General features: G+C 45.4%; 1 protein-coding gene across 4 annotated transcripts; it reads right to left on the reverse strand.

Annotated features, from left to right (window-relative positions):
• Positions 1–6,091: 6,091 nt before the first annotated feature.
• Positions 6,092–59,795, reverse strand: smarce1 (SWI/SNF related, matrix associated, actin dependent regulator of chromatin, subfamily e, member 1). 4 transcript variants are annotated; one of them, XM_038778879.1, is made up of 12 exons: positions 59,781–59,795; positions 56,506–56,538; positions 51,508–51,551; positions 40,192–40,296; positions 32,872–32,943; positions 28,175–28,255; positions 27,229–27,360; positions 22,742–22,913; positions 16,201–16,373; positions 13,706–13,807; positions 11,232–11,433; positions 6,092–6,659 (listed from the first exon to the last, which is right to left on the reverse strand). In XM_038778879.1, exons 2-12 carry the CDS (start codon positions 56,510–56,512, stop codon positions 6,448–6,450), a joined length of 1,302 nt encoding a protein of 433 aa, XP_038634807.1. In that variant the 5' UTR covers positions 56,513–56,538; positions 59,781–59,795; the 3' UTR covers positions 6,092–6,447. The 4 variants fall into 4 exon arrangements, with proteins under 4 accessions (XP_038634807.1, XP_038634809.1, XP_038634808.1 ...); XM_038778881.1 differs by lacking the exons at positions 27,229–27,360; positions 59,781–59,795 and having other exon boundaries at positions 56,506–56,690; XM_038778880.1 differs by lacking the exons at positions 40,192–40,296; positions 59,781–59,795 and having other exon boundaries at positions 56,506–56,674.
• Between the last annotated feature and the right edge of the window lie 1,153 nt (positions 59,796–60,948).

Here is a 60,948-nt window from a genome sequence, read left to right on the forward strand (position 1 = left end):
TTGGTGTGGGACCAGAATCGCAGATAGGGCGGAATGGCAGACAGGGCCGGAATCGCAGACAGGGCGGAATGGCAGACAGGGCCGGAATCGCAGACAGGGCGGGAATCGCAGACAGGGCCACAGGGCGGGAATGGCTGACAGGGCGGGAATCGCAGACAGGGCCACAGGGCGGGAATGGCAGACAGGGCGGGAATGGCAAACAGGGCGGGAATGGCTGACAGGGCGGGAATCGCAGACAGGGCGGAATGGCAGACAGGGCCGGAATCGCAGACAGGGCGGGAATGGCAGACGGGGCGGGAATGGCAGACAGGGCCGGAATCGCAGACAGGGCCGGAATCGCAGACAGGGCCACAGGGCGGGAATGGCTGACAGGGCGGGAATCGCAGACAGGGCGGAATGGCAGACAGGGCCGGAATCGCAGACAGGGCGGGAATGGCAGACAGGACGGGAATCGCAGACAGGGCCGGAATCGCAGACAGGGCGGGAATGGCAGACGGGGCGGGAATGGCAGACAGGGCCGGAATCGCAGACAGGGCGGGAATGGCAGACAGGGCCGGAATGGCAGACAGGGCGGGAATCGCAGACAGGGCGGGAATGGCAGACGGGGCGGGAATGGCAGACGGGGCGGGAATGGCAGACAGGGCCGGAATCGCAGACAGGGCGGGAATGGCAGACGGGGCGGGAATGGCAGACGGGGCGGGAATGACAGACGGGGTCGGAATCGCAGACGGGGCGGGAATCGCAGACAGGGCCGGAATGGCAGACAGGGCGGGAATCGCAGACAGGGCGGGAATGGCAGACAGGGCGGGAATGGCAGACAGGGCGGGAATCGCAGACAGGGCGGGAATGGCAGACGGGGCGGGAATCGCAGACGGGGCCGGAATCGCAGACAGGGCGGGAATCGCAGACAGGGCGGAAATGGCAGACAGAGCGGGAATCGCAGACAGGGCGGGAATCGCAGACAGGGCCACAGGGCGGGAATGGCAGACAGGGCGGGAATCGCAGACAGGGCGGGAATCGCAGACAGGGCGGGAATCGCAGACAGGACGGGAATCGTAGACAGGGCGGGAATCGCAGACAGGGCGGGAATCGCAGACAGGGTCGGAATCGCAGACAGGGCCGGAATCGCAGACAGGGCGGGAATCGCAGACAGGGCGGGAATCGCAGACAGGACGGGAATCGCAGACAGGGCCGGAATCGCAGACAGGGCGGGAATCGCAGACAGGGCGGGAATGGCAGACGGGGCGGGAATGGCAGACAGGGCGGGAATCGCAGACAGGGCGGGAATCGCAGACAGAGCGGGAATCGCAGACAGGGCCGGAATCGCAGACAGGGCGGGAATGGCAGACAGGGCGGGAATGGCAGACAGGGCCGGAATCGCAGACAGGGCCGGAATCGCAGACAGGGCGGGAATCGCAGACAGGGCGGGAATCGCAGACAGGGCGGGAATCGCAGACAGGGCGGGAATCGCAGACAGGGCGGGAATCGCAGACAGGGCGGGAATGGCAGACAGGGCGGGAATCGCAGACCGGGCGGGAATCGCAGACCGGGCGGGAATCGCAGACCGGGCGGGAATCGCAGACAGGGCAGGAATCGCAGACAGGGCGGGAATCGCAGACAGGGCCAGTCCTGGGTAAGGGCAGCATGTTTCCTTCCCTAAAGGACATTAATTGGAATTTTTGCATCAATCTGATAGTTTAATGTCTAATTTTAATCAGAATCTTTACAGTGCAACAGGTCATTCGGTCCATCGAGTCTGTACTGGCTTTCTCAAAGAGCATTCCACTTCATCCCACTCCCCTTCCTTGTCCCTGTAACCTTTCTCATTTTTTCTTTTCAGATCATAATCCAATTCCCCTTTGATCGAACCAGCCTCCAACACTTCCTCAGGAAGTCTGTTCCAGACTCCAACAGCTCTCTGTGGGAAAATTATTTTCCCTCACATCACTTTCACTCCTTTGCTAATTATTTTGAATCTGTGCTCTCGGGTTCTTATTGATCTCTTGAGTGGGAGCAGTTTCTCACTATTTACCCTGTCCATACCCCTCAGGATCTTGAATACCTTTTATCAAGTCTCCTCTCTGCCTTCTTTTCTCCGAGGGAAACAGACCCAATCTCTCCAATCTATCCTCATAGATAGTTCTTCATCCCTGGAATCATTCGTGTGAATCCCCTCTGTAATCTCTCTAATGCCTTCCCATCCTTCCTTAAGGCACCCAGAACAGGACAAAGTCTCCAGATGCAGCCTAACTAGTGTCTTATACAAGTTCAACATGACCTCTTTACTCTTCTACTCAATGCCTCCCGTTAAAGACACTATGTGCTTTATTAACTGTTCTCTCAACCTATCCTGCCACCTTCAAAGACTTATGTCCATATACACCAAGGTCCCTCTGTTCCCATACCTCCTTTAGAGTTTTTCCCTTTATTGTTTATTGTCTCTCCACATTCTTCCTGCCTCATACTTCTACTTCTCTGCATTGAACTTCATCTGCCACTTGCCTGCCCAATCCACCAACATGTTTATGTCTGTTTGAAATTCTCATCACAGCTTGATGCTTCGAATCTTTGTATCATCTGCAAATTTTGAAATCATGCCCTGAACACCAGAGTCTGGGTCATTAATACTTGTCAGGGGCGGCACGGAAGCGCAGTATTTAGCACTGCTGCCTCACGGCGCTGAGGACCCAGGTTCGATCCCGGCTCTGGGTCACAGTCTGTGTGGAATTTGCACATTCTCCCCGTGTCTGCGTAGGTCTCACCCCGCCAACCCAAAGTTGTGCAGGGGAGATAGATTGGCCACGATAAATTGTCCCTTAATTGGGAAAATGGGTACTCTAAATTTAAAAAATAATCCACGTCAGGACGAGCAAGGGTGCTAAAACTGACCCATGGGGAACTCCACGACAAACTACACTATTCAGACCAGTCTTTTTAGTCCAGATTTTTAAAAAACTGAATCAACATTGTGATACCATTGTGGTGGGATTTGAACACGTTTTCTGGATTAATAGTCTAAACCTCTGTATTGGTTTTGCTGCTGTATATTTCTGGTCCCTGTATTAAAGAATAGTGGGATGATTGCAGAATTGAGAAATTATCCCTATCAATGAGTGACCAGGTTGGCCTTCTGACCCGGCAGAGATCTTCCAGATTATGAAAAGTGTATTGGGTAAGATAGTTTTTCACCTGCTGCCATGGCCAGAGCTATGGAGCATAAATACAAGACAGACAATACTAAATTCAATAAGGAAATTAGGAACAGAGAGTGGCTAGAATTTGGAATTTGCTATCGAAATAAATGATTGAGGCAAAAAGCCTCAGGGGGAAGTAAGATAAACAAATGAGAGAATAAACATGTGGGTATATTGATGGGGTTAGATGAGAGTGGAGGAGGCTTGTGTCGAGCATGGAGCAGTTGCGATAAATGGCCTGTTCCAGTGCAGTACTTTTAAATTACTATATCAGTAAAATGACCCCAATCTTGGATACCATCTTGGAGCGAGGGGAACCAACATTTACGTTAAGGTCCATAACTTCACTGAAATGTATCCAACTGCTACACAGGAAAAGGATGCTGGAAGGAATTGTTATTGTTAAGGGGATTGATTTTGTATTTGTTACCGTTTACTGTCTGTAGGTGGGGTGTAAGTTTTGAAGAAAAATATGAAAATGGAGAATAAAAACATTTATTAAAAAAAAGATGTGCAGATTAGGTGGATTGGCCATGCTAAATTGCACTTTAGTGTCCAAAAAGGGTTAGGCGGCTGGGGTGAAGTTGTGGACTTAGGTGGGGTGCTCTTTCCGAGGGCTGGTGCAGACTTGATGGGCCGAATGGCCTCCATCTGCACTGTAGATTCTGTGATTCTATGATCAGCAACTAATTGTCAGTTGGCGGGTAGTACCAGTGGGAGAGGAGCGGGCTTGTGCAGTATGTTACGATTGAAGTATTGAATGTACGTGGATGTTTGCACATTTTTGCCTTTTTTGCTTTCTTTCTGTTGATGTCTGTAACTTTTACAATGCCAAAAACTACCTCAATAAAATTGTTTATTAAAAAAAAGTACGTTCAACCTCCACAAACTGCAGATAATCTAACCAACTCGAGCTCCTCACTATAATTCAAATCTCAATGGGAAAGTTCAGACACCTTTCTCAAGTCACCCTTTCCTCCAACAATCTACAAACTCTTACAGACTTAATGGGCGGCACGGTAGCACAATGGGTAGCATTGCTGCATCATGGCACCGAGGTCCCAGGTTTGCAGATGTACAGGGTAGGTGGATTGGCCACGTTAAATTGCCCCATAATTGGAAAAAAATGAATTGGGTACTCTAATTTAAAAAAACAACACAGGCCTGAGTGAGGGTTTCAGCAGTAGATGAGCCGAGACAGGGGCAGAGTCGGACGACGTAACAGAGACAGAAATAGACTCACTGAACAATGGCACAAATATGAAACAAAATAAAAGCAAATTACTGTGGATGCTGGAATCTGAAAAGGTCGGAAGCCCATCAAAATAAAACGTGACACCAAGGCTGCGAACAGACTGGCTTAATGTCAAACTGTTGCCTGGTGAGGGATAGAATTGGTCCCTGGGAAGAGTTTTGAACAGAAACTGGAACCATTGGCTTCAGTCTTCCCAATATTTAAGCGTAGGAAATTTCTACCCATCCAGTTCTGGATGTCAGATAAGCAGTCTGATAATTCAACAGCAGTGCAGGAGTTGAGAGAGATGGTGGTGAAGTGGAACAGGATGTCATCCATGTATATGTGAAAACTAAGGTATTAGGTCACTTTATGCCTTCAAGATAGTTCATTAACTGTGGGAGGGAGATTGGCTTGATGGATAACAGACTCAGCGGGGCATGGGCTCGTGTTCCACATAATCTGGGTCGAAACAGGAGTACATTGCTGAGGGAGTGCTGGACTGTAGGGGCTGCCATTTTCCAGATGCAACGTTAAGCCAGGCCCCACACCCTGCCTGCTTCCTCAGACAAATGCAAAATCCCTAAGGCACTATTTCCTACTGTCCCGACCAACATGGAGAGCTTAGCCAACAGCATCAAATCAGATTTACTGATCAATTCTCTCATACCTTGCATGGGGTCTTGCATACAGAAACAAAAGCTGTTGCATTTGCCTACAAAGCTGTGATAACTCTTTCCGATGTGCTGAGGATGTGAAAGGTGCTATATAAATGTAAGTTTGTTGTTCCTTTCCCCAGGAGGCGCAGATTCAAATCGCATACTTTGCACACTGCACAATTACACAGCCACGGGTCAGAAAGTGCGCAAAACTGCCTTTACATTTCGCTTCTCTTTTAATAATAATAGATGCTTATTGTCACAAGTGGGCTTCAGTGAAGTTACTGTGAAAAGCCCCCAGTCGCCACATTCCAGCGCCTGTTCGAGAGGCCGGTACGCGCTGCTGGTCTTCTTCTGCATTACAAGCCAGCTGTTTAGCCCACTGTGCTAAACCAGTCCCTTTTATTGTGGTAGGCAAGCTTTTTTTTAAATAGGTAACTCTGCAGCAGAAGACAAATGGTCTTTGAAAGGAAATGTTCCTTTCACAAATAATTTCACCTCGTGTCGAATTACAGTATTCAATCGCTTGATGGATATGACTAACTCTTTGTGGCCTTGTTAAATCTTTCTGTCCATCAGCAGCTGGGGAGGCAGGAGTTTGAAGCTGTATCAGTAAAATATCAACTCTGTGGTCACAGTGGTTCATTATAGGGTATTGTATGATGACATTTTTACAACAACTGTCAGGTAAAATGGGCATTAATCGGACACATGCAACTTGTAGGCACCCCTGGGACAAATCGCTGCCTTATCAGCGTCCCAACTGGGACAGGATCAATTCTAGGAATGGACACATTAACTGTATTCAGGTGAAGGAGTAGTAGACTCTTCTACGGTTCAGAAAATACCTGTAAAGAGTGGGTAGAGGGGCCAGCATCACCAGATGCATTCTGCTTTTCTGTTTTCACAGTTCTTCAACGCATCAGTTAAATGGATAGAAATTAAGTACATAGGAGATCAGAGAGGAAAATAAATCTCATAACTGGCAACTGCAACCGCTGCACTTTGACCTTATGATTCAGGCATTGAGCCGTGTTTATTTTAATTGAGGAAAATAAATATCCCGTAACAAGGATCAGAGATAAACAAGCTGGTTTACGTACAGCATACGGTACCTTTAAAATTCCGTATATTTTCTTCCACCCCTGAAATTCATTCATCTTCACTTTGTTTGTCGCACTGAATCTCAAACTGGTCACGGGGCTGTTGGTTGTGTTTAAGGAATCCATTATGCTGGCATCTCTACAAATGTGTAAAAACAAAATTCTTCTAACTTATAAACAGGTAGAATAAAAAAAGAGTACAATACTAATCAAGTCGTACAGCTAACTGGAATGAAAAGTTTGTGTGTTTGTTGAAATCATTCTTTCTTATCTTCGCTCTCTGGTGTTGGCTCTGCAATGGGCTCCTCAGCCAGGGCGCTGTTACTTTCTGTGCCAGAGGTGCTCTCACTTGCTCCTTGCTCCACGCTGCTGTCTGTCGTGTCCTGACACCCCTCTTTGTCTTCTGGAGTTGCTGTGCTCTCTTCACTACTCTGTTGGGTTTCTGGTGTCTCATCATTGCGTGGCTCATCTGTAAATAAGGATGCAGGTTTTAGCCACACTGTCGCCAGTTCCATACAGGGAAGCTGAAGCATGGTCTTCAGCCCCGCCATAAAATCTGATCAAGTGGATGCAAAAAAAACTTCAAAACAAAGCAAGGGAATTTTCATGGCATTTTGGTCAACTGGCTATCTTGAGGCTCTGGGTGAGACCTTGCTCAGTGTAAACTGGCTGCTGCATTGCTCCACCAGTCACTGCACCTCACGCTGGAAAGTCCTCTGACTTTTCCTGAGGACCTGAAAGAATTGCAAATCTTAAAAAAGAAAACAGGACTGGGTCTGATTGGCTGTGATTGTCCTCGCTGTTTAATAGGTTATTAATGCTATCAAGTGGATAGGACCTCAGTACTGCATCAAAGTGGCACGTGTAACCATTTGTTCAACACACAACCTCCAGATTCAAAGACAATAAAGCTGTCATCCACAATTCTAAACTTTCCAGCGAATCAGGGCTTAAGGGTCTTTGTGGGCCCTTCCTAATTGTCCATTACTTCAGCAGAGAGCAGGTAGAACAGTGTAAGTTGCCGTCACCCCTGGGTTTATGCCATTCTTTGACCAAAGTTGACAAGAAAATTCTCTCAAGTTTATTGTTCCTGCATTTCATAAACTTCGAAGCACTGAGGAATGGGTAAGCACCGTTACTGTTTGCAGCACCATAACTCCAGCTTGACAGGAGACATGTTGAGTACCATGGGAATTGAGCAGGTCTATAAATCCTTTACAAGAATCAAATACAGCAACAATCCCCCAGTACAGCTGGCTATGAGGAGGCCAAACAAGAAGAGGACAAGGTAATTTTTAACTGCTTTCCTACTCAATTCTGAATCGCTCTCTTGGGGCACCAGAATCTGTTGTATACAACATCCTTCGAAAACCAACAAGTGACTTGCTGACACGGTGGCATTTTGTCCCCATTCCACAAGGGAATTTCTAGAAACCATTATAAGTGCCCAGGAGTAGGTAAATAATCAAGTTTCTTCACAAAGGCTGTTCGTCAGGATGACACAACTCCCCACAAGATGCGCTCAAACCAACTCACTCAGCCAGACAGCTCCATCCCACCTGTACTCTGCACAGTCACCAGACTGAAAAGGTATGGTTGATTTAAGAGCCTGAAGCACAACACGTATATAGTAAAACGTGAACAAATTCCAGTGGCAAGACAGCAAGTTAAACGCTGGAACAACGGTAACCCCAGTACAGGCAGTACATAAGAATGGGCTCACCCAATGTCTATGGCAACATGACGCATGACAATCTTAAACTGCAGATTCAGAGGAACAGCAAGAATTAAGAAAACATGACTTCAGTCAGTGGAATGGAAAATCTAGCTCGGGCTCAGAAATGGGTGTTTATGGTTTAACACTAGATTTAAGCATTCAGAGTGCTTAACTAGGATTCACCCAGAAACACAAATGAAACGCTGAGGTTTAGTAAAAGCAACATACTGCAGATGCTGGAAATCGGAAATAAAAACAGAAAATGCTGGGTAAACTCAGGTCAGTTTCTCTGTGGAGAGAGAAACAGAATTAGCGTTTCAAGTCTGTATGACCCTACAACATAACCTGTTCTGTAGAAACTGTTGGGGGTCACTGTTTAAAAATATGGGGTGGGGGCAGCACGGTGGCGCAGTGGGTTAGCCCTCTGCCTCACGGCGCCGAGGTCCCAGGTTCGATCCCGGCTCTGGGTCACTGCCCGTGTGGAGTTTGCACATTCGCCCCGTGTTTGTGTGGGTTTCACCCCCACAACCCAAAGATGTACAGGGTAGGTGGATTGGCCATGCTAAATTGCCCTTAATTGGAAAAAATGAATTGGGTAATCTGAATTTATTTTAAAAATCATTTAGGGCAGCATGATAGCATAGTGGTTAGCACAATTGCTTCACAGCTCCAGGGTCCCAGGTTCGATTCCGGCTTGGGTCACTGTCTGTGCGGAGTCAGCACATTCTCCCCGTGTCTGCGTGGGTTTCCTCCGGGTGCTCCGGTTTCCTCCCACAGTCCAAAGATGTGCAGGTTAGGTGGATTGGCCGTGCTAAATTGCCCTTAGTGTCCAAAATTGCCCTTAGTGCTGGGTGGGGTTACTGGGTAATGGGGATAGGGTGCTCTTTCCAAGAGCCGGTGCAGACTCGATGGGCCGAATGGCCTCCTTCTGCACTGTAAATTCGATGATAATCTATGAAAAACAGACAAGGCAAAATTTTTCTCTCAAGAGGGTCAATAGCCTTTGGAACCTCTTCCTGAGAAGATGATCGGTGGGAGCAAAGTCTTATTAAACGGCAAAGCCGACTGAAGAGGGCCAAATGGATACTCCCGTTCCTTGTGTCCTGGATTTGACTTGTGAAAATCAGGTCACCCTAACCACTGAATAGCTGACTCATATTTGAAATCTAGGTCATCTTTAAAATGGAATTTTCTTTCTGTCTTAAGAGATTCGTGATAACATTGGTGAAAAACAACATTCAAGGTAATCACAAAGGTATTCAGATACATTTACGAGGTATTCCAGACAGTCAAGCGAGAAAAACACCTTTTCTTTTTGAAAAGAACAAGATTGCCAGAAGCACATTGCTGCACCTGAAAATGGGTCTAAGTTTACCTGCAGAATGTAGTCAAGCAACTTCAACCTGAACAACGCCCAATAATTGGAGTCAGCCGACCTAATAGCAGATACTGGGAGCGAGGTGATGAGCACCCCAACCCAACCCAACCCAACCCAACCCCCTCTCCAAAAAAAGAACTGGCATCAAATGATCTGTATGTAGCACATCTGAAAACATTTTTGGCCCCTTTACCTGTAGTACACAGAAATAAAAATGTGTAACATGTTGAAATAAAAGGCCATACGTTTGGGAGAAAATGCAGAATACATACACAATAATAGAATGCAATGAAGCAATTTACAAAGCATAGAGAAGCTGAAACAATACGTGTAGTAATTGAAATGTGTAGTTTTTGACCCTGATATTAGATTTTTGACCCTAAAATGAGCAGGTATGTATAGCCAGGTTATGGAGACAGTACCATACTGATCTATAGGTAGTTTGAATCAAAATATAAGAAATTTATGTAAGCCTACTTGTAACAATAAAGATTACTTAACAAAAAAATGGTAGCTCCACAGTCCAGTGTGAGTCCACTATGTAGCACGATTAATGCAACATAAATTTAACAACCTCTAGTGTATAGTTGGAGATAGATCCTTTATTCCATATTCCAAGCTCCATCTCCCTGCAGCGGGCAATGTAGCCAACTTATTCCTAAGCAAGCAACCTGACACAAGATTTGCTTCCAATGGAAAGGTGCCCAATTTCTCCTACACCCTGACCCAAAATCAGTGTCTTGATTTACATACCATCAGGCACATAGAACAAAGAACAATACAGCACAGGAACAGGCCCTTCGGCCCTCCAAGCCTGTACCGGTCATGATACCACCCTTGGCCAAAACCCTCAGCACTTCCTTGTGCCGTATCCCTCTATACCCATCCTATCCATGTGTTTGTCAAGATGCCTTTTGAACGCCGTTAATGTATCTGCTTCCACAGCCTCCCCTGGCAGCGCGTTCCAGGCACTCACCACCCTCTGTGTAAAACAACCTGCCTCGCATATCTCCTCTAAACTTTTCCCCACGGACTTTAAACCTATGCCCCCTGGTGACTGACCCCCTCCACCCTGGGAAAGAGTGCCTGCCCATCCACTCTATCCATGCCCCTCATAATCTTGTAGACCTCTATCAGTCACCCCTCAACCTCCGTCTTTCTAATGAAAACAGTCCGAGTCTATTCAGCCTCTCCACATAGCTAACACCCTCCAGACCAGGCAACATCCTGGTAAACCTCCTCTGCACCCTCTCCAAAGCCTCCACATCCTCCTGGCAGTGTGGTGACCAGAATAGAATGCCTTCCAAATACCCCAAGTGGCAGTGTGGTGGCCAGAATAGAATGCCTTCCAAATACCCCAAGTGGCAGTGTGGTGACCAGAATAGAGTGCCTTCCAAATACCCCAAGTGGCAGTGTGGTGGCCAGAATAGAGTGCCTTCCAAATACCCCAAGTGACCACAGAAGGTGGCGGCTAAAGATCACAGCTGTTCCACTGACATTACTCTTATAATGCAGCAGCTTTGAAAGTTGGTATCAGTGATAGACCACCTTTAACATTCACACCCTTCACCAACAATGCAGCGTGGTTGCAATGTGTATTACAAACATATACAGGATGCACTGCAGCAACCTGTCCAGACATCTTTGACGACACCACCCAAATCAGCAACCTCCAGCAGCCAGAAGGACATGGGTAGCAGGTTCACTGAGAATACCACCATTTCCGAGTCCCACACACGCCAACCAAACTTGGACATGCATGCCTGATCCTTCAACCTCGCCTGTTCAAATTAAAAGCATGATGGGAGAATCTTCACCAGTCTGCAGTGGTTCAAATGGTTTCGCGAAGACAACTAGGGAGGCGCAAGAAACATCAGCCTCGTCAGTCACACTACACCTTAATGAATTTTTAAAGAGATATTAATGCAGTCCATTCATTTTGTTACCTGTGTCCATTGGGGCCTCCTCCACTTTGGACTCGTCTGCCTCACTGCTGCTTGGGGGCTCCTCAGGGATATTACTCTGGGGCTGCTCCACTTGGTCAGCCTCCTTTTCCCGCTCTTCCTGACGCTTACGGGCCTGCTCTTCAGCCTGAGCAATTTCAGCTGCAATTTTCTCCATGTCAACCTCCACTTTCAAATTACACAACTAAATAAAACAAGGGGAGGTTAAAACTAAATGCCGCAAGAACCCAAAGATATCAATATCATCCAGCATTTACGCAAACACCAAATAAGCAAATATTGTCAACAATAACTTGCATTTAAATGTAGTAAAACATCAGGAGGAACTTCTTGGAAGCATTATCAGATGAAGTTCAACATAGAGTCATAGATATTACAACAGATGACCAGTAGATCGGTTTTAAGGATCAATTTAAAAAGAGAGCTAAAGTGGGTTAGAGAGGAAATTCCAGAGTTCAAGGCCCAGATGGCACACAGCACAGGCACCAAGAGAAGGGCAAAGGCAATCAGGGATGCACAAGAGACCAGAACTGGAAGACTCTGCACAGTGGCACAATGGTTAGCATTGCTGCCTCAGTGACAGGGTTTCGATTCCGGCCTTGGGTGACTGTGTGTGGAGTTCGCACTTTTGCTCCGTGTCTGTGTGGGTTTCCTCCCACAGTCCAAAGATCTGCAGGTTAAGAGGATTGGCCATGATAAATTGCCCCTTAGTATCCAAAGATGTGCAGATTAGGTGAGGTTATGGGGATAGAGCAGGGGAGTGGGCCTAGGTAGGGTGCTCTTTCAGAGGGTCGATGCAGACTTGATGGGCCGAATGGCCTCCTCCTGCACTGTATGGATTCTATGGATCCCAACTTCTATGGACTCCATGTAACTGCACAAGTGTTTTTGTGTGGAGTAGATGCTTGATTTTCCAGATTGAGGGTTTTTAGTTTCCCAAGAACCTGACTGACACAACCTGCCTCAAAAAGAAGTCAGGGTCTACGGCATGAACACCTCAGTACTCAGGAAGGATAAGAAAGTATCACCAGGCTCAAGAGCCCAAGTGGTCTACTCCTGCTCCTAATTCACATGCTCTGAAAGAAGCAGAAACATTACCAGCCAAGAACAAAAGGGACCAGATCATAGAAAGAAAGCCCACACCTCCACCTTATCCCGTAACCCCACCTAACCTTTTTTGGACACTTAAGGGCAATTTATCATGGCCAATCCACCTAACCTGCACATCTTTGGACTGTGGAAGGAAACAGAAGCACCCGGAAGAAACCCACCCAGGGAGAACGTGCAGACTCCACCCAGATAGTGACCCAAGCCGGAATCGAACCTAGGACCCTGGAACTGTGAAGCAACTGTGCTAACCACTGTGCTATCGTGCCCCCTGATGGATCTAAACAGAAGTTTCTTACATTGAAGAATGATAGAAATCCATTAGCTTGTGGATTGCCAAGACAGCAGGCACACTATCAGTGTTAGTGTCATTTTCCTCCCAGGATGTTTAACCCACCATTTTCTCTTCTCTCCTGAAAAAAACAATCTCTGTGGGTGGACGTGCCATCTGATATCTTTCCCTATTGGTTACTGGTCATGTGTCAATGCTAGCCAATGAAAGGGCATCATGGTAGCACAGTTGCCTCACAGCTCCAGGGTCCCAGGCTTGATTCCCGGCTTGGGTCACTGTGTGTGCGGAGTCTGCACGTTCTCCCCGTGTCTGCGTGGGTTTCCTCCGGGTGCTCCGGTTTCCTCCCACAGTCCAAAGATCCATGGGTTAGGTGGATTGGCCATGCTAAATTGTCCTTAGTGTCCAAAAAAGTTAAGTGGGGGTTACTGGGTTACGGGGATAGGGTAGATATGTGGGCTTTAGTAGGGTGCTCTTTTTAAGGGCTGGCGTAAACTCGATGGGCCGAATGGCCTCCTTGTGCACTGTAAATTCTATGATCTATGTGCTATGGAAGCTGATCGGTTAACAGTCCACTACACTAGACATCACAGCATAGCCTGACTATATCTGTCACGTGCATTTTGAACAAGGTGACTGAATACCAATCAATTTTCCCTTTCCTCGCCTGAAGGAAATTCAGTGTCCCAACTCGAGACCCAGCCAAGGACACCAAGCTGTGACCAGGTGCTCTGTCGATATGTAGAAGACAGTCTGCCCATACAACAACTTGCTCAGGTACAAAGTCTGCTTCTGTCAATGCAACAGTGCAGAACATGCAACCTCAGGATATATGAATTTTGTGTAAGGTAAACAAACGTACACAATATACGAAAGGGTTTCCTTGAATATGTATAACTTGTTTTTTTTTTTCAATTGCCATTATTTACACCAGTCAAAACTGACAGTTGAGCAGTAAAGTTAACACCATCAGAAAATCTGAAGTTTGTGCAGAGAATACTTTAGCCACTGGATAGTTGCAACTCATCATCTCCCAACCAACAAACTAATTTATTCTTACCCGCTTTAGTTCAGTATTAAACAACTCTGTAGTTTCAAGAAATTTCCTTTTCTTGTCTTGATGGCGTTCCTCGATCTGAAGGAGCTCTGCTTCCAATTTCCGCTAAGAAAAACAGATTTCAAAATTATATCTGGAGATCAGCGAAATGTGACTGCAAGTTAAGATAGTATTCAGGGATATGAAGAGTCACCACCAAACTTCTTCAAAGGGGTGTATTTTTTCCAGATTTGCTTTGCATGGTTAAAAACACTCTTTAAAAAAAAATAGCAAATACTTTAGTTAACTAATGTAAAAACAGAAAATACTGGATAAACTCAGCAAGTCTGGCAGCAGCTGAACTTTCTGTAGTTGGGTTATAGTCTCTAACTGTTAACTCTGTTTCGCTCTCTAGGTGCTGCCAGACCTGCTGAGTTTATCCAGCATTTCAGGTCTTTATTTCAGATTTCCAGCATCTGCAGTGTTTTGCTTTTACTTCAGTCAACTAATGCCGTTTGTCATTAATGATTTATCAACTGTGGCTCAGAAGGGAGCACTCACCCCGCTTGAGTTACAAAGTTGTGGGTGCAGGTTCCCACTCCAGGGACTTGGACACACAAAAACAGAGCCTGACACTACAACGCAGTACTGAGGGAGAGTCGCACAAGATGTTAAATCGAGCCCCCATCTTGGAGATGGATGTAGAAGATCCAAAGAACAGCAGTGCTCTGGTCAACATATATCTCTCATAGTCAACATAATTTAAAACCAGAAAAATCAACTCTGCTGTTTGAGAGAGTTTGCAATGTACCAATTAGCTGTTGCATTTCCTACTTTATAACAGTGGCTCCACATCCAAAAGTACTTGGCTGTAAAGCACTTTGGGATGCCCTTAGACCATGAAAGCTCCGACTGAAATGCACGTCTTTCATTAGAGGTTACGACTTTAAAGAAATTGTTATGCGCTGTAGAGACTCCCTGTTTATTCAACAGGGAAGGGTTAAGAATGAACTGACCTAGAATGTTGGCTATTACCCACAAGTACACATATACAATGTCACCAAATTCAGTTATGCAGCTGTAATAGAGAAAAATACATGAAAAAGAGATCACATACTTCAGTGGCTATAAAAGCAGCATTAGGTTTCTGCAGATTCTGCGTTTGACTTCTCTGGAAACAAGTTCAGTTCCCATTCCAAGTCACACACCATCCTGACTTGGCTTAAAGATTTTTTTTAAAGACTGAAATAATTCATGTTGTTGGTCTGGGTCAAAGTTTCTTTCCGGTGGATAGAAAAAAATCTGTACTGAACTGAATTTCAACTTACCTGGCCCACTAGGATTGGATTGAATTGAATTTGTTTATTATCCCGGGATGGATTGGATTTGTTTATCATCCCAGGGTGGATTGGATTGGATTGGATTTGTTTATTGTCACGTGTACCGAGGTGCAGTGAAAAGTATTTTTCTGCGAGCAGCTCGACAGATCATTAAGTACATGGGAAGAAAAGGGAATGAAAGAAAATACATAATAGGGCAACACAAGGTACACAATGTAACTACATAAGCACTGGCATCGGATGAAGCATACAGGGTGTAGTGTTAATGAGGTCAGTCCTTTAGAGGGCCGTTTAGGAATCTGGTGACAGTGGGGAAGAAGCTGTTTTTGAGTCTGTTCGTGCGTGTTCTCAGACTTCTGTATCTCCTGCCCGATGGAAGAAGTTGGAAGAGTGAGTAAGCCGGGTGGGAGGGGTCTTTGATTATGCTGCCCGCTTTCCCCAGGCAGCGAGCGAGGTGTAAATGGAGTCAATGGATGGGAGGTGGGTCTGTGTAATGGACTGGGCGGTATTCACGACTCTCTGAAGTTTGTTGCAGAATAAGAGGGTCGGTAAGGCACAGAGAAGCTGCAAGTTGGGGTTCCCCACACATAGTGAAATTTCAACCCAGGGAAAGGGAGGAGAGAAGTCTGAAGGCTTGTGGGGAAGAGTGAAGGGATCAGAAATATGTTGGTGCTGGTGGTAAGGCGAGTTCGGAGGGTGGGATGGGGGTATCCATCACTGGAGTCTGCGGCTTATCATGTCGGGGGGGGAGACGATCACTGGAGACTGTCGGCTATCACTGGGGGGTTGCCCCAGCAGGAATGCTGGATAGTGCAGGTAAGTGAGAAAGCACTCAACCTCCTGGGTCATGTAGTCCTCACCTTTAAACTGGAGACTAACAATGATGCCTGAAGCATCACTTTCATATTTAAAGTGTCAACTGCTGCCTCCTTGAAGCAGACTGGCTGCCCACCTACTGTCCCATCCCCACTAAATCCAGGAATGGATGGGTCAGAGTGGGGTTTGAATCAGGGTTTTATCACTTTAACTTCCCCAAGGCCAAATCTCCATTAGTTGCAGTCAAGATCAAGGGGCCTACGTGCAAGATGAAAAGAAAGAGATTTATTGTGGAGAGCAAGAACAAAAACTCCAAGTGCAAAGGCCAAAACCAACCCCATGATGCAGCATTCACAACATTACCTGGTGAACCATCAGTGACTGCACCTGCCGCTTTAAAACCTGCATTCGTGCCGTTGTCACCACAGATCGGACATCTGGGACTACACTCTCGCTCAGAATCTCACTAATCAAACGGTGGTTTCTCTGGAAACGTGCCGCAGATATATGCTTCATTGAAAAGCCGTCATCATAATCTGGAGGATTGGGAAAGAAGGAAGTCAGCACAATGTAGGTGTAATAAAAACTAGACTAATTGTGGGAAGCTTCTCATTTCCTGACACAACGGAAATTCAGATTAACATAGTTCAGTTTAACAGTTAACAACAATCGTGCATTTGGAATCAGCCGTGTAAATTGAAAAATTCCAAAACTTTCTACTGCAGTTATCAAGTCGGCAAATTGCCCCAAACCATCCCAGTTTCATACATCAGATCAAAATATAATATTGAACATGATTTAATTTTTCTCCAGTTACAGCAAATGGTTAGGTGCAATGAAGGAATTCCCCAACAAAGCACAACACTGAGTATTTTCAGCTTTTTCTCAAGTGATTCCCCTCGTTTTTTTTTTCAGGGTGGCAGCTGCTGACTAGTGGTGTTCTGCAGGGGCCAGTGTTGGGGCCACAACTTTTCACAATATACATTAACAGTCTGGAAGAAGACATTGAGGGCACTGTTGCTAAGTTTGCAGATGATAGACAGACAGGTAGTATTGAGGAAGCGAAGGACCTGGACAGGCTAGGAGAGTGGCAAAGATGTGGCAGAGAGAATACAACGTGGAAAAATATGAGATTACGTACTTGGTAGGAAAATTAGAAGGACAGACGATTTTCTAAATGGGGAAAGGCTTCAGAAATCTGAAACACAAAGAGACTTGGGAGTCCTTTTGGGTACCTACACTCTGGGGCGGAGGCTGTACAGGCCCTGCCGGCCAGAGCACAACAGCCAAGGCCATCCACGCCAACAGGACACCACAGTCAGCAACCTACGGGGAACAGAGGGAAGTAGATCCTTGGAAAATAGGCGACAGGTTTAGATAAAGGATCTGGATTGGCGCAGGCTGGGAGGGCCGAAGGGCCTGTCCCTGTGCTGTAATTTTCTTTGTTCTTTAATGCTGCTGCCAGCAGGGGTGGGGCACCAATATGTAGCAGCTGCAAATGCAGCTTAAAACAACGATCACAACAATGGGTTTGCACTGGAGGCTTTTTTTTGTAAATATCACACGTTTAAATCAGCCTTTTTTAGAAGTTCTCTGTTATTTTCACATCAATGTCATAAAGAAAAATGAGTTGGTTGCTTACCAGCCCCGAGTGTCCTGCGTATTCATAACATTAAAACTAGGAGCAGGAATAGACAATTCAGCCCTCGAGCCTGCTCAATCCAGCAAATACTGTCTGGATTCTGGTAGGATCTCTCGTTTAAAGGTAGATAGTGCCTGATCAAGGGATCTGGTCTTGAGAAGGGGGATGGGTCTCCTGAAAGGCCTCTCTTCCCCATCCGGCCTTGCTGCTGACAACCGCCCCCTACGCCCTCACCCTGTGAGGCTCTCCCTCTGTCGCTCACCTGTGCCTGGATCCATGGTGATCCTAAGACTTGGGTAGGTGCCAAAGCTGCAGTGGCCACTGCCTAACTGGGTCTCTGATCCTGGGGAAGGCACACCACGGCCCAGTTAAATACTTAATACAGTGAGCAGCCTTCCTGAATGAGGCAGCACAGGCTCTCCAGACGGCAGGCACGATACCTCTCACGTCCATTAAATCCAGCCCAGATCTTAGTACACAAGAGGCCATTCAGCCCATCATCCCTGTGCCAGTTCATTGATTGAGCGGTCCCAATTAGTACCAACCCCCTACTCTTTCCCTGTAGCTCTGCAAATTACTCCTTTTCAAGCATTTATCCAGTTGCCTTTTGAAATCTACCTCGGAATCTGCTTCTACCATCCTATTTATTAGACAGCTCATTCCAGATCACAACGACTAATTTAAAAACAATTCTCATCTCTACGTCTCTTTTGCCAATTACCCTAAATCTGTATCATCAGTAGAATCAGCTTCTCCCCGACACTCTGCACAGGGTGGGTGCTGCTGAAGTGACGCTAAACAATGAAAACATACAATGATTTCCTTCAAATATACAGACACACTGGGCAGCACGGTGGCGCAGTGGTTAGCACTGCTACCTCACAACGCTGAAGTCCCAGGTTCAATCCCAGCCCCGGGTCACTGTCTATGTGGAGTTTGCACATTCTCCCCGTGTCTGCGTGGGTCTCATCACGTCCACATTACAAAATGTTACAATCTTAATAACATCGGGCAGCACGGTAGCATGGTGGTTAGCATAAATGCTTCACAGCTCCAGGGTCCCAGGTTCGGTTCCCGGCTGGGTCACTGTCTGTGCGGAGTCTGCACGTCCTCCCCGTGTGTGCGTGGGTTTCCTCCCACAGTCCAAAGATGTGCGGGTTAGGTGGATTGGCCATGCTAAATTGCCCGTAGTGTCCTTAAAATTAAGGTTGGGGTTGGGGGGGGGGTGTGATCATTGCTCGGCACAACATCGAGGGCCGAAGGGCCTGTTCTGTGCTGTACTGTTCTATGTTCTATGACCAGGTCCTGTTTTTCTTTTTTAATGAGCTTTCAAATAGAGTTAAAAATAGAAATGGCAATGGCAAGAGAACATTGCCAAACCAGGGTCCAGGATCATGCAATGATACATAAAAAAGTCCTGAGAAAGGGAGGGACAGTGAAAGCAGTCAAATGCTTCTTTGTGAAAAACATTAGCAGCTGCCAGTCTACCGTGGCAGCAAAAAGGCTGAAAATTCTAAAGCAAATAAAGAAGTGCCAAGGTTGTGTATCTGATTCTCCTGAGCCAAGGACACGAGCAACTGTGAGAATCACCAGGACATCCAGTGCAGACAGGTCATGGCATAAACCTCAAACATCCTCTGGTTCCAAACCTTCGCCTTTGGGAAAGAAATTAAATACATGCTTGTTACATAAAAGAAGCTCTTCAAGGAAGGGCAGTGCAGAGTTATGTGATACTATCTTAGCCATTCCACATCTGTTGCTCCTGATGAACACGATTAAGACAAACAACCCCAAGGCATATGCCAAATTTTATGTGCTGAAACTACCACCATCAGACAATCGGCAAAGGATTTTTTGGCGAGTCCAAACAAGCAGCGCTATGCTGCAGAAGCATTGAATAGAATTATTTAGCAAAACATTATGATTGGATATAAACTGAAGTCACCCCTACACACCTTTCAGTAGTAAGTTCAGGAATGTTTAAGAGCAGAATTATGCTTTCATGCTTAAACAGGAGCTGATGCACAGCACAAGGACTAAACAAATAGGGGCTTCCTCCCCCCCTCCCCACCACACACACACACACACACCGAGGCTGGGGAAGAGAGAAAAATATGTAGGAACTTAAAAACGTAACTTTTACACAAGGCGAGACAACACTGCACTATAGCATTCAAAGTGGCAGATACAGAGAGGTGAAAGGTTTCTCCCGGAGGTGGCAGACTTTCTTGGGGAAATTTAATTTAACATGTCGGCAGTAGCAGCTTTCCGGGGGGGGGGGGGGGGGGGGGGGGGGGGGGGGGGGGGGGGGGTAAATGTTGTGTTTGTTTGTTTTTTGTTAGTTTCGATGGTCTGTGAAGACAAAGCCGGCCGGTCTGTTTTTGTTACAACACTTTACAAATACTTCAATAAAAAATTTTTTTTTTAAAAAAGGTCAGGAGGTGAGACCCTCCAAAATCCCAGCCCGTCCCCATCTCTGTAAACTCTTCCCATGTTATGGCTTTGTTTCTATGCGCTGTGCATCCTACCTGCTACATCCCACTGCTCAAGGCCATTTCTCCAGCTGCTTAGGCCCTATACTCCAGGCCCCGGAGTGTGGTGACTAGGGGATTTTCACAGTAACTTCATTGCAGTGTTATACTGTAAGCCGACTTGTGACAATAAAGATTATTATTCTGGCATTTCCTCCCTAAACTCTCTGTTGCTTCACCACCCACCATCGGCATTCCTTACAACAACAGCTTTTATATAGCACCTACAACATGGTATCACAATCCCAAGATCCTTAAATCACAATTGTTTCAGTCACGCCAGTGAGGACCCTTGTCCAAACTGCCAGAAGGCATTGTCAACTACTCTAGCAGGGACCAAGTCTGGGATCTTTCTAGTCCATAAACCCCAGTCCAGAGAAGGTTCACTTGGCTGATTACGGGTATGGATGGATTTTCTTATCAGGAGAGGTTGAGTAAATTGGGCCTTTATTCGTTGGAGTTTAGAAGAATGAGAGGTGACCTTATTGAGACATATAGGATTTTTGGCAGCTTGAAAGGGTCGATGCTGAGAGGTTGTTTCCCTCTGTGGGTGAGTCCAGGACCAGCGGGCAGAATCTCAGAGTGAGGGAGTCGCCCATTTCAGACAGAAATGAGAAGAAATTCCTTCTCTGGGAGGGCAGTGAATCTGTGGAATTTTTTACCAGAGGTCTAGAGAGGCTGGGTTAAGGACATTCAAAGCTGAGACAGACAGATTTTTAATCAGTAAGGGAATCAAGGGTTATTGGGGAGGGGGGAGGAGAAGAGAAGTGGAGTTCAGGATTATCACATCAGATCAGCCATGATCTCATTGAATGGTGGAGCAGACTCGATGGGCCGAGTGACCTACTTCCTATGGTTTCAAACCATGTCCTGCGCCTACAACCATCAGATGACCAGATAACGTCAAAGGAATTTTTAGCACTGCTTTGTTTGAATTAATTATTTTTCAAAAGCACTGGATAGGATTTATACCAAGCAACAGAAATAATGTTAGTCGCTGAACAAATATAGAAAAAGCACTAATTACAGAGGCAGTGTTTACACAACAGGAAATATACTGCAGGAGAGAAATCTCAAAGCTACAAGGTGGCATGGATCCCAAAGAATAAAAATCTGTTAAAAAACTTAAGGAAAAAAAATCTCAACATTATTGTAAATAAATGCACATCAGACTACGCTTGACATTTGCCAAAGCTACCTTTAGCTCCAGAAAACCTCCTAACATGATGTTTACTTAGTCTGAGAAATGAAAGGAGAGGCAGATGGCTTCCTGAAAACGGGAGTATTTTATCAAAACCTTTTTGTCTCAGTCACTTCTGAACTTACCAGTTACTAACCTGCAAGCATTAATAGGCTACAACGGCTACGAGGGCTGTGCCACTTTGCTCAAATGGCTATTTGCTCAAGCAGATCATAATCCAATCTGCTTGTACTTATCATGGTGGCACAGTGGTTAGCACTGATGCATCACAGCTCCAGGGACGTTGGTTCAATTCTGGCCTCGGGTGACTGTCTGTGTGGAGTCTGCACGTTCCCCCAGTGGGTCTGCGTGGGTTTCCTCCACCCGGGTACTCCAGGTTCCTCCCACATTCCAAAGAAGTGAAGGTGAGGTGGATTGGCCAAGCCAAATTGTCCCTTAGTGTCCAAAAGGTGTGGTGGGGTTACTGAGATAGAGTGGGGGTGTGGGTTTAAGGGCCAGTGCAGACTCGATGGGACAGCACGGTAGCACAGTGGTTAGCACAGTTGCTTCACAGCTCCAGGGTGCCAGGTTCGATTCCTGGCTTGGGTCACTGTCTATGCGGAGTCTGCGCATTCTCCCCATATTGTGTGGGTTTCCTCCGGGTGCTCTGGTTTCCTCCCACAGTCCAAAGATGCGCAGGTTAGGTGGGTTGGCCATGCTAAATTGCCCTTAGTGTCCAAAAAATGGTTAGGTGGGGTTACGGGGACAGGGTGGAGGTGTGGGGATAGAGTGGAGGTGGTGGGGATAGGGTGGATGTATGGGCTTAGGTAGGGTGCTCTTTCCGAGGGCCGAATGTTCTCCTTCTGCAGTGTAAATTCTATAATTCTATGATTGGCCTCCATCTGCACTGTAGGGATTCTGTGATTCTATGTCTATTCTATCCAAGTGAAGTAGTTTCAGAACAATCAGGAGCACGAGGAACCCCAGCCCACGGTTATCAATAGCAACTTTGGGGCCAGAGGAAGATCAAATCTGGGATCTTCCTATTGTGAACTGCTTTAGCCTGGATGTAGCTACATTGGTGTTGCTCATCCACACAAATGGAAAATACTCCATCGCACTCCTGACTTCAGCCATTGGGTAGTGGGTGAGCTGAAGGGGTCAGGTGAGCCTCTCTTTGTAACAGGCAGCGGAAAAATCAATGTAGGGAAACACTGTTAGTGAAATGAGACAGGAAAAGAAACAGGCTGCAAAAAGCAGGAGCAACAGGAGACAGACTGCTGACTGAGAAAATCACACAAGTGCGGAAATTTTCAGGAATTCATACTTTTGGTCTTGTTTATAATAAAGATATCATGCTGTATATTTATTTTCCCTTTATGTGGGTACCAAACATAATGGTGGCACACTGCCAATCATTATGTATTGATATTCACCATTAAGGTTGTCGTGTAGTCGTATCAGGACAGATGACATGGATGAAGTCTACAATGCAGAATGAAATGTCAGGGCACACAATAGACTGTGACGGTGTGTATAAGCAGTGCTTACCATCAGGGTCCTCAGCCGGCTGGATGCTCATGTAAGGCTCTCCTTTCTCCATCCGTGACTGCCGTTGACGACTCTCTTCCTCAAGTGCTGCCTCAGCCCGGCTTTTTGCATTAATGTAGGCAAGATAGGCAGGAGAGTTATGATACGCTTTCATGGCTTCATTGTACTCGACCTGAAAATAGAAGCAAACCCCATAAAGTGGGAACAACCAAATGCAGCACACCAAATGCATTATTCCTAAAGACTATCATTCAACTCTAAGGTCTTCTACCAATCGCCAAGTACAGGAGAGGTGACAGCTTATGTGCTCTCAGGCCATCTCGGACCGTGACTCTCCCAACATTCTCCCTCTTTCGACAAGATTTCTGGTTGGCCTTCAATTAACAAAATCAGTAATTCGCTGTGTGGGGAATCACAGGCAGGAAAATGTGCATGGTAGCATCTTGTACTGCAGGCAGCCAGGCTCAAGGTTTTGCAAATGCATTCGAAGCAGAGAAGATTCATTTGACTCATTCTTGGAACAAGGGACTTATCTGATGGAAAAAGGTTGAACTGGTTGAGCCTATACATCCAGTGGAAATGAGAAGAATGAGAAGTGATCTTACTGAAACATATAAGATCCTGAAGCGATTTAATAGGGTGGATGTTTCTTCCTGTGGGAGAGATTAGAACTAATCTCTAATTAACTAATTAGAACAAAAAGAGCTCATTTTTAGCATTTTTCTTCTTCAGAGGGCAGTGGAGCAGAGTTAGACAAATCTTTGACAGACAAGGGAGTAGAGGGTTCAGCGAAAGTGGAGTTGAGAACACAACTAGATCAGCCATGGTCTTATCGAATGGCAGAGCAGGCTCCAAGGGCTGAATGGGCTCCTCCTACTGCTGTTCCTACTGATAAATAGCACTGAAAATAAATTATGTGATCACACATGGGGAGACATGATTTGGGGTGACATCTGAAATGACATTTTCCCATTTAGAACAATAAAAGATTGAAAGGGTTTTCAAAATGCTTTTCATGTAATACTCATTGTCTATATTTGTAAAATGTTGCCAAGCAATAAAAAAATGTTAAAGCTTCATGTTTCATTAGCTTAGATTAAACAAGTTCAAATAGAAGCGCCATAACGGTTCCCTTTAGCTTCACACAGGCAAAACATGTATAAAAGAAAGGGCGGCACGGTGGGTCACTGTCCATGTGGAATTTGCACATTCTCCCCGTGTTTGCGTGGGTTTCGCCCCCCACAGCCCAAAGATGTACATAAAAACACGAGGGTAGCCAGGGAAAGGGTTGGCCCACTGAAGGATAGGCAAGGGAATCTATGTGTGGAGCCAGAGGAAATGGGCGAGGTACTAAATGAATACTTTGCAGCAGTATTCACCAAAGACAAGGAATTGGTGGATGTTGAGTCTGGAGAAGGGTGTGTAGATAGCCTGGGTCACATTGAGATCCAAAAAGACGAGGTGTTAGGCGTCTTGAAAAAAATTAAGGTAGATAAGTCCCCAGGGCCTGATGGGATCTACCCCAGAATACTGAAGGAGGCTAGAGAGGAAATTGCTGAGGCCTTGACAAAAACTTTTGGATCCTCACTGTCTTTAGGTGATGTCCCAGAGGACTGGAGAATAGCCAATGTTGTTCCTTTGTTTAAGAAGGGTAGCAAGGATAATCCAAGGAACTACAGGCCGGTGAGCCTTACGTCAGTGGTAGGGAAATTATTGGAGAGAATTCTTTGGGACAGGATCTACTCCCGTTTGGAAGCAAATGGACATATTAGTGAGTGACAGCATGGTTTTGTGAAGGGGAGGTCGTGTCTCACTAACTTGATAGAGTTTTTCGAAGAGGTCACAAAGATGATTGATGCAGGTAGGGCAGTGGATGTTGTCTATATGGACTTCAGTAAGGCCTTTGACAAGGTCCCTCATGGCAGACTGGTACAAAAGGTGAAGTCACACGGGGTCAGGAGTAAGCTGGCAAGGTGGATACAGAACTGGCTAGGTCATAGAAGGCAGAGAGTAGCAATGGAAGGGTGCTTTTCTAATTGGAGGGCTGTGACTAGTGGTGTTCCACAGGGATCAGTGCTAGGACCTTTACTGTTCCCAGTATATATAAATGATTTGGAGGAAAATGTAACTGGTCTGATTAGTAAGTTTGCAGACGACACAAAGGTTGCTGGAATTGCAGATAGCGATGAGGACTGTCACAGCATACAGCAGGATTTAGATCATTTGGGCGGAGAGATGGCAGATGGAGGTTAATCCGGACAAACGTGGGGTAATGCATTTTGGAAGGTCTAATGCAGATAGGGAATATACAGTGAACGGTAGAACTCTAAAAGTATTGAAAGTCAGAGAGATCGAGGTGTACAGGTCCACAGGTCACTGAAAGGGGCAACACAGGTGGAGAAGGTAGTCAAGTAGGCATACGGCATGCTTACCTTCATTGGCCGGGGCATTGAGCATAAGAATTGACAAGTCATGTTGCAGTTGTATAGAACCTTAGTTAGGCCACACTTGGAGTATAGTGTTCAATTCTGGTCGCCACACTACCAGAAGGATGTGGAGGATTTAGAGAGGGTGCAGAAGAGATTTACCAGGATGTTGCCTGGTATGGAGGGCATTAGCTATGAGGTGCGGTTGCATAAATTCGGTTTATTCGCACTGGAACGACGGAGGTTGAGGGGCGACCTGATAGAAGTCAACAAAATTATGAGGGGCAGAGACAGAGTGGATCATCAGAGGCTTTTTCCCAGGGTAGCAGAGTCAATTGCTAGGGGGCATAGGTTTAATGTGCAAGGGGCAAAGTTTAGAGCAGATGTACGAGGCAGGTTTTTTTACACAGAGGGTAGTGGGTGCCTGGAACTCGCTGCCGGAGGAGGTGGTGGAAGCAGGGACGATAGTGACATTTAAGGGGCATCTTGATAAATACATGAATAGGATGGGAATAGAGGGATACGGACCCCGGAAGTGTAGAAGATTAGTAGTTTAGTCGGGCAGCATGGTCGGAACGGGCTTGGGGGCCAAAGGGCCTGTTCCTGTTTCTTTGTTCTATGTGCAGGCTAGGTGGAGTGGCCACATTAAATTGCCTCTTAATTGGAAAAATTAATTGGGTACTCTAAATTTATTTGAAAAAACATGTGTAAAAGGAAAGTACAATGTTTTGAGAGATCAGCATAAACCATAGATAACTATAGGGCAGCACGGTAGCATTGTGGATAGCACAAATGCTTCACAGCTCCAGGGTCCCAGGTTTCGATTTCGGCTTGGGTCACTGTCTGTGCAGAGTCTGCACATCCTCCCCGTGTGTGCCTGGGTTTCCTCCGGGTGCTCCGGTTTCCTCCCACAGTCCAAAGATGTGCAGGTTAGGTGGATTGGCCATGATAAATTGCCCTTAGTATCCAAAATTGTCCTTAGTGTTAGGTGGGGTTACTGGGTTATGGGGATAGGGTGGAGGTGTTGATCTTGGGTAGGGTGCTCTTTCCAAGAGCCGGTGCAGACTCGATGGGCCGAATGGCCTCCTGCTGCACTGTAAATTCAATCTATAAAGGAAACTGAACCTTTACCATGTGCTTAGCAACAAAACCTCCTGGGCCAAGAGGAAGAAGGATCAAATTAATTTTCTGTTAAGGAAGTTTGTTTGAAGAGAAACAAATATTTTCATGTTTTCATACAGTTTATTCTCCAAATTAATCAATTGTTTTGCAAAGGTTTCTTCCCATTCTGTCCAAGACCTTGACATCGCTCAAAACTGTCTTAAAAGTGGGTAGCACTCGTGTGCGCAGATATTAATCTCGGGAATATCTTCTGACAGAAGAGCAGAGCATGGGGAAGACAACACAAGCATTGGCTGGAATGGTCTGTTACCAAAAAAAGCTCATGGTTTCCTCATCGTGAAAGTGAGTGTTCAAATTCAGACTGATGGACTGAAAGTCTGAACTCTGAATGAAGACTGATAATCTTCCTCAAAACTGCCCAGGATTGAGTGAAGACTAATAATCTTCCTCAAAGCTGCCCAGGATTGAGTGAAGACTGATAATCTTCCTCAAAGCTGCCCAGGATTGAGTGAAGACTGATAATCTTCCTCAAAGCTGCCCAGGATTGAGTGAAAACTGATAATCTTCCTCAAAGCGATGGCTGAGAATCTGAAATGCCAAAAGGCATAGCAGAAGTCCAGTTGTGGGTGGATAGGAGAAAAAAAGAGGGAATTAAAGCTGAATGTCTGGGGCAGATTTACTCTCTATCCTCCCAGTGTTGTATCTGGCTTGAAAGTTTTGATGGATATATGGAGGAAGCTTTACATTGTGTTGAACCATGTTGTATCTCAGCTGTGGTCACAGGGTGAATAAACATTCTAATTCGCAATACTGTCAATCCTCAAGTCAAGAATATCACCCACACCCAAAGAAAATAGAAACGGACAACAAACCTATATGATTAACACTATCAACCAGATGCATTTTATGGTCACTGAAAGGAATCCTTTCCTGTTTTACCTTTTCTGCTTCATAGTCATTCAGATATTCCTGCTTTTCCTCATCTGTGAGATCCCGCCACATTCCACCGATGATTTTCCCTATTTCCCACAGCTTCAGATCAGGATTGGAGGCCTTAACCTGGTCCCATACCTAAAACGTAATAAGGAGACTTATTTACAGAGCTAATACAGTAATAGAATTATCACACTGTCGACCAGACAGTTTCTGGGTATAGTACAACCAACACCCGAATGTACTTACTACAGTTAGGCATTAATAAGGGAGTTCTGTGATTAGTACTCCTACAAATCACTTTTTATGAAAAAGTATTTTTTAAATTTAAATTTAAGCTGCAGCTCTTGGTGACATCATCGGTGGAAGCTGGCTGGGAGGAGTTAGTGCGTTTGAGAATGCAAAGGAGCTGATGTCCCACACGGATGCAAATGGAATGACGAATGATTATTGAATGGCAGTAAATCCCAGTAATGTATATTCAGCTGGTCACACAGCCGGACTCAGTAACTCATCCAAGTTAACAACTAGCACAGTCTTAAATAAGGACAGAAAGAGGAAAAGGGAAAAAAATTAGATCTCAATCTTTAAAGATGTAAATTGTTTAATATAAAATTGCACCTATGGGACAGTTGCTTTTAAACTAGGCGGCAACAAGTTACAGACCAGGATTTATTGAAGTTCCAATGTTTTCTAGAAAGATTTCCAGTTAGTAATGTATTACAGCCTCCACCTAGTACAGGACGTCAGGTCTTTACATAAATAATAATGAACATCCAACAGGAGGTACAAACAGTAACGTAATCCCAGTCCATGCTAGAAACATTAGCCAGTGAAAGGCTATCAATACAACAGCATCTTTCCTCCACATGTCTTGTGTAATCGGGCTAGGTTTAGTCAGGTGAATGGATGCTACAGTAGATACTGTGATACAATGCTGCAGATACTGTACCTTTCTGCTGTAACGCATGTAGGGCATCAAGGGCTTGTCTGGGGGCTTTGGGGGTTTTGGAATTGTGATGCCTGACGATGCCTGCGGGGAAACAAAACGTGTCACATTATCTTGCACTTGAAGGAGGAAAGGAATTGCTCTTAATATCAAATTGTCATTAGTTAACATGAAATAAAGTCTAAAGATCAATGAGAACATGAATGCTATTTGGATCCAGGTGGGACTGCCCTGGTTCAGATTTGAAATACATATTTTAAAAGCTAATCTTTGGACACTGTGAATGAGACAAAGGAAGGATTGAATACTGAAGTTCAGGGCGGCACGGTGGCGCAGTGGTTAGCACTGCTGCCAACAGCACCGAGGACCCGGGTTCAATCCCAGCCCTGGGTCACTGTCCGTGTGGAGTTTGCACATTCTCCCCGTGTCTGCGTGGGTCTCAGCCCCACAACCCAAAAAGATGTGCAGCATTGGTGGATTGGCCACACTAAATTTCCCCTTAATTGGAAAAAAATAATTGGGTACTCCAAATTTATAAAAGAAAAAAAAAGTTAAAAGAAAAAAATGAATACTGAAGTTCTTTTTTGCAAGGTTGAATTTAGGGATGTTGAATCAACATAAAAGACTGCTGGGGGGAACTATGCTGATCAAATAAACACTTCCTAGAACTGGTTTGAGCTTGAACAAACTTGTTTTCTATTCACAAAGAGACATAAAAGCTGCAGCTCCCTCCTATCACTTGTGATAAAATCATATACAAATAAGGCGTTTATCAAACACTTCAAAATTAAGATAAACGGAAATATAGGTTTGTGAAGTGACTGGAGTTAAACTCACAACGCTAAATCGGACAGGTTTTTGCTAGTGAAAGGATATTAATGATATGGAGTATGGACAGTTGATGAAAATAGGACACATGTCACTGACAGAACAGACAAGAGAGGCTTTGCAAACTCATTCATGGGAAGGTGGGTGTCATTGGCTGCAGGATCAACTCGGTGAAAGACGCTCTTTGGTCTGCCCTAAACTTGATGATCTTCCAGTGCAAACAATTGTCCGTCCTCGACCGAGCACATTCTAAGGTCCAGGACTACGTGCTGAGGGACGCAGTTAAGCTTGGGGCATCGGCTGCCAAGGTGCAATGCGGAAAGGCCACTGTGTAAGGCCTTTCAGCAAACATAGAGATGGTAACCGTGTAAAACCCCTCGGGCTGTGTGCTTAATCCTAACTGTATTGAAGCACCTCAGAGTGCAACGTGACTGATGTACATAGTTGCACTCCCTGTAATGAAAATATTGAAATTTTAGTAATGTTTTCATTACTGAATTGAAGCCGTTCTTGACTTGTGGAGACAATGTGAATATCATTGCACTTCCCTGTTATAATGTTAAATGCCTGATAATGTCTCTTTCAGATATTTTATGAATAAAGTACAGTTTTGCAAAAACAAAAGGGCGTTGCTGGCTAGGCCAGCACTAACTGCCCATCCCGAATTTCCCTTGAGGTGGTGGTGAACTGCTTCTTGAACCACTGAATGACGTTCCCCTGTTCCAATGCAGTTGGCACAAGCACCATGTCACATCTTTGCCATTCAAGAGTGCAGCTAATCATTCCAGAAAACTAGGCTGAAAGTGGAATAAGTGTTGCAATGTTCTGTTACCTAATCAGAAATTCTGATGGCATCAAATCAGACAGAAAATCTGGCCACAGCTCAGACCCAAATATTTTCATGAACATAGTTCCAGTCAAGGACCTGTCTGTACTTTGTCATTCAGGGCATGCGAAAATATGCAAACCTGGATATTTTAAACAGGGCTGTGACAACTCAGCAGAACTGCACTCTTGATGCCAAATAAAACAGATTCACTCCAGGATGTCAGTATTTTAAGACCTGAATAATTCATCTGAATCTGTGGGATGGTGTGGTGCAGAGATGGAAGAATAGACATGTAAATGACGTCTATGTTATAAAAATTTGTCACAACTGGTCAATGCTTGTGTTTATGCTTCACCAATCCTCATTCCACCCGTGAATCTGTAATCTAACCACATCAGCAAATTCTTCTATTCCTTTCCTCCTCATGTTCTTATCTAGTCATCTTTCTCAAAGACTCCTTGTGGGAATATGCCCCACATTCCTACCATCCAAATCTTTCTCCTGAATTCTCCTGCACATTAGAGCTGCCCACAATGGACCCAAGCCCAGTATGTATTTTATTATTTTCCTTTCATTCCTCTTAGGCCTGCTTTCCCATTGCTAAGCCTCTTTCCATCTCTTCCCTCTCAGGTAGTCCAGCCCTTCACCCATACCCCCCAAAAATCACTACCATAATCATTCAGCAGTCCTCCACCTTTCTACTTCCCGACTCCATCCCAAACCTGACTTCATCTGAGGTACAGCTGCCCTCGAGGACTCTCCGGTATCCTTGGAAGGGCCGATTGAGGTAATCATTGCCATGTCCTCAGATAGAACCATAGAACGGTTACAGTGTAGAAAGAAGCTTTCAGCCCATCATGTCTGTGCCAGCTAAAAGGAGAAAAAAAAGCTAGCCACACATTTTAATCCCACTTTCCAGCAGCTAGTCCATAGCTTTCCAGGTTACAGCACTTCAGATGCAGATCCAGGTACCTTTTAAATGGGAGGAACATTTCAGCCTCAGCCACCAATTCAGGCAATAAACCCCAGACGCCCACCACCCTCTGGATGAAAAGGTTTTCTCTCATCCTTCTACTTCTACTAATCATCTTCATTCTATGCCCCCTGGTAATTGACCCCCTCACCTGGGGGAAATAGGCCCCTCATAATTAGGGGCTGTTTAGCTCACAGGGCTAAATCGCTGGCTTTGAAAGCAGACCAAGGCAAGCCAGCAACATGGTTCGATTCCTGTAACAGCCTCCCCGAACAGGCGCCGGAATGTGGCGACTAGGGGCTTTTCACAGTAACTTCATTTGAAGCATACTCGTGACAATAAGTGATTTTCATTTTCATAATTATGTACAGTTCAATTAGGGCATCCCTCAGCCTCCTCTGTTCCCCCCTCAGCCTCCTCTGTTCCCCCCTCAGCCTCCTCTGTTCCCCCCTCAGCCTCCTGTGTTCTAAGGAAAACAACCCGAGTCCACCTAGTCTTTCCTCAGAGCTGCAATTTTCAAGAATTGCCAACGTTCTTGTCAATCTCCTCTGCATTCTCTCCAGGGCAATTATGTTGATCCAGTAATGTGGTGGCCAAACTGCACATCAAACTCCAAATATGGCCAAACCAGGTTTGATACAGTTCTACCATTATATCTCTGCTTTTGTATTTAATACCTCACCAATAAAGGAAAGCATTCGATGTTTTCTTTACTACCTTAACAGCCTATTCTGCTACATTCAGGGACCTGAAGACATGCACTCCCAGGGTCTCTCACTTCTTCAACCTCTCTCAATATCCTCCCATTTATTAAGTATTGCCTTGCTTTGCTTACCCTCCTCAAATACATTATTTCACACTTTTGGTGTAACCTTAACTGCCCCACCCTGCACTCTCACTGAAATACTTGCCCAGCCTGCACATTGGGAGCTAATCTGGCTGATCTCTTCCCATCCCAAGCATCTCCCTCAGTCCTGTGAGCACTGCCAGTGGACTGGCTATCACCATTCCTCCCGGCCTCTCCCTCCAGAATATCCGTTTAGTTGCGACAAGGCCGATGCCATCTTATGTGCCTAGTGTGGATGAATACCCTGATACCATGACCTGGATGGAAACTTTGTTGATGGGTGATGACAACTTCCCCTAAATGAAGTCCCTCCAGCTGGTGATATAATTCACCACTTGCCTTGGGCACATCATTACAGTGGCAGTGTGCTCCTCATCATCAAATCACACCATTGTCTATCTATGAAATGAAAAAATGAAAATCGCTTATTGTCACGAGTAGGCTTCAATGAAGTTACTGTGAAAAGCCCCTAGTCGCCACATTCCGGCGCCTGTCCGGGGAGGCTGGTACGGGAATCGAACCGTGCTGCTGGCCTGTTTGGTCTGCTTTAAAAGCCAGCGATTTAGCTCAGTGAGCTAAACCAGTATCTCCCTACTCCTCCGGCATCTGTTCATCCTTCCGTGTCTCCATAAAAATCCTTGGGCTCATCTATCCTCTCAACCACCATGTCAAGTTCCTCACTTAGACATCCTTTCTGCTTTCCTTTCACAGTTTCTGCATTGAACAATGACTTTGCTTCTTTACCCCATTTACACTTATTAGCCAAGCAGTATGTGGCTGTCTTATTCTTCTTAACAACAGGCGTCATCTCCTCACACTTCCTAACGTTTTTGCCACGGCAAGATTTTTTAATGTCTTATTGCATTTTGTCTTCCTTTATAGGACTGCAAGTTTTGAAATTGCACTTCCAATTCCCGGACTCCAAGTCATTTAGTCATGCGTTTTGAGAACAGTCAGAGCAGCAGCAATCTTGTAGAATGCTCCTTCTCACCTTCTGATAGCCAGTCTTCAATAGGCCACTTTTCAATAGGCACTAATCACTTGGAATTGATTTGAAAGAAAAAATCTCCTTTTCATTTCTAGTTGAAGTGAAGCCCACCCACCTCCACGTCAAAGGATGGGTGCTCAGAATTTAATTTTGAGATTCTCCGAATTGAGGGCCAGTCAAAGTTGCTCTTCAACGCTTGCTATTTTAATTAAAAATTTTAAAGTTTGATAGTTACCTTCTCCCTGCCGATTATACTCGAAGCACGTGGAGTTCCATTGTGGAATGGGGCCGTAGGGCCACAGGAATCCTATTTATAAACACAAGTCATGTATTTTGTTACACAAGTTGGAAATGGATAATAAATCACATTGAGAAAAAGGCATTTGTTAACATTATCAAATAAATCTAGTTAAAACACTTTATAATTCAACTTTGTTCCCAACTTGGCTTCTAAGTTTGATTTCAAATTATTTTTCAAACATATAGATGACAAGAGTTGCCACCAGATGGTAGTCATGGGCGGTTTAGAACAACATAATAAGCTTGTTCAAACTTTGTGTGATTTCTCTTTTTGTTTTGGTCGCCCTCACCAAACCCATAAAACAACTGAGCCTGATTAATTAGTCATTGGAATTTAAGCCCCAACGAGCACCATGAATCATTTGGTGTGTTTAAGAGCACGTTTCTCAAATGTAAATTAAATTGGCCTTTCACTGCAAACACAATGTTGTATTATTTTTCTGTGGGAGGATTTTCACAGCACTTTCTTCTTCCTTTGAAAGAAAAGGATGTTGATTTAAAGTTTAATATTTCAGTGAAAGGGCAGCACGGTGGCCTAGTGGTTAGCACAGCTGCCTCACGGCGCTGAGGTCCAAGATTCAATCCCGGCTCTGGTTCACTGTCCGTGTGGAGTTTGCACATTCTCCCCGTGTCTGCGTGGGTTTCACACCCACATCCCAAAAATGTGCAGGGTAGGTGGATTGGCCACGCTAAATTGCCCCCTAATTGGAAAAAATAATTGGGTACTCTAAATTTATAAAGAAAAAGAAAAAAATATATTTCAGTGAGTGAAAGGATGGCCCTTTCTCAGTTCTCTCGAACACGCCTGTCAGTCAGTGAAGAATGTGTGGGTTATGCTGATTTCTTATAATCCAATTTCAATATTCAAAAATCAAGCCCACTAAGATGGTCCAAAAGCTAGTCACTTTTAAACTTATTTACCCACAGTTGAATTAAAAATGACTGAATAATTTAAGGGAAATTTGCAAACCCCAGCTATTTAAGAAATATATCCATTTTTGGAAATCACGCATTTGCTGTTCTGTTGGCATATTTCTGCTAGATTCCCATTTGAAATCCTGGGTTTTACCTGTCGGATTGTCATCTATGTTGACAGGTGCTCGCTGCAGTCACAATGGGATTGGTTTGTTGTGACGTGGGGAAATCATACTGAATTAAATGTTGCTGGTCACACATTTTCATATGCCACCAGGTTGTCACCATGATAATGGTTTTACATTTTAACTTTGCACAACCTTCGAGAGAAGAACTAATAATAAAATAAATATTAATAAAAGTATCCATTTATCTGGCTTATTGGACCAAAGAGAAAGAATGGGGATTCCGACGCGCTCCATTGGTTTTTAACGTCGGCATTAAATACATACACTATAAAATGTAAATTCAGAAACAAGAGAGAGCAAAGCATATTCACTGAATGAGGAATGTGAGTCTCATCTCTGCTCCCCAGTTAAGTGCCTGATCGGTGGATGGCATGGTGGCGCAGTGATTAGCACTGCTGCCTCATGGCGCCGAGGACCCGGGTTCAAACCTGACTCCCTGTCCATGAGGCATTTGCACATTCTCTCCGTGTCTGTGAGGGTTTCACCCCCACAACCCAAAGATGTGCAGGGTAGGTGAATAGGCCAAGCTAAATTGCCCCTTAATAGGAAAAAAAATCGAATTGGTACTCTAAATTTTAAAAAAAGTGCCTGATCGGTATTCAATTTAGTGGGCCTTTCCAAGAAGAGATGGCGTGGGTCTCTCGCCAGCACCCCAGCTGGCAGGCGAGACCCCATCGATTATGTTGAATCCGAGAGCACACCATTAACTCCAGCAGGGAGTTTCCAAGCTTTTTAATCTTGATGCAATCTGCAGATAAGATTAAAATGTGAACTCACAGGGAGTGGATGAGGCAAATAGTTAGATGGATTCATTCAAAGGGAAATTAGATAAGCATACAAAGGAGAAAAGAACAGGTTATTTTGACAGAATGAGATAAAGAGGGGAGGGATGGCATTCCTGTGCAGCAAACACTAGTACACACTATGCTGTAAATACATTGTATATCACCGAGCCTTGGGGCAAATTATACAAACTTTAAGTCCAACTTGAGGCTTACTAATACAAACAGATTTTGATGTTCTTATTAATTATTTTAATTAGTTCCTTTCACTAATGAGGAAATATAATCCTTTTCAATTCTCCTGGGATAAAGAAATTGAAACATCACAAACTAGGCACGAAGATGCAAACCCAGATTAGAAGAGTTGCAAAAGTGTTACATTGCTGAGGTGCAAGGAACCTCCAGCCCGAGAAAGTAATTTTAAGAGGGAAACAGGCAAGGCAAAATAATAGCACCTCGTTTAGAAATGCGCGACCCCAGAGCCAGATACAAGGTTTTGGAAATATCAATGACTGAAATACTGACAAAGAAACAGTATGTTGGCAGATGACAAACTCACCACCCATTTCCAGAACCAAAAAATCATCACAGATTAAGTGGGAACTTTCAAAGCGATGGATAATTAAAATTCAGAAAGTATCAATTTGCAATAGCATGATGAATAAAAGGAGAAGAGGATCACTCACAAAGAAGAATGCAAGGTTATCCTCAAGCAAGGCACACTGGCAGTAAAAGAAATGGGGACTGATGGGTGCCAGTATGCTGTACAAGATATGGATTCAATTTAAAAGGTACACATTTTTAGGATTGTAAGGATAGAGGAGCCATGGAGTACAGAAATATTCTGACAGATTAGGCTAGCATTAAATTTGATGTTGGGCTGAATATTCAAAAAGGGGGGTAAGATCTTTTGGTAAGAGCATTAAGATCAGAGTTGGAAAAAATAAACCAAACCAAGAAAGGTTCTCTTTAGGAGAATTAGCAAGAATAATTGGAATGGAATTTCCTTCAATTAAACATTAGGAAGACAAAAGACATGGGTTTATGGTCCTCACTACAAACCTCATTGCCTGTCCATAGATTGTCCCTGTCCAAGGCATCTGCCCAAGACTTTAGCAGACTGCTTGCAACCTGTATTATATTTGACTTGGCACAGTATCTGTACCATCAGCACGAGTGCCATTTCTACTCTATCATCTCAGAAGCTCAAATCCACCCGGCTCTGCGTGCCTTCTCATCCATGCTTTGTTCCCTCTAGACTTGACTATTCCAATGCTTGCATGGGCAGCCTCCCATCTTTGGATAAAGGTCAGTCCAGCCAAAGTAACTGGCACCAAGTCCTATTCACCCATCACCCCAGTGATTACTGACCTACACTGGCTCTTATTCTGGTTTTCAAATCCCTCCTTGGTCTCGCACCTTATCATCTTTGTAACCTCCTCTAGCCGTACAACACTGAGATTCTTGTGCTCCTCTAATTCTGTCCTCTTGCTCGTCGCCAGTCTTAATTATTCCACCAGTCAGCCGTGCTTTCAACAGCTATGGCCCCAAGCTGTGGAATTCCCTCCAGTTTTAATTGTGAAATTATAAGCATTGGTAAAAGCTGACATCTTCAGATTCAAGATTCCAGCTTCAATTTGAGAGATAGAGATGGCTAATGAGTAGGCCAAGATCTTTGGAGTAGCAGAACCTAGCATTGCTTAAAGCAAACAAACGGGGAGGAATCCAAATGCTGCTGAAACAGGATGGATTACGAAGAACAATGAACAATACAGTACACGAACAGGCCCTTCGGCCCTCTTAGCCTGCGCCGACCATGGTGCCTGCTTAAACTAAAACCATCTGCACTTACGGAGTCCGTATCCTTCCATTCCCGTCCTATTCATATATTTGTCTCGATGTCCCTTAAATGCCGCTATTGTACCTGCTTCCACCCCCACCCCAGGCAGCGCGTTCCATATATTTACCACCCTGTGTAAAAAACTTGCCTCGCACATCAGTTCTAAATTTTTCCCCGTGCACTTTAAACCTCTGTCCTCTAGTAATTGACTCTCCTACCCTACGAAAGAGCATCTGCCTATCCACCCTGTCCATGCCACTCATAATCTTCTATACCTCTATCAGGTCGCCTTTCAACCTCCGTCATTCCAGTGAGAATAGACCATGTTTATCTAACATTACACATAAAGCCAACACTGCCAAAATTAGACTAATTAATCGCACAAACATCATTCAACAGTGTCTTCTACTACTCATGTGAATTTTTGAAAATGGCCACAGAAACCCGGTTGACACAAAGCCCACACCACATGGTATCTCTTGTACTGAGCCCATAGCCCAAAATTATATTTTAGCCTTTGTTGAAGAGAACTAACTCTTGAAAGCATACAGATAACAACACAGAGTTGCAACAAAACAGAGCCAGTTAAATGTGTTAAGCCAGTTAAGTGTAGTTAAATCAATGTCAACAAGGCAGGCTACAACAGCTACCACATCCTATCCTCATGCCTTAAGTTTAACTTCATAACATTTAAGTTTTTGTAAACTTACTTTAGTTTTAATCTTACATTTTGCCACTAAATATGGCACTTTTTGTAAAGCTGAATACAAGATTGCATCTGTACGTGCTCACTGGCTGACCCGATTCCATTCCATACATAAAAGATTAACAAAGGAGGGAAAAATTAAAGTACGAGAGTAAGCTAGCTAGAAATATAAAAAGATAATGATAACTTTTATAGATATTTTAAAAAGAAAAGTTAACAAAGTGAGTACTGGTCCTACAGAAACTGAGCCTGGGGAACGAACAATGGAAAATAAGAAGGTGGCAGGGGGGGCACGGTAGCATTGTGGATAGCACAATCGCTTCACAGCTCCAGGGTCCCAGGTTTGATTCCAGCTTGGGTCACTGTCTGTGCGGAGTCTGCACATCCTCCCAGTGTGTGCGTGGGTTTCCTCCGGGTGCTCCGGTTTCCTCCCACAATCCAAAGATGTGCAGGTTAGGTGGATTGGCCATGCTAAATTGCCCTTAGTGTCCAAAATTGCCCTTAGTGTTGGGTGGGGTTACTGGGTTATGGGGATAGGGTGGAGGTGTTAACCTTGGGTAGGGTGCTCTTTCCAGGAGCCGGTGCAGACTCGATGGGCCGAATGGCCTCCTTCTGCACTGTAAATTCTATGAATGGAGCAGGTATTTTGCATCTGTCTACACTGTCTACACAAGTAACATCCCAGAAATAGCTGCAAATGGAAGCAAGGGAGGAACTCAGGAAAATTACAATCACCAGGGAAGTGATACTGAGCAAATTGTTGGAGCTGTGGGCTGACAGGTCCCCATGCCCTGATAAGACTTCATTCTAGGGTCTCAAAAGAAGTGACTAATGAGACAGTTGATGCGTTGGTTTTAATTTTTTAAAATTCCATAGATTCAGGGAAGTTTCCATTATATAGGAATATAACAAATGTAGCATTATATAGGAATACAACAAAGAAAGCAGGAAACTACAGCACGGGCAGCAGAAGCGGATAGTACTGTGGCTTCACAGCGCCAGGATCCCAGGTTCGATTCCCCGCTGGGTCAGTGTGTGGAATCTGCACGTTCTCCCCCTGTCTGTGTGGGTTTCCTCCGGGTGCTCCGGTTTCCTCCCACAGTCCAAAGATGTGCAGGTTAGCTGGATTGGCCATGTTAAATTGCCCTTAGTGTCCAAAAAGGTTAGATGGGGTTATTGGGTTACAGGGATAGGGTGGAAGTGAGGGCTTAAGTGGGTCGGTGCAGACTTGATGGGCCGAATGGCCTCCTTCTGCACTGTATGTTCTATGTGGGGCTGTTTAGCACACTAGGCTAAATCGCTGGCTTTTAAAGCAGACCAAGGCAGGCCAGCAGCACGGTTCGATTCCCGTACCAGCCTCCCCGAACAGGTGCCGGAATGTGGCGACTAGGGGCTTTTCACAGTAACTTCATTTGAAGCTACTCGTGACAATAAGTGATTTTCATTTCATTTTTCATGTTCTACAGGCAAATTAGCTCAACATAGAAGCCATTATTAAATATATAACTGGATGTGCAGAGTAGGTGGATTGGCCACGCTAAATTGCCCCTTAATTGGTAAAAATAATTGGGTAATCTAAATTTTTAAAAAATATATATATATAACTGGGCACTTAGATAAATTCAAGGTAATGATTTTCTGAGGGGGGACAGCCGCTTATGTAAGGGGACTACTAGCTGTCACATTTAGGAAATATACATAAAAAAGACCAAAATAACATTAGGAACAGGAATTAAACATATTTTCCCTATGCATAGATAAACAAAAACCTACAAAAGTCCCTCGGTAAAGAAATAACACTCTCCAAATTAGAGTGCAAACTACACATACAGATAATAATGGGGGAACAAAGGAAATGGAAAGAATATACAGAGAGGTAACATTTAGGTACTATGGAAAACAAACACGGCGAGATTGTGCACACCCCACACGGACAGTGACTCAGAGCCGGGATCGAACCTGGGATCTTGGTGCCGTGAGGCAGCAGTGTTAACCACTGTGCCACCGTGCTGCCCTTCTGTGCACAATTAATGCTAGCACCAGGTGAAAAAAATGGAAACTTCAACTCCCAATACTGACATTTCCCTCTTCTCCCAATGCAATGAATATAGGCCAGCATGAGGAAAAGTAAAAACAAGATATGGAGATTAACAATGCCATCATTTTTTTTAAAGCCTTGCAGTTCATAATATTCAGCAATCAAGACTCCCAAAGTTGTGGCTGAAACAAGCAGGCTTTAAAAGTCACAAAGGACATTCTGAGCACACACAGTTAAGATCGGAGTTTGTTTCATTGAAGTGGCCAGACACTGATTTTACTGCTTATTTCCAATATTTATTTTGAAACACATCGAACTCTTGCACGTTCCACTTTAAAAGACCCAAAGCAAAATCGGACACTCTGGAAATGCAGAGCAGATCTATCAACATCTGAAAATGGGAGAAATTGGTTATCATTTCAGCAAGAAATCTTTTATCGCTTCTTCGAAAGGACCCCAGTTGACGTGTCGCCTTTGCAGATGCTGACTGACATGCTCGGGATTTCCGGGACTTTCAATTCTATTTTAGATTTCCAACATTCAGACTTTGAGCTAGAATTGTTAAAATCTTGACGTTTGTCAACCCTACTATAATTATTGAAGCTACCAAAATGAACCTCTTGAGGCAGTGTTCCCAGAAAGCAATGCATTGTGAAAACTGGGTCCAATGCCAACCACCTCCTTTCTGTACTCCAAATCGCCAGATCAGCAGACTTAGCACAAACGCAATCCTGGCCTGGCCTTTAGGTTTTTTTTTTGTTGCAGTGCAATAGTTAATACTCCTACCGTGACCCGGCTGTTGGTGCCTGGGTTCCCTCCCAGCCTGTAGTTGTTGTAGGCCAGATGACTGTATGGATTGTATCCCACAAACCCTGGGGTGCTGGGCATTTGCTGATGGAAACAAATGAGACAAAACACGAATGAGAATGAGTTCAAACAAGAAACACATAAATGAAATGGTCAGCATACAAAAAAGTGGCAAAAATTCAAACAAGCTATGGTTGCGCATGGAAAAGCATATTTCTACTAACTGCACTAAACAGCGAACACCCCCCATTCTACTCTGAACATACAGGGTACCACAAAGCATATCTACCGCCTCTCTGGCAGCAACGTCTCCTGCCCAAGAGAGGGTTTTTCAAAATCAACGTCACCTTTGTAACCCTACCAATAATGTTCCCTTTTCCATTTCCACACACCTAATCAGGAATGCAAATCAGTATCTAAAATGGTATGAGAGAAGACAAGCCTCAAATGTCAGACATGAAACAGCACGATTCAAGCAGCTAAACCTTATCCTGTTCAGCTAAATATCAGTTACATCATTTAAGACGCTATGACTGGCAACTTTGAAACCGATCTTAATACAAATTACAATGCTTAACGAATGCCAAAAATGGTGACAACTGTATGGCACTACCCCATTTGGGTGTGATGTATCCTCCACTCAGACAAACAGTGAACATGATGGAAGCATGCACTGCTGTCACTGCTTCAGCATTTGAGTATATGAATTCATTATAGGTTTTGCACAACAGAACAGACCTGTTACTTAGGACCTCCAAGATATTTGGATGTGGACAAACCCAACATAAAATATCACAAAGAGTAAATGCCATCAATCAACTAATACGGTTCCTCTTATAAAAACCACCTGTGTGATGAAATGAAAAAAATGAAAATGGCTTATTGTCACGAGTAGGCTTCAATTAAGTTACTGTGAAAAGCCCCTAGTCACCACATTCCGGCGCCTGTCCGGGGAGGCTGGTACGGGAATCGAACCGTGCTGCTGGCCTGCTTGGTCTGCTTTAAAAGCCAGCGATTTAGCTGAGTGAGCTAAACCAGCCCCTTATAGCTGTGACTTACATATGCCAGAAAAGCATTTATTGAAACATTCTGATAAGGGAGGGACACTCTAAAAATGCTTTCAATCATGCAGGTGATGTATGGTGAACAGAAATCATAACACATTTTGCAATTCTTTTATTAATACTCAGCAGTAAAATTACAGTAATTGTAAAATAACCCAACATTTTCACTGACAGAGACAGGATTCAGATGCAAGGCCTCAACTAATTGGACATTGCTCTGTAACTGCCCACAAGGAAAGATGCAAAGCCGGGCTCGAGTGACTGATCTGAAGACATGCAAGGGGCATTCATTAAGCTCATGTTGAGTGTCCATGAACACACCCTGACTGTACACTTCTCGTTCAGAATTATCCCCACTAGTGACTTTTGAAGAGTTAAATAATGAAGGTTTCTCTTACCCTCCCATTTCTCACACAATGGTGTTTGTTTCAGACCTTTTGAATTACTCAGATAGATAACCTTTTAAGGTGAGGCTAACTATTATAACAACACTCTGAATGAAAGACCACAATGAGTTTTCAGCAGCAGCATTTCACTGGCGTCAGGTTTCAAAAGCAGCAAAACGATCTCAACTAAAAGATTATGAGGAGAGGTTGAGTAGACTGGGACTGTACTCGTTGGAATATAGAAGGATGAGGGGGGATCTTATAGAAACATTTAAAATTATGAAGGGAATAGATAGGATAGATGCGGGCAGGTTGTTTCCACTGGCGGGTGACAGCAGAACTAGGGGACATAGCCTCAAAATAAGGGGAAGTAGATTTAGGACTGAGTTTAGGAGGAACTTCTTCACCCAAAGGGTTGTGAATCTATGGAATTCCTTGCCCAGTGAAGCAGTTGAGGCTCCTTCATTACATGTTTTTAAGGTAAAGATAGATAGTTTTTTGAAGAATAAAGGGATTAAGGGTTATGGTGTTCGGGCCGGAAAGTGGAGCTGAGTCCACAAAAGATCAGCCATGATCTAATTGAATGGCGGAGCAGGCTCGAGGGGCCAGACGGCCTACTCCTGCTCCTTGTTCTTATGTTCTTAAAGCCACGCGGATTATAACACTCAATACATTCATCTGAACTCCCCCTTAATCATTCTGTATTTAATGAAAATACAGGACCCAACATTGTTGACTGATTTAGGCTACTGTGCAAGTTCCAATTCCGGATTGTACATATGTCTGGTTTATGAGTGTCAGCAGGCGGAAGCTGCCAATACCAATTCTCAGCCCAAATGTTAAAAGATTATTAACTATTAAATGCTGTTATTTAACTTGCAGCCAAAGTCACAGGAAATTGAAAAAAAAGATACACCTTCAATAACTTATGCATTATTCTTTCTGAGTATCTAAACCATAATCATCATACACAATCTCTCAACATATTGTTCACTTTTATCATTTCACACATATGGTTGAATTATTTTGCATTAAGCAACAAGGCATGAGGCACCGCAAGTTTAAAGTGTTCCTCGGTCTATCATCCCTCACATAAATGAACGTGCAGTTCAATCCCTGTCCCACAAATAGCTGCCAATAGCAATGCCATGTTACTTTGCTTCTGGTTAATGTGCAGCTGACACACAGTATTGGCTTAGAATAAGCATCATTTGTACACCCTAAATGTTTACTATATTACACAAAATATATTCTCTATTACTAACCAGTGTAGTACCTGTCACACATTGCTTATTAATCATATTCAGTTTCAAATTTAACACCAAGTTTTATAGTCAGGCCTAAATATCACACATTTGACTGAAACACACAATATGAACAGGTATAGTCACAGCTTGACATCTGCATACACCGATACGCGTGCAGTGTCTGTGCAGCTTGACGTCTGTATACACCGATACGCGTGCAGTGTCTGTGCAGCTTGACGTCTGTATACACCGATACGCGTGCAGTGTCTGTGCAGCTTGACGTCTGTATACACCGATACGCATGCAGTTTCTGTGCAGCTTGACGTCTGTATACACCGACATGCGTGCAGTTTCTGTGTAGCTTGACGTCTGTATACACCGACATGCGTGCAGTTTCTGTGCAGCTTGACGTCTGTATACACCGACATGCGTGCAGTTTCTGTGCAGCTTGACATTTGTATACACCGATACATGTGCAATTTCTCTGCAGCTTGACGTCTGTATACACCGATATGCGTGCAGTGTCTGTGCAGCTTGACGTTTCTATACACCGATACGCATGCAGTTTCTGAAGGACCATTCTTGCCCCAAAAGCAAATTACTTTTAAACTTTCTTATACACCCAGGGATCGTGGGATTATATTTTAATACAATAACATCTCTAGGTCTGAATTGCACACACGTTGCTTCTGTAATCTGGTAAACACAGTTCAGAGGTTCGATGGCCCATTTTGGCCAGTATTTTGGACAGACTGCCCGACATGTTCTTCCTAATCTTCACTATGTTTTATTCCAGAGTTATTGCTGTCAAATTCTTTCACAGATCTTCAGACTGCAGAATTCTTTATTTCCCTCAAAAATAAGACCAGATAACTATTTTTAAAATGTTTATAAAATGGGGGCAGGTCGGAAAAGTACAATTTATTTGTCCAGTTGTAGAGCCAGTTCCAGCAAAGATACTTGTGCACTGTAATTTCTACCACTTTTCAGCCCCCATTTTGAGATACTCATCATTCTAACAGCAACAGTAACCTACTTAGGTTAATGTGTTTAATTACATCAATTTTCAATTTTAAAACCCAGGCTAAGAGTCATTTCTTCTATCCAAGATCTTTAGTTCTTCCTAATTTCTACTTCCCAAAAGCTCACCTCAATTTTGCCCCCATGCCCCTCTCCACTGTAAACACTGATTCATGTGATTCTCATATTGGAGAGTCTTCTCCTTGCCAATTTCCCTATTTCTACAATTCATAAAACACATGTCATTGTCTTCTCACCTACATCGATGCACAAATCACCATTCTTAACAAGCTTCCAAAGGCTCATATAACTGACTTTACACATGCCTTCCCTATATTTGCATAGAATCCCTACAGTTCAGAGTAAGCCCATCATGTCTGCACCAGCCCTCTGAAAGAGCACCAAGACCCACACCCGCGCCCTATCCCCCATAACCCCACCTAACCTGAAGATCTTTGGACTGTGGGAGAAAACCGGAGCACCCATTAGAAAGCCACGCAGGGGGCACCACAGTGGTGCAGTGGGTTAGCACTGGGGCCTCACGGCGCCGAGGTCCCAGGTTCGATCCCGGCTCTGGGTCACTGTCCGTGTGGAGTTTGCACATTCTCCCCGTGTTTGCGTGGGTTTCGCCCGACAACCCAAAAATGTGCAAGCTAGGTGGATTGGACACGCTAAATTGCTCCTCAATTGGAAAAAATGAATTGGGTACTCTCAATAAGAAAAAAAGAAACCCACGGAGTCATGGGGAGAAAGTGAAAACTTCACACAGTCACCCAAAGCCGGAATTGAGCCCGGGTCCCTGGCACTGTGAGGCAGCAGTGCTAACCACAGCGCCACCCCATTTCTCTTATTCCCCACTCCATTACCCATAGCCATGCCTTCAGCCACTTTACACAAGCACCTCCCATGCCTCTGATTGCTATTTTCCACACTCCTTTCCAAAGGTGCGCAGAAATGTCCCTGTATGTAACAAGTGCCATGTAAATGTTACTGTAGAAAAAGCTGCATGATAAATCTCTAATGCCTGTCAACAACTACTCCAACTTCCTGCATAATAATGAGACAAGGTTTTTAAATAGTGACAAAATAAACACAGCTTAGCCACACTGAAAGTAAGAATCTGTGCTGAGTCTAAAAATCTCCAGGCCCGTGGTCAGCTTCAAATCCACTCAGAAAGTGATTGGGCCATTTGAAAAAAAATCTAAGCCACTGTTTCAAAAAAATTTAAATTATAAAGGCACAATATTGAGACATATTAAAAGTTGGCTGTATATGTACCCAATATTTCTTTTTAAATTTAGAGTACCCGATTATTTTTTCCAATTAAGGGGCAATTTAGCGTGGCCAATCCACCTACCCTGCACATCTTTGGGTTGTTGGGGTGAGACCCACACAGACACGGGGAGAATGTGCAAACTCCACACGGACAGTGACCCGGGGCCAGGATCAAACGTGGGTCCTCAGTGCTAACCACTGCGCCACCGTGCCACCATCTACGTACCCCATATATATCTATATTTACCCTCCTTGTGCTGACTCTGTAGATCCCATCTGCCTTCTAACCCAGTCTCAACCCAGTGTAAGCCCAACAAGACATTCGGCACTGATTAGTACCAGAGACAAACTCTCATCACCCTACATGAGAAGGATTTAGGGATTTACTCCGGAATGTTGCTTGTTATGAAGCAGCTACTGGATAAAATGCAAACAACAACAATACAAATGCCAAGCTGTGAATGACAGAAGGTAAAAGGAAAAAAATCTAAAGTCATATTACATGCCAGGAAAGAAATCTGATTCAGGAACACAAGTGATTGTTAAACTTCTGATATCGAGAAGTGAAAGTTTGAATACTGGAGCCTAGTTCATATTCACTCACACGCAATGTTACCTCTAACTTCAACTTTTGCACTGAGCAGTTTCTTTAAGATATGTTCGTAAGAGATACATTGCTTCTGCATGGTCTGTTTGTCCCTGTGCTGCACATTCCCACAGTTGAAGGAACACACTTTTATTTCCAGAGACATACAGTTCACCTTTTCAGCCTGCTCCTATAGATAGACGCACTCAAGAGTCTCAATTAATATTCACTATCTGAATACAATTAAGCATACAATTAACAGGCAATTAACAGGCAATTAACCAGAATATGTTTTCAAAAGTAATGCAGAGATGTAGAATCAGAGGACAAAAAGTGAAAAAGTCCATTTAAACTCAATATCAAGAACTATACTCAAAAAGGCAACACGATTGAGATCAAATCATCTGGAATATTCCAGATACAGCTGAATGCTAAAAGGAGATGGGATTCTTGAAAGGTCAGCTCAACTCAATGGGCTGATGGCTATTTTACTTCCTCTAACTCTTCATGCATCATACAATCTGTCGGGTCAAGTTTCAAGGACCAGGATTTCAGAAAAGTGAGAGATGATAAAAATTCTTTTAAAATCTCACCATTTAGCTTAAGTGCTACCCAGAATATTTTTCCTAGTAAGACAATGACCCAGAAAAACAGAGCGAGCCAAATGCCAGAACCCCCCACTTCATCCTCCTCCTCTCCTCCCTCTCCGCCCCTCCCCCCGGCAGACACACCCAAATAAACTGGGATGTAAGTTGAAGCACATTTGATTTTAACTCAAGATAGTAAACATCTCATTTTAAAAGGATTACCACGAGTGATACAATAATGCCATAGGCATTATTATTATGTGTATTCACAAGCAGAACAATAACGCCTTAAATCCTCTTTCATTCCACTCCCTATGTTATTTAAGTAGCCAAAGTATAGCACAATTAAAAGCTGGATGTGGGTTATTAATCATATATCCAGCTCTAGTTCGTTCTCTGCAACACCTGCTGGAAATTTTAATCCTCCTAAATGTAGGGCCAATTGAGATAGACGTGACAGAGTACAATTTCTCTTTTGTATCCAAACTTGTATTATGTTCTTTGTTTTTTGATATTCAAGCAGTTACTGTAAAACAGGGAGCACACTTAACAACACCAGCAGGGGTATATATAGCACGTATACACTGAGCCACCACTCTTCCTCCCTCAAATTGTTAATGTGATGAATTCTGACAACAGGTTTTACACAGCCTCCGGTAGAAGAAAACCCATCTCTTCACAACACGCTCCCACTTGCTGTAGGGTGATCACTGTATCATGACACATAGCAGTAGGATGGACACTGGTACTGACGGAGAACAACAACTTTACTACTGGGCAGTGGTCAGGTATCCCTCTGTGCAGAGATGATAACAAAAGGTGAATCACCCCAGGTTCGAACACACCACTTCCAAAAAGGAAGATTCTTGCCAGCAAGTCAACTGCCCATGCATAACGACCCGTGCATGGGAACCAAAAGAGAAAGCACAAGTCAAAAGGCACTGGATAGGAAACAAGGCTCAAGCTTATGGCTCAGTAGAAGAGCCAGAGTTTGTTATGGAAATAAATAACAATAACAATGTTCGAAATACACAGATTCATCAGCATCTGAAAGAGAAAGACTAGTTTTATGTTCATATTAGAATATTTTTGATGATGTTCCCATTTAAAATGTAAACTTACTGTAGCTTCTTTAAATCCTGATGGCCCAGTTATCTATTCCAGCATTTTCCATTTTGAATTCAGCATGTCCAGCAATCATGTTTTTAAAATCTCTACAGACACCCAGTATTTTAAATATTATAGATTAATGAAGCTTCATAATATGTTACAGCATTGCACCGCATATTCCTGAGACACACCATGTTTCCCAAATCATTTTCTGTTTAGTACACAAGGAAACACTTCAATGCTTAAAGGTTAAGAACAATATTCAGATATCCATCCTGAAATGCCTTCCACAAAACACATGCTTGGTACAACTGGAGCACACTATTTTTAAATGCGCTTATAAATATTTTCAAAAAGTATAATAATCTTTATTAGTGTCACAAGTAGGTTTACATTAACACTGCAATGAAGTTACTGTGAAAAGCCCCTAGTCGCCACATTCTGGCGCTTGTTCAGATACATTGAGGGAGAATTCAGAATGTCCAATTCACCTAACAGCAATTCTTTCGGGACTTGTGGGAGGAAACCGGAGCACCCGGAGGAAACGCATGGGGAGAACATGTAGTCTCCACACAGTCAGTGACACAAGCCTGGAATCGAACCCCAGTCCCTGACGATGTGAAGCAACAGTGATAACCACTGTGCTACCGTGCCGTCTTAGATGTGTACCTTACTAGCTCCAGAAAGCAAAGCAAGCAGGAGATTGTACCAAGTCAGGATCAATCCCTACGGCAGACTCACTCAAGTGGCACAATGGTACTAGAACAAAGAAAAGTACAGCACAGGAACAGGCCATTCGGCCCTCCAAGCTGATCATGATGCCCTAACTAAAAACAACCCTTCTGCCCTTACTCAGTCCGTATCTCTCTATTTCCTCCCTATTCATGGACCCATCCAGATGCCTCTAAAATGTTGCCAATGTGCTGCTTCCAGCACATCCTCTGGCAGCGAGTTCCAGGCACCCACCACCCTCTGTGTGAAAAACCTACCTTCCACATCTCCCTTAAACCTTTCCCCTCTCACCGTGAACCTGTGCCCCTGTAATTGACACTTCCACCCTTGGAAAAAGCCTCTGACTATCCACCCTGTCTATGCCTCTCATAATTTTATAGACCTCTATCAGGTCTCCCTCAGCCTCCGTCTTTCCAGTGAAATCATTCCTAGTTTATTCAACCTCTCCCCATAGCCGACACCCTGGAGACCAGGCAGCATCCTGGTGAACCTTCTTTACACTCTCTCCAAAGCTTCCACATCCTGCTGATAATGTGGTGACCAGAACTGCACACAATGCTCCAAATGCGGCCTAACCAAGGTTTTATACAGCTGCAACATGATTTCCCAACTCCTGTACTCAGTGCCCCGGCTGATGAAGGCAAGCGCGCCATATGCCTTCTTAATCACCTTTCAGGAAACTGTGGACCTCCACGCCCAGATCCCTCTGTATGTTAATGTTCCGGAGGGTTCTGCCATTTACAGTATAATGTGTACCTAGATTTGATCCTCCAAAATGCATCACCTCGCATTTGTCTGAATTAAACTCCATCTGCCATTTCTGTGCCAAGTCTCCAGTCTATCTATATCCTGTTGTATCCTCTGACAATCCTCAGCACTATCAGCAACTCCACCAATCTTCACGTCATCCACAAACTTACCAATCAGACCACCCACATTTTCCTCCAGATTATTTATATATACCACAAACAGAGGTCCCAGCACTGATCCCTGCAAACACCACTAGCTACAGATCTCCATTCTGAAAAACAGTCTTCCATCGCTACCCTCTGTCTCCGGTAACCAAGTCAGTTCTGTATCCATCTAACCAGCCCAACCCGAATCGCATATTGTTTTAGGTTTTGTACCAGTCTGCCTTGTGGGACCTTGACAAATGCCTTACTAAAGTCCATATAAACTACATCCACAGCCCTTCCCTCATCCTTTGTCACCTCTTCAAAAAACTCAATCAAGTTGGTCAGACATGGCCTTCCCTGTACAAAACCATGCTGCCTGTCACTAACTAGTCCATTTTCCTCCAAATGTGCACATTTCGTATTAGTCTGGAAACAGATAGTCCTTGGTCAGGGAATGGAAGAGAAAACCATCTCAATTTTGCTATCATTTGAGACATCAATGAATATTGGGGGGGAATTCATCCTGGGGGTTAGGGAAGAGAGAGGGGACACAAAGGTGATACTGGCTGGCCTCCTGTTATAGGCAACATTGGATATTTAATTCCACTAACTGCAGTGGAACTGAATATCAGTCACTGTGTACAACGGTGAGCGATCTGGTATCACCAGTTCTGTGTCACTGCACAAGATGAATTGCTACCCCATAAACTTTTAAGTCCTAGGATTTTAAACCAAAAATATAAAACTGCAACTCTCTCTACTAAAATTAAAGATTCAAATCCCAAACTCTTCATGAGTAAAATTGCTTTGAGAATTTGATTCACTGCACAGGTAAAATTGACTAAAGTAAGGGAACCTCCACTGTGCCCCACGGCGCCGAGGTCCCAGGTTCGATCCCGGCTCTGCATCACTGTTCGTGTGGAGTTTGCACATTCTCCCCGTGTTTGCGTGGGTTTTGCCCCCACAACCCAAAGATGTGCAGGGTAGGTGGATTGGCCACGCTAAATTACCCCTTATTTGGAAAAAAATAATTGGGTATTCTAAATTTAAAAAAGAATAGGAACCTCATTCACTGCAAATGACAAATAGACAAAGGCCTAGCTTGAAATAAATTTAAACTCAAACTTCTCCCTCCTCCCAATTTCGCTCACATTTGAAACTTTGTCAAAACATCAAAAACCAGTTCAGCAGCTCCTACTCTTATGAAGCTTCACAACAATGCTGAGATATTCAGCAACCACAAACTCAAAGGCCAGAAGAGCCAGCAGCCAAACTTAACCATTTTTATTCATTCATGAAATGTGGGAAACTCTAGCGCCTTCCTCGCTTTTCCTGAGGGACGGTGGGTCTTCTGCTGTTCCCCAATGATTATAGTATAATGGAGTGTTTTTAGGAAATCTTGGAGACATTCAGAATGAGCATAGTGTCAGCTGAATTTCCAAAACTATCTTCTCCAATTATGGCTAATGTAACAAGTCACACATCATTTAACAGAAAACTATATTTCAATTTCTATAGAACAGAACCATGGAATTCCTACAGTGCGGAAGGAGGCCATTCGGCCCATCGAGTCTGCACCGGCCCTCTGAAAGAGCACCCTACCCAGGCCCACTTCCCGTAACCCGACTTAACCTTTGGACATTTAGGGACAATTTAGCATGGCCAATCCACCTAGCGTACAAATCTTTGGACTTGGAAAATTTTATTTTCTTGGTCCAATCAAACCTCTGATACAGGGTGGTATTCCAATACTTTGCAGCAGAAACCTTCTTTAATTTATCAGTTACATAGACTACACTACCATCTGTGCATAATCCACATCCCTCCTGCTGCCAATTTACACATAATGCCCCTGCTAAGAAAGATTTATGTATAAAAATCTCTCTGCAATTAGAAAGTTCTAACTGCACTTAAAATCAGCAAAACAAAATTCTACCAAGGCATGTACAAACCCTGGAGCAAAAATCATTCACACTAGTTTTGTCTCATTAAGATCTCAAAGTGATACAAACAGTACTATTGCATCTTTCTGCTTTGATGTACTTCAGATCTTCTTTTTGAGTGCACCAATTTACACAATTAATATCTGCTGAATAGATAAGAAGTTTGGCAAAGCTTCAACCGCCCAATTGTTACACCCACTCATGTTCCATAGTAAGAGGTGCCGGAGGACATCCTGAAATGTACATGAGCCTGTATCATGCTGCACCTCAGAATGTCTCAGACAGCTTGTGTCAGGCTTGAGCCAAGATCTGGCTGAACCTTTTAACTGCCAGTACGAGTTAGTATGGCATTTTCAACCATCTGAGAATCATTAATGCTAACCAGTCAAAACTTTGCAATAATTTTAAAACAATTGTTTTTTAAATAATTCATGAAAATATAGACTTACAGTGGTAGGAGCAGGGGCAGGAGGCGGTGCGTAAGATGGTCTTTCTGTAATAAAACAAAATTAAACTTTAATTTTTGAGCAAATGCAACAATATTAGGATTCAGAACTCACAGGAAAATCCTAACTGTAGCTATCCTGGCTCATTAGATGTCTTTAATCTCCCACCTCCCTATCCTGAAGGCAATGCCTCCTATGGAGTACAATTCCATGGGTGCCAAGCACCCTCGAGTATCTCATCCAAGTGACCATTCTTCCTATGCAAGTACATAGGTAGAAGTTTTGTAGGGGCTCCAACGAGAATTCCCAGTCTGAGCCATCACATCAGGAGGAACAGGGGAGGTCAAGAGACCTTGTGGCCCTTATTGACCAGAACAGGGGTGTCATGGGGATCCTTTATGTTCACATTAGTGTGTGACAGGGGCCTGGTTTAACATCCTATCCAAAAAGTTGATGTTTTTTTTGGATTGGTCTTGTGTCCATCCGTAAATGCAGCAACACTCAAAGCCTTCATTAATTTTGGAATATTTCAGATTACCAAAACAATAGTCTTGGAATAGGTCTGCTCTGGAGACAGCAGTCACAGACATGCTGCAATTATTGTTCCTTCTAGTGTTCTTCAGGCTTGCCGTTCAACATCAGGACAAACAAATTGGCAACAACAATAACCCACCAAAATGGATGAAAGAATGTGCAGAGAAATATAGTAAACAATGGTACAATCGCAATGACATTTAGGAGGAGTGGCAAATAACATGAATTCAAAGATGGCACGATTATTTGTTTTAATTTGCAAAAGGGCAGAAAGTGGATGTTTAAGGTTACAGTAAAAGCAGTGGTTGAATACATTGCACAAAGCCATTTACACCAGAATGATCCAAACTTTGAGGCACAGTGGGACATGAGTTAACTGGTCTCAAGCATGGCAGTAACATTTCATACTCAATGTCATCATGGGCTGGAGAAGAAACTAAAACTAATCACAGATCCTGTTCCTGATATGACTTCAGCACTACCCTAACCCACACCCCCCACCACTTCATATTGCAAATTATGGAAAGGGAAATCACTGAAGGTCGTTGAAAAGGACTGGTAGTTACCAGATGCAAAATTCATAAAATTTTTTACAATGACACAGACTACATGTTAAAGTCAGTATTAGGAGTTAAGATGTACCATTTGATTTAAAAATGCAAGACATACAGGATGAAGTTTTCCAAGAAGTTCATTTATACAACAAATGACAGACCTCCAAACTCAGAACCATTATACTGGATATCCAGTAACAAGTGACTGATCTTTCACTGGCATTAACTGCACCATACACACTGCAGATAGAATATGGTCCATGTGGGTGCAAAGCAGAACATGCATAAACTGCAACGCTTTTAGTGGGCCATCAAAACAATCACATTGAAATGAATGAAATTTAAATCGCTTATTGTCACAAGTAGGCTTCAAATGAAATTACTGTGAAAAGCCCCTAGTCGCGACATTCCGGCGCCTGTTCGGGGAGGCTGGTACGGGAATTGAACCGTGCTGCTGGCCTGCCTGGGTCTGCTTTCAAAGCCAGCGATTTAGCCCTGTGCTAAACCAGCCCTCACTGGGTACTTCCTCTGGCTCTGGTCATCAGTCAACGTAGGCAACGCTATCTAAGTGAGGGCTGCGTTCCACATCGAGCAAATCAGAAGTGAAAGAACTTCGCTCGCGGGGACAGAGGAGGGGACTATTTTTTTAATTTACGGGAGGATTCAGGTAGAAAATACAGCATCCCTGCAGGGGGTTAAGGCCAAATGGGAGGAGGAGTTGAAGGAATGGATTGGTGTGAAGACTTGTGATGGGTGAATGCCACATCTTGCGTGAGATCTGGGCTTATACAGTTGAAGGTGGTACATCGGGCCCATTTAACAAGGTCAAGGATGGATGGATGGATTTGTTTATTGTCACGTGTACCGAGGTAGAGTGAAAAGTATTTTTCGGCAAGCAGCTCAACAGATCATTCAGTACATGGAAGAAAAGGGAATTAAACAAAATTCAAGAAAATACATGAGAATACATAATAGGGCAACACAAGATATACAATGTAACTACATAAGCATTGGCATCGGTTGAAGCATACAGGGTGTAGTGTTAATGAGGTCAGTCAATAAGAGGGTCATTTAGGAGTCTGGTGACAGTGGGGAAGAAGCTGTTTTTGAGTCTGTTTGTGCGTGTTCTTAGACTTCTGTATCTCCTGCCCGATGGAAGAAGTTGGAAAAGTGAATAAGCCGGGTGGGAGGGATCCTTGATTACGCTGCCCGCTTTCCCCCGGCAGCGGGAGGTGTAGATGGAATCAATGGATGGGAGGCAGGTTTGTGTGATGGACTGGGCGGTATTCACGACTCTCTGAAGTTCCTTGCGGTCCTGGGCCGAGCAGTTGCCATACCAGGCTGTGATGCAGCCCGATAGGATGCTTTCTATAGTGCATCTGTAAAAGTTGGTACGGGTTAATGTGAACATGCCGAATTTCCTTAGTTTCCTGAGGAAGTATAGGCGCTGTTGTGCTTTCTTGGTGATGTGCACCCCTAGGAATTTGAAACTGCTCACCATCTCCACCTCGGCTCCGTTGATGCTGACAGGGGTGTGTACAGTACTTTGCTTCCTGAAGTCAATGACCAGCTCTTTAGTTTTGCTGGCATTGAGGGAGAGATTGTTGTCGTTACACCACTCCACCAGATTCTCTATCTCCCTCCTGTATTCAGACTCGTCGTTATTCGAGATCCGGCCCATTATGGTCGTATCGTCAGCAAACTTGTGGATGGAGTTGAAACCAAGTTTTGCCACGCAGTCGTGTGTGTACAGGGAATAGAGTAGAGGGCTAAGTACGCAGCCTTGCGGGGCACCGGTATTGAGGACTATTGTGGAGGAGGTGTTGGTGTTCATTCTTACTGACTGTGGTCTGTTGGTCAGAAAGTCAAGGATCCAGTTGCAGAGTGGAGAGCCAAGTCCTAGGGTTTGGAGCTTTGATATGAGCTTGGCTGGGATTATGGTGTTGAAGGCGGAGCTGTAGTCAATAAATAGAAGTCTGATGTGGGAGTCCTTGTTTTCGAGATGCTCTAGGGATGAGTGTAGAGCCAGGGAAATGGCGTCTGATGTGGACCGGTTGCGACGGTATGCGAATTGAAGTGGGTCAAGGCGTTCCGGGAGTATGGAGGTGATGCGTTTCATGATCAGCCTCTCGAAGCACTTCATTACAACTGACGTCAGGGCCACCAGGCGGTAGTCATTGAGGCATGTTGCCTGGTTCTCCTTTGGTACCGGTATGGTGGTGGTCTTCTTGAAGCAGGTGGGGACCTCGGAGTGGAGAAGGGATAGGTTAAAGATGTCTGTGAATACCTCTGAGTGCACGACCAGGGATCCCGTCCGGGCCCATCGCCTTCGGATGAGTTGGCTGCTTGATAGTGGAGGACTAGTGTGAGCACTGTTTGGAGGGGTCCGGCCAACCATGTACGTATGTTTGGGCATGTCTTCAGCTTGTCAGATTTTGGGTCTCCTTCTTCAGCACCTTGTTGGTAATTCTACAAATTGAACTGGAGCCCAGTCCCTTAAGGGCCATATTCGGGGTGTCAGACCTACCGGAGCTGGAGACGGGAGCGGGCTCGGGTGTCTTAATCGTCGCCTCACTGATTGCCCACAAGCAAGTTCTGTTGGCGAGGAGGTCAGCTTTTCCACTCAATGCCTCAGTGTGGCTGGGGGATTTTATTGAGTTTTGATACCTTGAAGAAATTAAGTACACCATGAATGGTGCAATCGAGGGGTTCTACAAAAGATGTAAAGCAGAACAAGGCCAGCAGTGCGGGTTCAATTCCTGTACCAGCCTCCCCGAACAGGCGCTGGAATGTGGCGACTGGGGGCTTTTCACAGTAACTTCATTAGAAGCCTACTTGTGACAATAAGCGATTTTCATTTCATGACAGCATTTATTTTGTACTTAGAGCTGGTCACTGTGAGCTATCAGGGAGAGAGGGGGTAGGGTTTTCGGCGGGGGATGGGTACTATTGTTTTTTTTGTCTGTTTTCCTGTTTTATCGTTTTGTATTTATCAAAAAATGTTCAATGAAAATATATATTTTTTTAAAGTGAAAAAAATTTCCCCACCCATTGCATCGTTTTTTTCTAAGTATTTAAAAATACGGTGGCAAAATCCAGCAGGGCAGGTAGAGGGTGTCCTCCACTTCTCCCACCATAGACAAAATGGAGGAAAAATAAAATTTTAAAATTCTACGCAAAGTGGGCAGCACAGTGTCGAAGACCCGGGTTCGATTATGGCCCCGGGTCACTGTCCGTGTGGACTTTGCACCATCGCCCCGTGTCTGTGTGGGTCTCACTCCCACAACCCTAAGATCTTAAGACTGACCTTAGGAGGAACTTCTTCACCCAAAGGGTTGTGAATCTGTGGATTTCCTTGCCCATTGAAGCTGTTGAGGTTCCTTCATTAAATGTTTTCAAGATAAAGACAGATAGTTTTTTGGAGAATAAAGGAATAAAGGGTTATGGTGTTCAGACCGGAAAGTGGAGCTGAGTCCACAAACCATCAGCCATGATCTCATTAAATTGTCGAGCACGCTCAAACGACCAGGTGCCCTAATCCTGCTCCTAGTTCTTATGTTATATGAAGGATAGGTGGATTGGCCACACTAAATTGTCTCTTAATTGGGGAAAAAAAAAGAATTAGGTTCTCCAAATTAAGAAAAGACTTATTTATTTTCTTTAATATAAATTTAGAGTACCTAATTCTTGGGTATGGGCAGAGTCAACATCAACACAAGCTAGATAAAACCGATGGATGGAAGAACGGATCTGAATTATTATTATAATTAAGCGGCTCTTCTTCAGCTTGTATCTGAACAAAGTAATGAAGTTTCAAGTCACTGCAACAAATCCTGCATTATCTGAAAATAATTGACAACATTTGCATTTTCACTCACGAACAAATTTCCAAAATCATAATTTTTTTGCTTACTTGACATGATGCCAACAGCTTCTTACAAACAACCTGAAATAGAGAGAGAAAAATATCAGGAAAGCAAAATCTTTCAGAAACAGCACGTTCACTCTACCGTCCACTTGCATCTTAGATAAAGGCTTTTACTTATAGTGCCTTATAGCTTGGATTTAGGCGGTATGGTAGCACAGTGATTAGCACTGCTGCCTCACAGCGCCAGGGACCCGGGTTCAATTCCGGCCTCTGTCTGTGCAGAATCTGCACGTTCTCCCCATGTCTGCATGGGTTTCCTCCGGGTGCTCCGGTTTCTCCCACAGTCCAAAGATGAGCAGGTTAGGTGGATTGGCCGTGCCAAATTGTCTCTTAATGTCCAAAAGGTTAGGTGGAGTTACTGCGTTACGGATATAGGGTGGAGGCGCAGGGTACTCTTCCCGAAGGCCGGTGCAGACTCGATGGGCCGAATAGCCTCCTTCTGCACTGTAAATTCTATGATTCTCAAATGAAAACCAGTGCCTCACACTGGCCAACTGTACAGAGAAAGCCCCACGTGTACCAAGGGATGCCAGTGCACAGACACGGCTCAGAGGATAACACACTCATTACTGAGCAAGGAGGATCTGGGTTCAAATCCCATTCCAGAAACATCAGCACAAACATCCAGGCCAATGCTCTGGTGTGGGAATTGAAGGAATGCTGCAGGGTCTGATGTGTTGTCTTTTGGATAACCAAGGCCACATCTACACTGAGGTGAATGTAAAAGATCCCATTGCCACTACTTTGAAGGGGCTGGGGAGAGTTGTCCTGGGTGCCTTGGCCAATATTGATGAACCCCCAGCCTCAGGGTCACATGTGGAAACATTGTGTGTGTGTGTGTCTAGGCCACCGAGTCATCATTATAACCCCTTAGACTGGAGTATGATCTTTGTCAATATTTGTTGCAGCTTCTCAAGTAAATCAACATTTACCCCTCCCCCCAACACAACCCTCCCCATACATTGCGAAAACTCCTCAAACCCCACCACCCCAAGCCCTCCGAACCCCCCCCCCACAACCCTCCGAACCCCCCCCCCCACCACAACCCTCCAAAACCACCACAAACCCTCCGAAACCTCCCCAACCCTCCGAAACCTCCCCAACCCTCCGAAACCACCCCAACCCTCCGAAACCACCCCAAACCCTCCGAAACCTCCCCAACCCTCCGAAACCACCCCAAACTCTCCGAAACCACCCCAAACCCTCCCCAACCCTCCGAAACCTCCCCAAACCCTCTGAAACCTCCCCCACAACCCTCTGAAACCTCCCCAACCCTCCGAAACCTCCCCAACCCTCCGAAACCTCCCCAAACCCTCCGAAACCTCCCCAACCCCTCCGAAACCGCCCCAAACCCTCCGAAACCGCCCCAAACCCTCCGAAACTCCCCAACCCTCCGAAACCTCCCCAAACCCTCAGAAACCACCCCAAACCCTCAGAAACCACCCGAAACCCTCAGAACCCCCCCCCCCCACAACCACCCCAACCCTCCAAAACCCCCCAAACCCTCCAAAACCGCCACAACCCTCCGAAACCCCCTAAACCCTCCAAAACCTCCCCAACCCTCCGAAACCTCCCCAAACCCTCCGAAACCCCCAAACCCTCCAAAACCTCCTCAACCCTCCGAAACCACCCCAAACTCTCCGAAACCACCCCAACCCTCCGAAACCTCCCCAACCCTCCGAAACCTCCCCAACCCTCCCAAACCACCCCAAACCCTCCGAAACCACCCCAAACCCTCCAAAACCCCCCAAACCCTCCAAAACAATCCCAAACCCTCCGAAACCTCCACAAACCCTCCGAAACCTCCACAAACCCTCCGAAACCTCCCCCACAACCCTCCGAAACCTCCCCAAACCCTCCGAAACCCCCCCAACCCTCCGAAACCACCCCAAACCCTCCAAAAACCCCCATATTGCCCCAACCCTCCGAAACGTTCCCAACCCTCCGAAACCTCCCCAACCCTCCGAAACCACCCCAAACCCTCCCCAAACCCCCCAAACCCTCCGAAACCCCCCAAACCCTCCGAAACCTCCTCAACCCTCCGAAATCTCCCCAAACCCTCCGAAACCACCCCAAACCCTCCGAAACCTCCCCAAACTCTCCGAAACCTCCCCAACCCTCCTAAACCCTCCCAAACCCTCCGAAACCATCCCAAACCCTCCGAAACCACCCCAAACCCTCCGAAACAATCCCAAACCCTCCGAAACCTCCCCAAACCCTCCGAAACCTCCCCAAACCCTCCGAAACCTCCCCAACCCTCCGAAACCTCCCCCACAACCCTCCGAAACCTCCCCAACCCCTCCGAAACCCCCCCAACCCTCCGAAACCACCCCAAACCCTCCAAAAAACCCCAAATTGCCCCAACCCTCCGAAACGTTCCCAACCCTCCGAAACCTCCCCAACCCTCCGAAACCCTCCGAAACCTCCCCAAACCCTCCCCAAACCCCCCAAACCCTCCGAAACCTCCCCAAACCCCCCAAACCCTCCGAAACCTCCCCAAACCTCCGAAACGTTCCGAAACCCCCCAAACCCTCCGAAAAACCCCAAATTGCCCCAAACCCTCCGAAACGTTCCCAACCCTCAGAAACCACCCAAAAACCCCAAACAATCAGAAACTCGCCCCAAACCGTCCCTACCCCCTGTAACCCCCGGACCCTCCCCCCCCGGATGGCTCTCGGCCTCAGGCGCCGCTATAAGAAAGCCGCCGGCGCGGAGACCGAGTCCCGGGGCCGCTATTGTCCCGGCCGGGGGGGAAAAGCCCGAGGCCCCCGGCTGGTGCCCCGCTCCCCCGCCCCCCCCGGCTGGTGCCCCGCTCCCCCGCCCCCCCCGGCTGGTGCCCCGCTCCCCCGCCCCCCCCGGCTGGTGCCCCGCTCCCCCGCCCCCCCCGGCTGGTGCCCCCCCCCCGGCTGGTGCCCCGCTCCCCCGGCCCCCGCTCCCGACCGGTGCCCCCCCGCCCCCCCGGCCCCCCGCCCCCCCGCCCCCCCCGGCTCGGTGCCCCCCCGGCTCGGTGACCTGGCTGGGTTGCGGCACTCAGGCCGCCGCCGTTCCCGGGGCTGCGCTGCGATTCCGATCCGCAGATTCCACGCCCCCCACAGTGAGGATGGGGCGGGGTTGGGGGGATTTGGGGGTTTTTTTGCTGCGATAACAATCAGCTCCCTCCCCCCGCACCGGCTCCCTCCCCCCGCACCGGCTCTCCGGCTCCCTCCCGCCCTCAGCCGCAGCCCTTTGTCGTGACGAATCTGTGTCTGTGAACAAGAAACCTGCTCTCCCCATCCACACAGCCCAGTACCCAGCCTCTGGATCCACACAGCCCAGTGCCCAGCCTCTGGATCCACACAGCCCAGTGCCCAGCCTCTGGATCCACACAGCCCAGTGCCCAGCCTCTGGACCCACACAGCCCAGTGCCCAGCCTCTGGATCCACACAGCCCAGTGCCCAGCCTCTGGATCCACACAGCCCAGTGCCCAGCCTCTGGATCCACACAGCCCAGTGCCCAGCCTCTGGATCCACACAGCCCAGTGCCCAGCCTCTGGATCCACACAGCCCAGTGCCCAGCCTCTGGATCCACACAGCCCAGTGCCCAGCCTCTGGATCCACACAGCCCAGTGCCCAGCCTCTGGCTCCACACAGCCCAGAGCCCAAACTCTGGACCCAGTGCCCAGCCTCTGGATCCACACAGCCCAGCGCCCAGCCTCTGGATCCACACAGCCCAGTGCCCAGCCTCTGGATCCACACAGCCCAGTGTCCAGCCTCTGGATCCACACAGCCCAGACCCTGGATCCACACAGCCCAGTGCCCAAACTCTGGATCCACACAGCCAGTGCCCAGCCTCTGGATCCACACTGCCCAGTGCCCAGCCTCTGGATCCACACAGCCCAGACCCTGGATCCACACAGCCCAGTGCCCAGCCTCTGGATCCACACAGCCCAGTGCCCAGCCTCTGGATCCACACAGCCCAGTGCCCAGCCTCTGGATCCACACAGACAGTGCCCAGCCTCTGGATCCACACAGGCCAGTGCCCATCCTCTGGATCCAGTGCCCAGCCTCTGGATCCACACAGCCCAGTGCCCAGCCTCTGGATCCACACAGCCCAGTGCCCAACCTCTGTATCCACACAGCCCAGTGCCCAGCCTCTGGATCCACACAGCCAGTGTCCAGCCTCTGGATCCACACAGCCCAGTTCCCAGCCTCTGGATCCACACAGCCCGGTGCCCAGACTCTGTATCCACACAGCCCAGTGCCCAGCCTCTGGATCCACACAGCCAGTGTCCAGCCTCTGGATCCACACAGCCCAGTTCCCAGCCTCTGGATCCACACAGCCCAGTGTCCAGCCTCTGGATCCACACAGCCCAGTCCCCAAACTCTGGATCCACACAACCCAGTGCCCAGCCTCTGGATCCACACAGCCCAGTTCCCAGCCTCGGGATCC

This window comes from Scyliorhinus canicula, chromosome 19 (assembly GCF_902713615.1).
Source record: "Scyliorhinus canicula chromosome 19, sScyCan1.1, whole genome shotgun sequence".
Classification (NCBI taxonomy): Eukaryota; Metazoa; Chordata; class Chondrichthyes; order Carcharhiniformes; family Scyliorhinidae; genus Scyliorhinus; species Scyliorhinus canicula.

Bases quoted from the DNA above. Each gene is read 5' to 3' on its own strand.
- smarce1 (XM_038778879.1), bottom strand. The intron at 40,297-51,507 runs GTAAGTCTATAT...TGTTTCCATCAG, and splicing joins CTGCCCCTGCTCCTACCACT to CAAATGCCCAGCACCCCAGG. The intron at 11,434-13,705 runs GTAAGAATAAAT...TGTTTTATTTAG, and splicing joins TTAATACTGAACTAAAGCGG to TTGTGTAATTTGAAAGTGGA.